General features: G+C 46.1%; 1 protein-coding gene and 1 long non-coding RNA gene across 2 annotated transcripts; one reads left to right on the top strand and one right to left on the bottom strand.

Moving 5' to 3' along the window:
* Positions 1–29,438: 29,438 nt before the first annotated feature.
* LOC136477538 (uncharacterized) lies at positions 29,439–53,858 on the top strand. Its single transcript, XR_010764039.1, has 3 exons — positions 29,439–29,815; positions 32,307–32,365; positions 52,520–53,858. It is a non-coding gene; the product is annotated as an uncharacterized lncRNA (long non-coding RNA).
* Positions 50,580–59,748, bottom strand: LOC136477537 (MADS-box transcription factor 27-like). Its single transcript, XM_066475743.1, has 8 exons — positions 59,263–59,748; positions 58,489–58,567; positions 52,536–52,597; positions 51,772–51,871; positions 51,649–51,690; positions 51,481–51,564; positions 51,250–51,404; positions 50,580–51,165 (listed from the first exon to the last, which is right to left on the bottom strand). The coding sequence occupies exons 1-8, from the start codon at positions 59,442–59,444 to the stop codon at positions 51,147–51,149; spliced, it is 723 nt and encodes a 240-aa protein (XP_066331840.1). The 5' UTR covers positions 59,445–59,748; the 3' UTR covers positions 50,580–51,146.
* Positions 59,749–72,089: the final 12,341 nt, after the last annotated feature.

Genomic DNA, 72,089 nt, shown 5'->3' with positions numbered 1-72,089 from the left:
CTTTTACTTGTTGTGTGAAATAACATGTCATATTGCATTTCTTTTCACACATATCTCTTTGTTCACACACAATTGTTGCACCCCACGGATTGCAAAATTTAGGGGGAGCTTTTGTCTTGATGTATGCAAATCAAGTATAGATGATGCTAATTGAAATTCAAATTCATGCATACATCAAGGGGGAGCTCTTCACAAATTTTGGGGTTCAAAAGCTTTAAATTCTTTCATTCTTATAAAAGCCTAAGTTGGTTGTCATCAATTACCAAAAAGGGGGAGATTGAAAGTGCATTTGCCCCCTATGTGGGTTTTGGTGTATTGATGACATCCAAATTAAGGACTAATGTGATCTTAATGAGATATGTCGCAGCTATTAGTCCCATGAAAGATTCAAAGAGTTGATAAAAATGAAATGGTATCCCTCAATTCTTGAAGTTGTAAAGGCAGACGAACTCAAAACGCTCTCCAAAGGTTTTAATTTTGTTTTTGAGTTTAGGACCCACCGCACTATAAAGAGGGATGCAAATTTAGTTGGTCTGGGGAAGATAGAGTGCTCAAGAATTAAAATAAAATCAAAAGAGAGACAGTCTAGCACTCCACGAGCATGTAGATTATTTTTCTGTGACTGTTGGTGTCAGAAGTCCCGACGTAAGCCGGAACTCCCGACTATCGGAAGTCACGACTCTTGCCAGAAGTTCTGACTCCCAGTCACTTAGCCTGCACGGTGACTGTGGACGTCAGAAGTCCTGACGTGAGTCAGAACTTCCGATAGTCAAAAGTCCCGACCCAAGCCGGGAGTCCCAACATCAGTGGTTCTGACTGGCTGGCTATCTACGCTCATCGGAAGTCCCGATGTATGTCGGAACTTCCGACCGTCGAAAGTCCCAGACCTTGTCGGTAGTCTCGACACCTGGAGCTTTACTGGTTTGATTTACTGCGCATGTTGGAAGTCCCGACGTATGTTAGAAGTCCCGACGTTTGTCGGGAGTTTCGACATTGACTTACATGCACAGACTTCTGACCCTTTGTGAATAGTGTTTTCTGTTAACGTCGGAAGTCCCGAGATCTGCGTCGGAACTTTCGACGTAGATCTGAACGGTTAGATTTTCACTTGGAGTATAAATACCTCTCTCTTCACTTCTAACTGGTACGGACTCATTTATAGCTGACCCACTTCATGCTCAACAACTCCCAAGCAACTAAAGCACCCCTCTCCTTCCCCCTTTGCTCTAATCTTCGATTCCCTTAGGGTTTTGAGTGAAAGGAGAGTGGATTAAGTGAGAGCATCACCTTGGCAAGCTTGAGCACTTGATTTCTTCGTCAAGCCGGTTGATTTTGCGTCTATTACTCTTAGGGCTTTGCCTCTAGCTGGCTAGGCGTTGCCCAAGAGGTTCCATCTTGTGGAAGAGCCTTGGGAAGTTTGTATTACCCTTTGATTTCTTAGTGGAAAGCTCAAGTGACCTTTGTGGTTGCTTTGAGAGGCAAGGAGGTGGAAGAGACTCCAACCTTGGTGGTCACCTTAATAACGAGGATGTAGGAGCTCCTTTGTGGGGTTACCAAACCTCGGGATAAATCTTTGTGTCCCGTGTGCTTGTTCTTATTGTTGTGATTGCTAGAGATTACTTGTATTTGTTTGTCTCTTTCTCTCCCAAACTTCCATTTTAGGGTTTGGACTCAATCTACGGTTTTGCAGCATTGCGGCGTCAAGGGAGTGGCCCAACATCTTCACCAAACCACTAGGAAGTGAGGTTGTAAGCTTATTTATCTGCAAAGTTAAATTTGACACTACTTTTGTAGTTTATGTAGGCATCGGAACTGCTGACGTTTGCGCCGGTTTTTGACAACGTCGGGAGTTCCGACCTAAACGTCGGGACTTCTGACATTGACTGACAGATTTGAACTTAGCATTTGTAGTAAATTTTTAGATACGCCTATTCACCCCCCTCTAGGCATTGTTAGATCCTTTCAAATCCCTTAGGCAATTCTACTCAAATTGCCTAGGGGCTCAGGGGCTACTATCGGGGTCCAATATTAGGGTACCCGAAGAGGAAGTGCTAATGACCGTCAATGTTGATTCATCCGCGTGATCAAAAGCATGACTACACCGCTTGCCGGGTCACTCCTCATCTATCCACCAAGACCATGGGCTCCACCTCAAGCTGACTCCCGAGGACTGGCTCCGCCTCGCCTGATGTCTAAGGGTAGACTCCGTCTCGCTCGACCCCCGAGGGCCAGCTCCGCCTCGCCCAACGTCCAAGGGCTGGCTCCGCCTCGCCCGACGTCTGGGGACTGGCCCCGCCTTACCCGATGTCCGGGGGCTGGCTCTGCCTCGCCCGATGTCTGAGGGCGAGCTCCGCCTCGCCCGATGTCTGAGGGCGAGCTCCGCCTCGCCCGATGTTCGGGGGCTAGCTCTGCCTCACTCGACATCTGGGGGCTAGGTCCGCCTCGCCCGACGTCTACGTGCTGCTCCTTCATTACTATGTGCGTAGATAAGGCAGGGCACTCAAGTCAACCATAATACTGAGGACCATACCCTGCACGCCTGCAGGAAGGTACCATCAGGATATGACAAGACAGGCACTTTAAGCCCTTCCAGGCATGTTAGAGCCCGAACAGTGTTGTAGGCGCCGACATTTGTCTTATAGTGTTGAGGGCACCGCCATTTTCCCTCTGGCGTGGATCCTAACGGAAGCATACGACAACCACTATGGTCCAGGAGGAAACTCGCATCATCTACAGTAATGGACATGCGGTCACTGCGCCGCCTGCTCCCCGTAGGGCCACGAATCAGCACCCTGGTCCGTCGCGCCGACCGCCGGAGCGGAATAGGACGTGACCACTTACTGACAAAGCTAGAACATGGCATCATCAGTGGTCAAACGCCCAGTGTGGCCCTATCAGGATCAGCGGACATGCACCCAGCATGGAGCTATCCCTGGCACCGTCTGTCGTGTCAGCGGGGCTCTCTTAGAGAAAAAGGAAGACCCGACATCTCGGTAGGACCTCCTTTGCCTCTGGTTTTTCTTCTTTCTCCCATCTATAATCCCTGCTTCCCCTTGATCTATAAAAGGGAAGGCAGGACACCCCACTAAGGGGACCGATCGATTGAACACACCACGCATCACATCACACATAGCTGAGCAGCGACCAAGCACTCAGCAATCATTCGACCTTTCCATTAGAGACTTGGGATCTTTCCCTCTCTCGCCCGTTTGTAAACCCTACTATGAACTTTTCAGTGCAAATAACACGAACAGCAGCTACGAACTGGACGTAGGGATATTCTGCCCGAACTAGTATAAACCTTGTGTCCTTTTAGCACACCATCCGGGTCAGACGCGCAATAACATAAATTTACCCGTTGATGTTTACTCGAAGCATCGACAATTGGTGTCCAATTTAACCCAATTTATATTCAATTTATTAAGTTGTTGTATTGTATTCCATTTGTCCTATTAGATTCATATATATGGGAGTCCATGTTAGAGATGAGGCCCTTGGTATATCATCACAACGGAGTGGAGGATTAAAGCGGGAGACAAAACCGAAAATTTTGGTGGCCAAAGTTTTGGCACTTTAATATTAAAAAACAGTTCATCGCCGATGGACTCTAATCGGACTTGAGAAAAACAGAAATAAAAAAGACATCAAAACAGAAAAAGAACATGGAACGAAACAAATTTTATGACCCATGGTCTCCAAACGAAACTGGAAAAAAACATAAATAAAAAAGACATCAAAACAAGACTCTAAACCAAGCTGAAAAAAAGACGTAACTTGAAAAAATAGAAATAAAAAATACATCAAAACAGGAAAAAGACTCTAACTGGAACTAAAAAAAATCCACAAAATATATGGAAACAAGAAAAGCCTCACGTCTTGTACGTGACGGATAGTCGCTAAGGCAAAAAAAAAAACCCCCAAAAAGTCCGAACGTTTTTGGAAAGAAACAGGAAAGAAAATAAAGATAGAAGAGAATAGAAAGAGAGATATTCTTTCCTATCTATTAGGATTCCTATTCGCTACTCATATAAAGGACTCTATTTGGATTATGATATATACGTATGAGCACCGATTATATATATAAGTCTGGACGGATAAAAACTCTTCATTATCTGGTAGTTAGAGGAAGACAGACAAAAAAAAAAATAGATGGACAAAAAATAGGTTGAAATTTTGTCTTTTATTATTATTAGATATAGATATATAAGCTCAGAAAGATGCACGTTTTTCATTTTGAAAAAGATAACTAGCACAGTCCATGTAAGAAAAATAAGGTGACGTTTAGTTAGCAAGGCTATTTTGAAAGGTAACTAGCTAGGTAACTAGCTCAATCCATCTAAGAAAAATAAGGTAACGTTTAGTTTCGCGAGCGGACTCAGCTAGTCAGCTTGCTTATGTTACGGCAAATCAACCACTATGCACCCAATAATTACCATAGAGTTAAATGCATCTACGGCCAGTAAACTTGTAAGCGCATGTCACATAACGCCCTGTTCGGCTGATATTAAAGTCGGCTGATAAGCCGGCCGAAGCTGTTTTGTTGTGAGAGAAAAACACTGTAGATTCTAGCTGATAAGCCGGCTGATAAGTTCAAGCCAACAGGCCCTAGAGAAAAATATATGAACTTTGAAAATGCACTTTTGAACTCTTAAACTTGTTAAGTGGTGCACTGCAGGTCCATACCAGCCATATGGCATCTTTTTTTTTTGCTGAGATGACACGCTGATGTGGCATGTATTTTTCATTTAACCCCTCATATTTATTTTTCTTATTAAAAATAGACCCTTCCTTTCTTGGCCCGTCCACGTCCGCATCATCCGCCAGCTTCGCCAGATTCCGGCAGGACCCGCCAACTTCTTGCCACCGCGGTTCTTCTTCGTCCTCACTCCCCACGCCTCGTCCTTGATCGTCCCAACCACAAATTTCATCTCGTCCCTGCTCTCTTCCTCCTTTCTCGCGGACGCCGCGGCCTTCGCGATGGAGCTCCAGCTGCTCCGCTTGCGGCACACAATCAGCGGCTTCCCCTGCTTCGGCTCGTGGAGCATCGCCACCGAGGTGCACGTCAAGGGAGTCCACGAACACGTGCCCCGGCGAGCTGCTCAGCTTCGACGCGTTGGCCGGCATGCACTACGTGCACGCCGTGCTCACCGAGTCGATGCGGTTGTACCGCAGACGACGCTCGACTCGTAGAGGTGCGCCTCGGACGACATGCTGCCCGACGGCACGCACGTCGGCAAGCAGGGGACACGAGTAGCAGCAGTGGCGCACGGCAAGCCATGGTAGGTCCAGGGCGGGGCTCACCACGCCAAGGTTGGCGGCTCTTGGTGCCGGCAAGCCACGGCGGATCCACGGCAGGGCTTGCCACTCCGAGGTTGGCGGCGATGCTTCCGATGCAACACAGGTCCGCGCGCGACGAACCCCTGCCTCATCTCTGTCGCCGAGCGTCCTAATGATCGTAGGCGCGTCAGCTCGACGTCCCCGGCCCCGCACAGCGCCGCTCGCCAATCACGTCAGCTCGACGTCCCCGGCATCGGCGAGCTTCGCCCCGAACACCGCTGAGTCGACGCCGCTCGCGCGCTGCGTCAAAGTCAAAGCCCTACGACCGGAGGAATGCCATGGACTGGGCGGCGTGGCGGTCGTGATGGATTTCAATGTCCACCTCCTAGGCGCGCTCGCAGGCTAGCGTTGTGGTTGCGGAGTCGATCGATGCCAGGCCATTGCTCGATGCAACAGCCGTGGGACAGGCTATGCACGATGGCCATCGTCGATGTGCTAGACGGGCCGTAGCGTTCACCGCAGGGCTGAAGCCATTCTGCACCATCTACTCGTCGTTCCTGCAGCGCGGGTACGACCGGGCGGTGCACGACATGGACCTATAGCAGCTCCTCGTGCGCTTCGCGTTGGACCGTGCGGGGCTCGTGTCGGCGCGGACACGTCCACGCATTCTGACGCCTTCGATGCCAGGGTGCCTCTCCTCGTTGCGTTCCCGCGCGAGCCGGCAACTGTTGTCGTAGTGCCCAACACCAACGTTCTTGTCCCTTCCCCTCGAGCTCCATGCGTCCCACCAACATCCAACATCCAGATGGAGGCCACGGGAGAGCGGATGCACATGGAGGCCATGGGAGATGAGAGATAATGAATGGTCGATTTTTTATGAGAAAAATATATATGAGGGGTTAAATGAAAAATATATGACATGCTAGCATGCCACATCGGCAAAAAGATGCCACATGGCTGGTATGGTCCTGCGTGCACCACTTAACAGGTTTAAGGGTTTAGAAATGCATTTTCAAAGTTCATGACCTATATGACACACGCTTACAAGTACGAGGGCCTCTGGTGTATTTAACTCTTAACATATAACCAATTGGTAAGTATTGAACCAAGAACCAAACATGTCCTGACTATACACCCAATAATTACCATATAAGCTAGGCGAGGTAAGTATTGCACCGAGAACCACCCGATAATTACCATACAAGCAATTGGTCGGAGTTACTCCAGTTCCAAATCATAAGTACTCTAAATTTTCTACGATAATATGATTCCACACGGGCATCCGTGCGGACGGATGCGTCTCTCCCGCTCGCTATTCCGTCTTGGCTCCCTCTCGTCCGCACATTGCCGAAAAAATAAAATTCTCCACCGTGCCCTCTCTCGCTCTTGTCCGCCTCCACGGCGCTGCCCGGTCGCGCGCGGCCGCCTCCACCGCGCTGCCTGCTAGCACGCGGCCGTCCCCACCACGATGCCTTCTCGCACGCGGTTGTGCTCACCGCGGCCACCCTCCACTGCATTGCCCACTCACCGCGACCGCCACCACCGATCTGACGAGCCATGGCCGCCTCCACCGAGCCGATGAGCTTCGTGTGAAGCCGTCCCATCTTCGAATTGCCCGCGCCACTGCTGCAGGACGAGCTCCTTGCACTGTCATCGACCTCCGCGCCGGCATCGAGCTCCACAACCATAAGCCTCCATTCGTCCAAGCAACACGATGACATTGCTTTGAAAGCCCATGTTGCAAGCGTATGTTTTAAGTGTTTCAGATGTTTTATCTAGATGTTACAAGTGTTTCATTTTAATGTTGCAAAAGTAAATCGAGATGTTGCACATGTTGCGATGGCTATACATATATGTTTCAAGTGTATGATCCGAATGTCTCATCTATTTTTCCAAACGTATATATGTTTGCAAGTGTTTTATATGGATGTTGCATATGTTTTTGCAAGTGTTTCAGACATATGTTCTAAGTGTTTCAGCTGTTTTCATTCGTATGTTGCAAGTGTTTCATCTAGATGTTTCAAAAGTAGATCTAGTGTTGCAGCAAGTGTTTCATATGCATGTTTCAAGTATTTCATCTGCCTTCAGACGTATATTGCAAGTGTTGCATCTGGATGTTTCAAAAGTAGATCAAATATTGCATCTCTCTCCTTGCTTTTTTGTTGCCTTGCATCGGTGTCTCTTCCTCGGCGCCGGCTGGGCATCCACCGCTCCTCCCCCTCTTTCTTGATGCTGGTGACGCTCGGGCTGACGCGGAACCCGCGTGGGCGCACGAAATGGCGCGGGAAATGACTTATAGGCGTGGGCGTCCGGACGTCCGAGCGCTAGTCATTTCGATTTTCCTAGATACATTGTTTTGTTAAGTATCTATATATAGTATCAAGTTGATAACCAAAGATATGCATTAAAACTTTTTATAATTTAGAACAGAAGGAGTGTATTTTAAACCACCAACTCTAAACTCTCGTTCCATCTCACCAATTTTTTTCCAACAAAATGTATTAGGACTTGGGTAGGTGCTTTACACAACAAGAACCACACTAGGTAATTGCAAATGATTGAAACCTTGGTCGATTGGAGGTCACTTCTTTTTTGTGAGGACGAAGTTGGAAAATCATTACTCTCCCACTACTACAGAAATCATTTTTGGAGACTGTCGGTTTGATGCGCGCGACGTCCACCTTCGGCAAAACACCTCTATTAATCAGACTTTTTGAGGCGCTTTTTGAAGGCGGGCGCCTGTTAATCCCATTTACGAAGGCAGACACCTTAACACGCCAGCTTTCGTTAATGGCGTCCAGATAATCGAACTCGTGGCCTGTTGTTTAGCACTAGCGCATTATTTTTTTTATATCAACATTTTGTAATTTTATATTGAATATTTCGGCTACTAGATGAACTCAAATAAAAATGTTTACTACAAAGTTAGAAACCTTGTCGAGCACTACAACTGTGGCATAGGATGTCTCTCCATTCGAGATTCTTTGAAAAATTCAAAAGTTTGAATGTCAAAATAAAAAATTTATCAATAGCAAACATGTAGGTCAGGACCGCCACTATAACTTTGATATAAATCAAGTGAACGTCGTTTAGAAAGTCTAAATTTTGAATTTCAAAATTAACTTAGGGCACATATTTGAACTCTAAACGACTTTAAATAAAAAAATTCAACTACAAAGTTGTAGATTTTATTGATACATACAACTTTGGTATAGATCATGTCAACCTCCGAAATTGATTTAAATTTGAAGCTTGAAATTTCAAAATATGTGAACTTAGAACATTTTTTGGAACTCTAAACAGTTTCAAATAAAAAACTTTTAAAGCACAAGGTTGTAGAATCACGTCGAGAGCTACACTTTTGATATAAAATTTGTCTTCATCCGAGTTTATATGAAAAATTTATGAATTATTTTTTATTGCAACAATTTATAGAGTCGAGCATCTTAAGACGTCCGTATTCATAAATCGATTTACGGAGATGGACGTTTAGAATGATTGTCTCTGTTAATAGCGATTTTTGGAAACGGACATCTTATGGTGCACATCCCTTAAAATTGATTTACGATGACGGGCGTCCTAAGAAGACCGCCTCTGTTAATCGATGATTTACTAAGGCAGTCGTCTAGTACGCCCGCCTCCCTAAATAATTTTCAGCGGCAACCATTTTTCTAGAGTTCCCTTGACCATTTACGGAGGTTGTCACTAGGTGTGCCCACCTCCATTAATGTTTGGCCCCTATATCGTAAAATTATTTTTTTGACAGAGGGAAAACCGGGCTTTTATAGAAAGCACAATGTTCAAGTTTACAAAAAAGAAACACAGCTTGCAAGGGAAGCAGCAGGGCGTACTTAACCAAACGAACAACAGGAAACTAATCATCCACTCAAAGCAATACAACAGAAATTTTAGATTTCTAATTGTTGTGTCATCGTACTCCAAGAAAAGAATTGTGTCATTGGCATATTGGAGCTCGGTTAATCCCCCATCTACTAGATGTGTGTCGGTGTTTCGAGTAAACACTAACAAGTAAATTTCTAATATTATGTATCTGGCTCGTATGGTGTGCTAAGAGGACACGAGGTTTATATGGTTCGGGCGGAATGTCCCTACGTCCAGTTCGTTGCTGCTGCTTGTGTTTCTAGCACTAAAAAGTTCATAGTAGGGGTTACAAACGGGTGAGAGAGGGACATGTCCCAAATCTCTGGTGAAAAGAACGAATGGGTGCCAAGAGCTCGGTCGCTGCTCGGCTATATGTTCGTGTCGATGTTTTACCACCGGCAACCCGTCACGGGGTATCCGGGATGGTGATTTGTTCGGAGGGGTATCGGCGTTTGCAGGAACTCGATAGTAAACGCAGGGAGACAATGATTTATACTAGTTCGGCACGCTGGAAAGTCACGGCGCCCTACGTCCAGTCTAGTGTGGATAGTATATTGCGCCCTGCGCTATTTGGTGTGTTGCGAGGTATGTTGTGGTTGTGAGTTCTGTCGGTTATGTGTAGGTGCCGATCTAGGGACCCCTGCCCTCCTTTATATAGTCCAGGAGAGGCGGTAGTCCTAGTCGGTTACAAAGTAGAGATCCTAGTAGGATTACGTGTAACTAGTTCTAGTAGGATTACATGTAGGGAATTCTAGTTGGACTAGGTCTTCTTCTCTCTTCTCCGTGGGAAACCCCATGGGTCCCGCATCGACAAGCCCCTGAGCATCTCATGGATGAGCTTCGGAAGCCTTCTTATTCTTCTTGGTCTTCGTTGAGTTGTTGCAAATCCGTTCCAGGTTCTTCTGAAGTGAAACCTTGGGATGGTCTTCTTTTGGTTGTTTTGTCATGACTGATGTGCACTTTTTTTTCTAAAAAAGTGCACTCAGTGAGTGTAGCCCCCGAGCCTCTTGCTTGTTGGGACAAGAAGTCAGAGGGTCCCTTTAGTCTTCTTGGTTGCTCCGAGTTCTTTTTCGGTGGGTGCAATTTTTCGTAAAAATTGCACTCACTGAGTGTAGCCCCCGAGCCTCTTGCTTTTGCTTGCAAAAGTTGGAGGGTATAGATTCTTGTCTTCAAAAATTTCCGAGGTTATGTATCCCGCAGCCCCCAAGCCTTCTCCGAGTTCTTTTCTTTCGAAAAGAAATTGGATGAAGGGTCTTGATGTGTTGTCGTTTGTTGTAGTCTTGAGTTCTTGTATTCTTGGTCCTTCGTCTTTAAATCCGAGCCCCCGGGCGTAGTTGAAGCGAGTGCCGAGCCCCTGAGCTTAGTGTTTGACTAAGCCGTGATGTTCTTCTGAGTTGTTTTTATTCATCCAGGTCGTTTCTAGACTTCTCTGGTTCTTGATGTACCTCTTCTAGGTTGTTTGCACTTTGTCCAGGTTCTTTCTGAACTTGTATGTACCTCATTCGGGTTGTTTTCTGATCACTCCAGGTTCTTTTTTGTCTTGATTTCTGTTCCCAACTTGTCTGGGTTGTTTTTCTTCAATATGGGTTCTTTCTGATCTTGACTTGATCTTTGTCTCTCCTTGTTGGGGTTCTTTTCTGATCAATCCGGGTTCTTTCTAAGCTTGTCTTGGTTCTTGACGCACCTTGTCGGGGTTCTTTTTTGATCAATCTGGGTTCTTTCTAAGCTTGTCTTGGTTCTTGTCATACCTCATCGGGGTTCTTTTTTGATCAAACAAGGTTGTTTCTTGACTTATCTGAGTAAAGTAGCTCTCAGGAGCGTGTTTTTCCTGATCTCATGGTACAGATGTAGCTTTCCTGCATGTTAAACATAAAAATATGTTGTAAATGACATTCCGGATATAAAGTGGGGAGCATGTCTCATATTTGAATAATCAATCAGGGGCGGGCCCCGGCATTATGAAATGCATATAAACTTTTTGCGTCTTGCTCTTGCTAGGCCATGCAAATTCCTCAGGTAGTGTCCTGTTATGTTTAAGCACTTGAATCTCTGGCGTATGGTTCAGAGGTTCATGACGTGACCATGTGAGCCTGGCACTCGGTTCGTGACCGTCCATGTGAGTAGACAAGCTTCATGGATTAAGGCGTGTTCTACCTGAGGAATTCGGCGACCGTTAAGAGAAGACCTAGAGCACTATGTTTGCTCGCATGATGATTTTTTGTATCTTGAGCACTATGTTTGCTCGCATGATGATTTGACTTTAGAGCACTATGTTTGCTCGCATGATGATTTTTGTGTCTTCCCAGAGACATATATGAATAATATCTGAAATATATAAAAAATGAGACGTGACTTAGCTTGGTTCGTGGCCGCGTTGTCGATCGCCGCAGCCGAGTAGTCGATTAGTGCGGCATGGAGCTGAGTGGAGCCGAGTTGTTGTAAGTAGACTTGATAACTTTCTGTCACCTAATGTAGTCGAACACCTTGACATTGTTCGGGTAGTTCCGTCTTGACACTTTGGTGTTGTCGGGTAGTCGGATATGAGCCGAGCTGTGTTTGAACCAAATTTTGAGAACTCGGACTGGTGGCTTGACGTAGTTGGGGAGTTGTTGAATTTGGAGCGTAGCTGTTTGGCTGAATCAAACAGACTCCTTGATTGCTGTTTTCTCCGTGCTGCTGGTCACGGGTTCGATCTCTTGTGAGGCCTCAATTTTTGTGTGCCTATATCAATATCGGATCATGGTCTACTGGTCTTATTTTGCTTCCTTTGGTTTGCCTGACTCCGTGGCTTCTTGCATGTCTTAGACATATATATATATATATATATATATATATATATATACACACACACACACACACACACACACACACACACACACACACACACACACACACACACACACACGCATGCCTCTTTCCTTATTTGCTTGTTGCTCGCAATCGTACGGGTACACATGCACCGCATAGATCCGTAGCTTGCATGTCTTGAGCTACCTTCTAGTAGCTTCTAAGTTTAGTCGTTGACGTCATCTTGCATAGCCGTAATTAGCTGGTATTCTTCCTTGCCTGCATGTCGCCGGTTTGTGTAGGAGCTGGACTCGGCATGTCCGAGTTGTATTAGAATCTGCATGGAGCCGAATTGTTGATGGAGGTGGTGTGGCGGTCTGTCTTGTTCTTGTTTGTCTGAGTTGTGGTCGAAGTCGGCACCAGCTTGAGTAGAGTTCAACTCAGAACCAGCGATGCTCGATGGAGAGCGTGCGTGGGTTGGAGTCGGACTCGGCTCCGAGTGGGCTCAAGTCCACACGTGGTGCTTCCTTGTCGCTGTGCTTTGTCTAATGCCATTAGTCTTGCATGTAGATTCTTCTTGGATCAACGGAACATGCGGTTGCATGGCATCCTCCGTTGTTGTGAACACGCTTAAGCTGAAGATGGTGAGTTGTCGATGAGGTCTTCGTAACAAATCTTGATCTTGAGGTCCACCGAGCGCTCGAATGCAAAGCGCCGAGAACCCCTACCTGGCGCGCCAGCTGTCAATGTTTTACCACCGGCAACCCGTCATGGGGTATCCGGGACGGTGATTTGTTCGGAGGGGTATCGGCGTTTGCTGGAACTCGATAGTAAACGCAGGGAGACAATGATTTATACTGGTTCGGCGCACCGGAAAGTCACGGCGCCCTACGTCCAGTCTGGTGTGGATAGTATATTGCACCCTGCGCTATTTGGTGTGTTGCGAGGTATGTTGTGGTTGTGAGTTCTGTCGGTTATGTGTAGGTGCTGATCTAGGAACCCCTGCCCTCCTTTATATAGTCCAGGAGAGGCAGTAGTCCTAGTCGGTTACAAAGTAGAGATCCTAGTAGGATTACGTGTAACTAGTTCTAGTAGGATTACATGTAGGGAATTTTAGTTGGACTAGGTCTTCTTCTCTCTTCTCCGTGGGAAACCCCATGGGTCCCACATCGACAGTTCGAGGCTCAATGCTAGTGGTTTTTATCTGATGCTGTACGATGCAATGCCCCTTAATGGGACGCCCTGCTTTCCCTTTTATAGGCCAAGGGAAAGCACGGGTTACAATAGGAGAAAAGAGGAGAATGAGAGGGAGAGAAAGTCCTTCAGGGTCGCTAGGCCTCTCCGTTCCTTTTTGTGGGTCCCGCTGACACGATAGGTGTTGATAGGGACAGCTCCACGCCTGGCGCCTGTCCGTCAATGATGCCATGCCCTGGCGTTGTTAGTGGGTCATGATGTCCCATTCCACCCCAGCGGGTGGCGCGGCGAGCCAGCATGCTGATCAGCGGCCATACATAGAGTAGGCAACATAGTGACCACGTGTCTATCACTATGGATGATGTGAGTTTCCTAGAATGACATGTCACGGGGATGGGTCATATTGAGACGTGACCGCTCCCTGCATGATGCTAGAAGTTTAACCTTGGGTTGTACTTTATGGCCCATAGTGGTTGGTGGCGTCATGAGCTTTTGTTAGGAGCTATGTCCGAGGGATCGGGCGAGGAGAAGCCTGCCCTTAGATGTCGAGCGAGGCCGAGGCCACCCTCGGGGGTCGAGCAAGGTGGATCCCGCCCTTAGGGGTCGGGCGAGGCAAAGCCCATGGCCTCAGTGTTGGGCGAGGCGGAGCCCATCCTCGGGGGTCGGGTGAGGCGAAGCCTGCCCTTTGGGGTCAGGAGAGGCAGAGCCCATGGCCTCGGTGTCAGGCGAGGTGGAGCCCGCCCCCAGAGGTTGGGCGAGGCGAATCGCACAACCTTGGGGTCGGGCAAGGTGGAGCCCATGGCTAGAGGTCGGGCAAGGCAGAACCCACGGCCTCAGTGTCAGTTGGAGCTATAGGCACACCTTTGACTGCATGTATGGATTAACGTATAATGACCATTAGCCCCTACTCTTCAGGTACCCTAGTATTGGTCTCCGACAGTAGCCTCTAAGCTTTTGGTGGAGTAGAATACTCCTTCGGAGGCTTTTTTGAATGGGAGGACTCTGAGGGCTTTATCCTTCTTTTGAATCCAATGGCGTAGCCTGGGAACGGTGGTTTCCTTTCATCGAGACCGGACACTTCACGGGTGTGGCCATGAGATTTGGTGGTTTGGAAAGGTCTTTCTTGATTGGGGCCCCAGTATCCCATTTGCAGGGATCTAGCAAGGGCCAGCTGGTGACTGACTCTAGATTCTCAGCAGTCAATTCATATAGTTCTTGGGTTCGTTCGACCGGTCCTGGGGGCTCTCTGCCTTCCTTAGGGAAAAACAATAGATCGTATCCGGTCGAGACTTGAATGTGGGATAGGATGCCCACAACGCTTGTGCGCCTGGGTGCTGGTCGCTAGCGAACCCACCCCTTTCTACTTCCTCACCTTGAAGGTGCCCAGAGCGGTTATCAAACTCGTCGATGGGCCAACTTTTGAGCTCCTGGGCCTAGATGGGCCGTATAGGTGTTTTTAGATCCGTATTCCCCACACTTGCGATGAGTCGTGACCCGTCCAGAGAGGCGAAACGTCTAGCGAGTTTTATGAGGGAATAGATAGAGATTGTGTGCGCATATCCCATGGTGTCATGCTATGGTAGATCATGGCAGGTGCGGAGATCTAGGTAGGCAGTTGGTTTCCTCGCGCTCGTCGCCCCTATAAAACCAAAGGGTTCGCCCCCCTGAGTTTTATACCTTGCCTTCTTGCCTTCGCATCTGCAACCACCGCCGCCAATCGCCTAGGCTTCCTACATCCACGTCCCCACCACCATCAAGCTCACATCCACCCTCCCCCATCTTCTAATGGATCCATGGTGCTGCTATGACATCACCTTCCAATGCATAGAGGGCCTCATCCATCGTGGCCTTCTCCATGCGTGGACCTCGGCTGAGGAGTGGCTGCTACCCGGCGAGGAGGATCTGCCGTCGCCGCTCGATGTCTATGTGGTGTCATTCGCGCACTTCCATGAGTGTGGGTTTGCTACCCCCACCCATAGATTTCTTCAGGGGCTACTGTATTACTACAAGATCAAGTTACAGCACCTCAATCCCAACAGGATCCAGCATAGGGTAGTGTTCATCGCCCTGTGCGAGGGATTCCTAGGGATTGACCCCCACTTTGATCTCTAGAGGTACTTCTTCACCATCACCCTCTAGAAGAAGAGGGAGAAAAGTGGTAGGCAGGAGTTGCACATGCCGATGGGGTGCATCGGCATCCAGCTCTGGAACAATTAGATCGGAGAGTACCCACCGATGCGGCTATCGACATCCAACAAGGGGTGGCACTCGTAGTGGTTCTACCTCAAGAACGACATCGCCACCACCATGTTGGAGTTCACTGGGTGCCTAATTGAGGAGGCCTTAGAGTCATGGAGGAAGTGGGGCATCCCGGAGAAGGACAAGAAGAAGATCCGGGATCACATCACCACCATCCACATCTTGAAGGAGAGCGACCTAAAGGGGTTGGGCATCATCAGGGCCTACTACACAAGGAGGGTGGTGCCGTTGATGATGCGGGCGCTCCCACTGTACCGATGGCACCCGAGAGCGTCGTTCGATGGAACGATGCTTGCCGACTAGGCGCTCTCCAACTCTGAGATCGCGCAACACATCAAGGAGGCAATGGAGCCTTCATGGGATGACACGGGCGCCCCCTTGACTTCTTTTATCTTGTGCTGGGGCATCCTTGAATGTAGCCAGAGCCAGGTCACGTTGTCTTTGTAAGTTTCCCCTTTCCGTGTCTTTTCTTCAGTTGATTTCCTGACCTCTTTATACTAACTTTGAGGGGGATGGGACCAGCCGAGGGACCTCATCTTTATGGATCACCCAGCTCCATTGCTGAGGGATTCATCTGTGAGGGTGGCAAATCACACTGAGGGCAAGCGGCTGAGGAAGGTAAAGGAGGACAAGAGGAGGAAAAGGTAGCGAAAGTTGCAAGCGTGGGAATGGGGGAGGATACCGATAGCGACGACGACGATGATGATGGCAACGACGATGAGGTAGCCCACGATGTCGAGTGGGGCATCCTGAAGAATGAAGATGTGCTGACAGGTAGTGGTTCGCCATTGTAGGAGTTAGGACCCTTTCAATTCCATGGAGGGGATGGTACATCCAGGGAGCCGGTAGAGGCAGGACGTACCACTAGCCTCCCTCAGGACTCAATAGGGGTGGGCAGCTCTGTCGCCACGCCTAAGATGCCGGCAGAGGCGGGCGACTCCGCTACCATGCCCCAAGAGTCAAGGGGAGTGAACCCCTCTTCCTAGGAGAAGGGGGCGGGCTCAAAGTGGCCTCACCATGACAAGGCGGAGCAAAGGTCAGGCGGTGTAAGGTTGAGATGGCGACTAGAGGGGGGTGAATAGTTGTTTCTAAAATGTAATCGCACCGGCTTACCGAAACAAGTGCGGAATTAAAACTATCGGTCTAGCCAAGATTGCACCCCTCTATCTAAGTTTACAAACACCTTATAAAGATCCTAATTAGACAACAAAGGTGCCGGGCTAGCTAGAGCTTACCTAACCAATTCTAGAAGCAAGGTCACACAAACCTATGCCGCTAGTACTTCAAGCAACAAGGGAGCTCCTACACATGCTAGTAAGCAAAAACACAAAGCCACCTCAACTCACTAGCAATGCTCAATAACAAGGCAACCAATGCCAAATTAGAGAGCGCAAATGCTTAGCTACACAAACAAAGCAATGTGAATAACAAGGTTACACAAACCAAATTAGCCACGCAAGGAAGCTACTTCTATGCTACACAAGCAAGAAGATAACTAGTGAGCTACACAAGCTAACTAGTTACAAGAGCAACTACACAAGCACAATGTATATGAAAGTAATCACAAGCTTGTGTACGGGGATTGCAAACCAATGGGAAGAACAAAGTTGACACGGTGATTTTTCTCCCAAGGTTCACGTGCTTGCCATCACGCTAGTCCCCATTGTGTCGACCGCTCACTTGGTGGTTCGGCGGCTAATTGGCATCACCCACCAAGCCTGCACATTGTGCACCACAAGAACCTATCCTGAAAGTGAGGGTAGCTTAATGACACGCTTTACTAGAGTTGCTCTTCCCCGCTCCCGTAGGGCGAGCACAATGCTTCTCACAAAGCTCTTCTCCTGAGCACCGCACAAGCTTCTTGCGGGCTTCGACGGAGACCACCACTAAGCCATCTAGGAGGTGGAAACCTCCAAGAGTAACAAGCACCACTAGCTTGCAACTCGATCACCTAGTGCCAATCAATGAAACCTCATGACGCAATCGCACTAGAATCGCTCTCTCATACAATCGAATGATCACTATCAAGCATATGTGAGATGAAGGGCTCCTAAGCACTCTCAAGCATGGACACAAAGTCCCCCAAGGTGCTCAACACTAGCCATGGCAAAGACCACCTTCTATTTATAGCCCCATGGGCTAAACTAGCCGTTACCCCTTCATTGGGCAAATTTCGGGATGACCGGACGCGCAAGTCGTTTTCACCAGACACGTCCAGTGGTGACCAGATGCGTCCGGTCGCTTGCGTCCTATCGTAGCTGACCTGCCACGTGTCCCATTCAAACTAGCTAATGCCTCCAATGACTGTCTCTGACATATCGCATCAGGCGCGCTGTTCAAAATGACCGAACACTGAGCTGCAGCATCCGATCGAGTCTAGTAAGCTCCTAGGGCCGACCGGACGTGTCCAGTCACTTTGGACCGGACATAGGAGACACAGCGTCTGGTTGAGTCTAGAGAGCTCCTAGAGCCGCTCTGGGCTGACCAGACGTGTCCGATCACTCTGGACTAGACGCTCCTAGTGTCCGATCAACTATTACGCTGAACACCGACACTCGCTGATTCATACCGGACATGTCTGGTCACTCTGTGACTAGCGTGACTAACTCCTTTTCTTCACCAACTTCTTCTCCTTTGCAAATGTGCCAACACCACCATGTGTAAACCACCATGTGTATGTGTGTTAGCATTTTCACAAATATTTTCCAAAGGATTAGCCACTCAACTTGCCATGCCACTCAATCCTAGCGACGATGTAAAGTTAGATCACTTGAGTGGCACTAGATGACCGATATGCAAACAAGTTTGCCCCTCTTGATAGTACGACCATCTATCCTAAACCTAGTCATCAACTTCTCTACATACCTATGACCAGTGAAATGAAATGCTCTAGGTTGTACCTTTGCCTTGCACATTCCATTCAATCTTCTCCAATGTCGATGCAACATATTGAAAGGTCCTAGTATGGCTAGAGGGGGGGGTGAATAGCCTATTTAAAAATCTATAAATCAACTAGAGCAATTTGATTAGTATGACAAATAGCGTAATGCAAACTTGCTCTAGCTCTACAAGGGTTGCAAGCCACCTATCCGACACTTCTAGTTGCAATGTTAAATAAGGCACACAAACTTACTAGTCTAAAGAGCTCAACTAGATGAATGTAAATAACAAAGCAAGCTCTCAATTCTAATTACACTAAAGAGCTTGTATCAACTAGTTTGCAAGAATGTAAACAAGCAAGTAGGGTGATTATACCGCCATATAGGGGATGAACCAATCACAAGATGAAGATCAAGCCAATCACCGGGAGAATGCAAATGACAAGAGACAACCAATTTTTCTCCTGAGGTTCACGTGTTTGCCAACACGCTAGTCCCCGTTGTGTCGACCAACACTTGGTGGTTCGGCGGCTAAGAGGTGTTTCACAAACCTCGTCCACACAATAGGACACCGCAAGAACCGACCCACAAGTGAGGTAACTCAATGACACGATCAATTTACTAAAGTTACCTTTCGGCACTCTGCCGGGGAAGGTACAACTCCCCTCACAATCACCGAAGGCGGCCATGAACAATCACCGACTCATGCCGATCCTCCACCACTGCTCCAACCATCTAGGTGGTGGCAACCACTAAGAGAAACAAGCGAAATCCACAGCGTAACACGAATACCAAGTGCCTCTAGATGCAATCACTCAAGCAATGCACTTGGATTCTCTCCCAATCTCACAAAGATGATGAATCAATGATGGAGATGAGTGGGAGGACTTTGGCTAAGCTCACAAGGTTGTTATGTCAATGAAAATGTGCAAAAGTTGTCCCTTGAGCCGGCCATGGGGCTATAAATAGAGCCCCCATCAAATAGAGCCGTTATACCCCTTCACTGGGCAAAACGCGCTCTGACCGGATGCTCCGGTCATACTGACCGGACGCTTGCCCTCAGCGTCCGATCACCCGATGGACGCCATGCGTCACCAGCTTCAAACGCTGTTTGTTAGATTTTAACGGCTGTGAAGCTGACCGGACGCTGAAGCCCTAGCGTCCGGTCGTTTCTAGTAAGCTCCTCGAGGCATATTTTTTCGACCGGACGCTTCCAGTCCACCTTGACCAGACACAGACCAGCGTCCGGTGCAATACCCTAGCCACTGTGCCATCTGACAGCTCGACCGGACGCAGCCTTTCAGCGTCCGGTCGCTGAGTGACCCAGTGTCCGGTCAGTAGACCGATGCTAGCATCATTTCGACCAACTCCATTTCAACTCTAACTTCTTCACCCTTGCTCAAATGTGCCAACCACCAAGAATTTTGCATCCGGAGCAATAGAAAATAGGCATTTCATTTTCCCGAAAGCGCTGAATCCCAAACCCATCTCAACCCTACAAACACCACCTCCTTTGTAGTTATGCCAACACCACCAAGTGTATCACCTTATGCACAAGTGTTAGCATATTTTCACAAACATTTTCAAGGGTGTTAGCACTCCACTAGATCCTAAATGCATATGCAATGAGTTAGAGCATCTAGTGGCACTTTGATAACCGCATTCTGATATGAGTTTCACTCCTCTTAATAGTATGGCTATCTATCCTAAATGTGATCACACTCACTAAGTGTCTTGACCACTAAAACAAAATGGCTCCTACATTTTATACCTTTGCCTTGAGCCTTTTGTTTTTCTCTTTCTTCTTTTCCAAGTTGCATTTGACCATCAACATGCCATCACCATTGTCATGATCTTCGCCATTGCTTCATCACTTGGAGTAGTGCTACCTATCTCATAATCATCTTGATAAACTAGGTTAGCACTTAGGGTTTTATCAATTAACCAAAACCAAACTAGAGCTTTCACATATGCACCAATAGGATCAACAGTGATATGATCCACTTCATATAATCACGTGATCATATTGGTTCATCAATCTTGACTTCACTTTCTCTTCACCATTGCCTTCGTCCATCGGCGCCAAGTCTTGCTCAAGCTTCACCGCCACACAATGCATCGCTCCAAAGCCTCTGACTTGCCCTTCATGTTTGCAATCGGTCCATCAAGCCAAGTCATGTCTTGATCTTCTCCACCTTGATCACATGACTCAATGTCATGTCTCATTTGCAATGAGCTCCTTCATCATCACATGTGTGAGCTTTGCAACATCTCTAAGCCATTTTCACCTTCATGGCATATGTTGCTCACACACATGTACCTATGAACTAATGACTTGTGTATCTCACATAAACACAATTAGTCCACCTAGGTTGTCACTCAATTACCAAAACCACACAAGAACCTTTTAGGGGGTTCACCCCCCAAACGTATATGCCCCCAATGGCACTGAGGTAAGCTATCAGCTCCCCTGCTTCCTCTATTTTGGGTGGATTTCATCATGAGTTATGTTTTTCATTTCTTACAGGATTGGGAGGTAGCGTAATCATATGGCGCTGGCGCCAAAGAAGAGCATTGCCCTCCAAGCGAGGAGGCAGCCAGTGGCTGGTGCCATGCCCATTTTAGGCGGGAGTGGCACCAGTGTGACTGTGCCTCCAACTGGACAGGCACTGCCCACGGTGGCGCCTGTGCCCTCGATGGGAGGGGTGGATGTGGGGGCCCAAGAGGCACTTTCAGAGGTCGTAGAGCAGTCGGTGATGGCGGTGATACCGCTACCATCGACGAGATAGATGGGACTATCGACCACGCTTGTGGCACCGACCATGGCGGGCGCGACGTAGCCGGTCGTGACCCTACCAGCGTAGGTGGAGGTGTTAGTGGCTGTGAAAGGTGGGTCATAGCTAGGCGCTATCATGGTGGTGCCTAAGGTTCCAGCACGACCTGTGCCATCGGTGGCCCAGGCGATGGAGTCTGGTGTGGGCCGAATAGAGGGGGACATGGCCAAGGGGTCCCCGAACATCATGGTGCTGGGGGAGACGTTAGCATCTGTATTGCTGACCCCCTTCCATTGCTGGACGAGGCATCCCGATAGGGGTGTCGTGGTGAGAGGGCTCGGCAGCGCTTGGAGCTGGTGGGGAGTCGTCTCTAGCCATGACACCAATGGGTGGTGACTCGCCTGCATGGGGCGAGCCCCTGCTCTAGTGGACAAATCTGTAGGACCCAGCGTCGATGCTCTTCACCCTCAATGATGCCACTGAGAGCATGGAGTGGGAGAGCCTCGATGTGGGGGTTGCATCCATGCTTGAAGCCCTAGACCATGCCCGGGGTGCCTTGGTTGATGTTGTTAGTCCCTCATCGCTCGTAGCCGGGAGAAGTCATGGTTCCTTCGTGAGCAGAGGGAAACCTAGGACTGCCTCATTAAGGAGGCATGGCTGCATGGGGACATGATGGCTTAGCTTGCTGCCGCCCAGCAGAAGGTGGCGGAGCTAACTCCCCTTGCTGAGGAGGCAGGCAGTCTTCGGTCATGGGTGGCCAAGGTCCGTCGGCATGCTGACGAGGCCAAGAGGGCGTTTGAGGCCCTGTTGGTGAGGTCATGGTGGGATGACAAGGAGGCTGCCAAGGTTAGGAAGGAGAGAGATGAGCTGCTCTAGAAGGACACTGAGACTCGCTAGTGGATCCTCGACCTTCTGGCCAAGATTGAGAAGGAGAGGGAGCTAAAGCTGGGAGCCGAGGAGAAGCTCATGGCCCTAGAGAAGAGGGTGAGCCTGGATGCCACGGTGGTTGCTCAGTCATGCAAGGAGCACGATGAGCTGCTCCAAACCTTGGAGAGGCTCCACGTGGAACGTGGCGTGGCTCATGAGGAGCATGATCAGGCCTTTTGAGAGCGGGACCAGGCCTGCCAAGAGTGCAACGACGTGCACTAGAAGGTTGGCTCCCTCTAGGCCAAGCTTAGAACGGCAATGTCCCAAAAGCTAGAGGTTGAGAGCATTTTAGCCGAGCTGGCCATGGACCTCGCTGAGGCGAGGAGGAATCTCTAGGTGGAGAGCGACGAGCTTGGTATCCTAAGCACGGCCCTTGGAGTGGTCTGCGATGACCTTGAGGTGGTGCAGTCGGAGGGGACTAGCTCACTTGTGGCCCATGCTATTGAGATCATAGCTCGGGTGCGTCAGCTCGAAAGGAATGCCCTTCACACTGAGGTAAATCAATCCTTTGCGATTGCTTGTTCTTATTATGTGGACAGCATTGACTTGGAGACGATGAGCCACAACTTCATGCCTGGCTATGAAGCCCACGAGCTAGAGGAGATGGAGATGGTGGTGGCTCCCCTTTCATAGGACCTGGCAGATAGAATAGAAGCATAGTTCTCCCCTAGAGGGACTAGTTAGTCAGATAGGTCAGATGATCATTTTTGTTATAATTGAACAAATTGCTAACCCCTATGTATCATTTAAATGAACTCATGTGAACAAATTTGTTTTTCCTCCCTTTTTATGTGTGAAAAGGGGTTCATGTGTTCCGACCCTTCCGTTTGTCAAGACCATAGGACCCGAGGAGTAGGAGGGAAACTCTGATTATGCTGGCAAGCAAGAGTGTCGTAGCCGTTGGGGTGTAGGTCTCTTGCAGTCTGATCAGCCCTACTCAGTTGTTTGTTTCCACAGACCATGCCACTAGGTTTAATGTGAGGAAGAGGTCGAGCACAGTGACTATTTCAGAAAGGGTGTATGTATACCCTTATCAGCCCCCGAGTGAGACCCGACCCCCTGCCATTGCTGGGGTTGGGTCCTACTAAAGGTTGAGGAGAGGATACCGAAATTAGTAGGAGAAACGTCTCTTGTTTTTACGCGTACCCCCTCCCTAGGATCTGAGCCATCATTCTACGACCGCGTGTTTGGTCTCTTTATGAGTCCAACTTTCCTCGAGCCCCCACGCATAGTGGGGGCCCGATCGAGGGTCGGCTCGTCTTTGTGATCGTTGCCCCGTCCACGGTTTCCGTAACCAGAGGGGTTGAACTAATGTCGCTTGCCTTGATGGCTCAAGTGACGTGCTTGGTATGCTCCCTAATGGGCCTATTCGAGTGGAATCTAGATCCGTCATTTGTGATGGGGTTAGCATAGCCCTCATGTGGCATTTCACTGCTCCATAACCCGCCTCCCGGCAGATGCCCGAGCCATTCCGGCGAGCGACTTAGGTGGCTCGATGGCCTCCCTACAATGGGGATTCTATGGGGTCAGCTCGAGGTTAAGATCAAACGAGAAGGTTGAGATGACCCTATCCGCTTCTAAGCAGGTCGGGCGAAGGCCTCTAGGGCTCATCTGCATTTTCTCCCCTAGCTCTGTTCGACGCAAGGTGGCCTCGGTCCCTTCATGGGCGGCCTTCGAACCTCGGTCTCCCGAGTTTGAATCAGGTGGCTCGAGCCCCCGAGCCCCACGAGGCTCGATAGGGGTCGGTCGTATTTCATGCGTCACCCTGTCCTTGGTTTTACCAACTGTAGGGGCTAAGCTAACGACACTTGCCTCGATGACTCGAGTGTCATGCTCGGTGAGCTCGCTAACGGGCACGTATGAGTGGAATCTAGGTCCATCATCCATTGATGGGGTCAGCATAGCCCTCATGTGGCATTCCACTGCTCCTTAATCTGCCTCCCGGTAGATGCCCGTGTGGCTTCAGAGCGACTCAGGTGGCCCGCTGGCCTCTCCTCGATGGAGATTCTATAGGCTTGGCTCGAGGTTAGGATCAAACGAGAAATGTCTAGATGTCCCTATCCGCTTCTAAGCGGGGTCAGGCAAGACCACTAGGGCTCATCTAAGTTTTCTCCCCTGGCTCTGTTTGACGCGAGGTGGCCTTGAGCCCTTCATGGGCTGGCCTTTGAACCTTAGTCGGTTGTCGCTCATGTCGAATGAGACATCTACCGCTTCATGATGCGACGTGAAGCATTGTGATGCAGCAATTGCATATGCAATGCTTGGATGTATGAGATGAACATATGAATGAATGTATGAATGCATGCATGAGAATGGATGAATGTATGAGCGAATGTATGAACGAATGTATGAATGAATGTATGAATGAAGGCATGCATGAGAATGGATGAATGAATGCTCATGTATTGGAAAGTAAAGTGGGGGTTGGTACAGTTACCTCGATGGCTCGAGTGATGGGTTCGAGAAGTTCTTACCATAATATGCCCGTGTAGGGTCCGTGTCCATCGTTCATGACAAAGCTGGCATAACCTACATGGAGCATCCTGTTTTTCCCTACCCGTCTCTCGGTAATGGCCCGAGCTGTTTGATTGCCTTGGGCGGCCTATGGGCCTCTCCTCGGTGGAGATTCCACAGGTAGGCCCCTCTAAACCCTTCCAGGGAAGGAGGAGGTTAAAGCTCGGGGTGTGGGGATAAAAACTCTAATCACGCTGGTGAGCAAAAATGTCGTAGCAGCTAGGGCATAGGTTTCTAGCGGTCCGACCAGTTTTTCTTAGAGTTTGTTTCTACACACCTTGCTTCTAGTTTTTTAATGTGAAAAGGGGTTGGGCATAAATAATGTCTAGCGAACAGATATTCTTGCCAGCCCTTGAGCGAGGCCTGACCCCTTGCCGTTGTTGGGGTCGGGGGCTTGATAGCGAAATAAATGTGCGTAAAGTAAGGGTGACCCACTGGCATAGGAATTACTTTCATGGCACGAGTGATGGGTTTAGGGAGCGCTTACCAGATATGTTCAAGTGGAATCCAAGTCCATTATTCATAATGGGGTTGGCATAACCCACGTGGGGCATCCAGCTGCTCCCTACCCATCCCTCAGCAGTGGCTAAGTCATCCGGTCGACTTGTATTGCCCCGCTAGGATAGAACTTACTGCTCGAAGTTCCAGGCATTGATGAAAACTTTGCCGTCGATGGCCTTAAGCTTGCAGGCGCATGGTCGGAGCACCCCCGTGACGACATGTGGTCCCTCCCACGGTGAAGAGAACTTGTGGTGGTTCTTGTTGCTCTAGACAGAGCGGAGCGGTAGGTCCCCGACGTTGAAGGCTCGACCCCGCACTCGATGGTCGTGGTACCAGCGCAATGCTTACTGGTACTTGGCCGAGCGGGGGGGGGGGGGTTCACACACTTCATCTAGCTGGTCTCTTTCACATGCTCTCCCTCATTGAAGCCCCCGAACAAGAACCGCTTTAAGAGGTTGTAGTCCTTGTATAGGTGCTCGACGGGAAAACATGCTTCGGGCACGGCCCTTCGAGCAGTCTCTCAAAGTGGTTCGGGGTACCCTCGGTGGGCTTCCAGCCTCCCTTATGGTCGGCAGTGGCCATGAGCAAGCCTTTGCGCCGCTGTGTGTTCTTCTTCTTGTTGGGACGGTTGGAGGCACCTTCGCCGGCGTCCTCGTCCCGCTTCGCCTTGCCCTTGAGGATGCGTCGGCCAAAGGCCTAAGGTCTTGGCAAGTTGAGGCTTGGGCTTCGGTCCTCACCATTGTCATAGTGTCCACCATGATGTGGGTGGTAACCATGGCTAGCCCCCTCCCACACGTCATCGCAGGTAGGCCTACGGGCATCGAGGGTGTCGCGTGCGTCGTGGTGGAGGGCGAGATGCTCATGCACTAGAACCACGGCGCACGGCCTACCACCTTGTCGTGCCTGGTGGACTGACATGTCCTCGTCGAGTTGTTCTGAGGGCACGTCATGCCTGTGGGCATTGAGGGTGTCGTGAGCATCACGGTGGGGACCGAGACGCTCATGCACCAGGACCGTGGTGCGCGGCCTGCACAGGAGCGCTGTCGGGGTGCTCTGGACAAGGTATTCTAGAGAGAGCGGCTCTCCTCCGGCGAGGCACGTCATGACATTAGCGAATGAAAAGGTGAGGTGGCCCAGGTCCTCCCGGGACGGTCGGGGTCCTAGGAAGGCATTGAGCTAGAGCTCTAGCCTCCTATAGTTGAATCCGGAGGGCTGGTCGCTCCTGGGGGTGCTGGCCTCCGATACATGCAGCTGTAGCCCCTCTAGCACCTTAGCGATCACGCCGAGGCTGGAGGAGTGGAGAGGTTAGACGACGGTGGGAGCATATGCCAACTCTCCTTCTGTCGTGACAATGAAGTCCAAATCCCCAAAGCGCACACGCGCGCCCGGGACCCAGCTGATGTTGCAATTAGCCATAAGAGCCCTGGTGTGGATGTCGAGACTCACAAAAGTCCCCTACCTGGCGCGCCAACTGTCGATGTTTCGAGTAAACACCATCAAGTAAATTTCTAATATTGCACATCTAGCTCGGATGATGTGCTAAGAGGACACGAGGTTTATACTAGTTTGGGCGGAATGTCCCTACGTCTAGTTCGTTGCTACTGCTCGTGTTACTAGCACTAAAAAGTTCGTAGTAGGGGTTACAAACGGGCGAGAGAGGGATAGGTCCCAAATCTCTGGTGGAAAGAACGAATGGGTGCCGAGAGCTCAGTCGCTGCTCGGCTATATGTTCAAGGCTTGATGCTAGTGGTTTTTATCTGATGCGGTGCGATGCGATGCCCCTTAATGGGACGCCCTGCTTTCTCTTTTATTGGCCAAGGGAAAGCACGGGTTACAACGGGAGAAAAGAGGAGAACGAGAAGGAGAGGAAGTCCTTTAGGGTCACTAGGCCTCTCCTTTCCTTTGTGTGGGTCCAGCTGACACGACAGGTGGTGACAGGGACAGCTCCACGCCGGGCGCCTGTCCATCGATGATGCCATGCCCTGGCGTTGTCAGTGGGTCATGACGTCCCATTCCGCCCCGGCGGGCGGCGCGGCGAACCAGCGTGCTGATCAGCAGCCATACAGGGAGTAGGCAGCATAGTGACCACGCGTCCGTCACTGTGGGCGATGTGAGTTCCCTGGAATGACATGTCGCGGGGACAGGTCATGTTGAGACGTGACCGCTCCCTGCACGATGCCAAAAGTTTAACCTTGGGTTGTACTTTCTAGCCCATAGTGGTTGGCGGCTGCGTGAGCTTCCATTAGGAGTCATGCCCGTGGGGTTGGGCGAGGCGAAGCCCACCCTCGGGGGTCGGGCGAGGCGGAGCCCGCGACCTCGGTGTCGGGCGAGGCGGAGCTCGCCCTCAAACGTCGGGCGAGGTGGAGCACGCCCTCGCGGGTCGGGTGAGGCGGAGCCTGCCCTTAGGGGTCAGGTGAGGCGGAGCTCGCCCTTAGGGGTCGGGCGAGGTGGAGCCCGCGACCTCGGTGTCGGGCGAGGCAGAGCCTGTCCCTAGAGGTGGGGTGAGGTGGATCGCACGACCTTGGGGTCAGGCAAGGCGGAGCCCATTGCCAGAGGTCAGGCGAGGCAGAACCCATGGCCTCGGTGTCAATTGGAGCTGTAGTCGCACCTTTATCTGCCTGGATGGATTAACGTATAATGACCATTAGCCCCTCCTCTTCGGGTACCCTAGTATTGGTCCCCGACAATGTGGTACAAGCCCTCTAACGTGACCCTTTTGTTTAGCTGTATTAAACATATGTGCTAAAGCATCCCCAACTAACAAAATAAACAAAAGAGGCGAAAGTGGATCCTCTTGTGTCAAGCCCCTATGAGTTTTAAAATATGGTCCATTATCCCCATTGATGTTTATGCATACCCTTCCTCCTCTCATAGTACTCATGATTCTCCTAATTAAGTGTTCATCAAAGCTTTTCCTGTTTAAAACTTCTTCCACAAAACGCCATTTTACACTATCATATGCTTTCTCAAAGTCTATTATGAAAATCACCCTCTGTATTTCTTTCTTCTCATCTCAAGCAAAGTCTCATGCAGAATAACCACCCCATCTAAGATGTGTCTCCCTTTGATAAAAACAGTTTGCCCTCTATCAATCAACTTATCAGCCACTTCAACGGTAAGTGTAAATATCTTGAAGCTCAAATTTAAGACATATTGGTCTGAATTGTTTACGTTGAAAGCATCCTTCTTCTTGGGAATCAACGTGATAGCCCCATAGTTCAGTCTCCCTAAATCCAACTGAACCCCGAGAAGTCATTCACCAACTCCATAAAAATCTGATTATCTCCCAACAAGTCTTGTAGAAAGCTTTCAATGCCGGCCCTCGGAGAGCCATTGGCGCAGCCTAATGGAGGCCATACTAGGCTCTGGAGTCTGACCCATCTTGGCTAACAAAGATTAATGAAGGTTTACGCATATATTTGCAAGTTTGGCTAAACAATCCATCTAAAAAGCTATATATTGTAAGATTGCTTCCCTACAAATTGCACATGTATATGGCTTTATGTCCATCTATCTCCAGCGAGCAGTACAAGCTAACCACAAAACTGTGATTAGAATCTAATAATAAAGCTTGTTGTTATTATCATATAATCTATGGACAATTTGCCCGCCCACCCCTTTATTACAAGTCAGGCTGCCATTGCTCGGGGCCGATCCATTGGCTCAAGAAAGCATAACTGCACACAGTACACACGCTTTACTAGTAGTAGCGAAATTGTGTGTAATAATGTGCCCATCGGATGAGAAGTATCAGCCGCCTGTTCGGCTGGGGCTGGCTGGCTGGGCTGGCCAGCCTTCTCACACGGACACTGTTTATATGAACCGTGTTTTCAAGTTAGCATAGTATTTTTCTCTCACACAAATTAGGCAGCGGTATTTCTTCACGAATCAGCAACGATACGAACCAGCCCACCAAAAAGGCTGGAGATAGCCGCCTACCTCGCGGAACCGGAAGCCCAACGCTGACCGCGCGGGCCTGCCAATCCTGACCCGTGAACCCGTTGGCCGTGAGGGACACGTGTCGGCGCCTCCGGAGATCCGTCTCGCCAGCGTCCTCAATCGGACGGGGTCGAGCACACGTCCCCGTCGGTCAGTACTACGGGCTTCAGGTAGGCCCGTCCCCGTCGCCATTAGCAGCCCGGACAGGTGAAACGCCACGCACAGCCAGTCAGCTACACAGGAGCTCCAGGGAATTTAAAATCCGGCTTCGGCAAGCCGGCCGGCCGGGGGCGGATCGGATCGGATGCGTGCTGCTGCTGCTGGCCCGCCCGGCAGTCGGGTGAGGGGCCGGGGGGCGACGTGGCCCAAGCTGGAACACTCCTCCGCCGCGTTTTTTACTCCCGGAAAGCCCTAGATATTTTGGCTTCGCCGACGCCTTTCCGCTCGCTCAGGCTACAAAGGGAAGGCTCGGCACCCTTCCGGGCGCACCAAAGCAGCACCCACACCGAGCCGGGAGATTTGGAATCCAGCTCAGACTTCGCTTCCTCTCCCTCCGCCCTGGTGAGCCCCCGCGGGCGACGTGTGTCCCGTTGCCTTTCCTTCGCTTCGACGGCCACCTGTTGGCTTCGCATGGCTCTGCCTAGTGCCTCCTGCCAAGCGTCCAAGCTCCCGCTCGCCCGGCGGCCCAGCGCCGCCGCGTCGTCTATCCAGCCAGATCCGCGCGATCCCCGCTAATCGCCACACCCTGCCTCAACTTCTCTAGCTCACCCGCAGCATCCCGGCTCGGCGGCACTGCCTTCTCCTCGCACTTCCCTTCTCTTGTATGATTGTATCTAGCCCCCATCATCACAATTCATCGGCAGCGGCGCGCCGTCGTCTCAGGTGAGCGCTCCCACATCTTAGCCTTCCCTTTCCGCGAGGTAGTGTTTTGGTTGGTGGGCTATATTTGGTGCCGTTATCACTTGCATTGCCTTGTTGATGTTTAAACCGGGATTTCAGTTTCACAGCACCAGGTTTTTGGTTGTGCTTTCACGATTTAGGACCGTGCGGGAAACCAAGGTTTTTTGCCGTTTAGATTTTAGATAGATGGCTAATATACATGTGATGGGTGTGGGTCTAGAAATGTTCTCATTTTTTTTCGTTGATGATTGATGCAAACCCTCTCTTAGGGCATATGTCACACGCGGCCGCATAGAACTATTATTCTTATGTGTTAAATTGCTGGAGAGTTTATATTGTCAGCATTGGCCACCTTAGATGTGGTATTCCTTGTAGTGTTTGCAGTTGCAGGCGACCCTTTCTTTAAGGCGAACGGTGGATTGAAACCTCCACGGAATTTGGAAGCAAATAAGTTGTTGTGTATTGTATGATATTGTATGTATTCGTGATGCACATTTTTGGGTCCAACTATATTATGCTTGCTGGGTATACCTTCATTCGTTGCTGTTTGTAATAGCAAAGATGGTATTTTGATGTTTCAACCAACCGCACTTCTGATAGGATTTGTTAAAGATTAACTGTACTTGATGACCATGTGTATTATATACAACAATGGTATGGGTAAGAAAACCAACCTGATGTAGAACACACAGAAATTTTTTTGGTACGGAATAACTATTTAGGCAGGATTAATATCAAGAATAAGCACTAGTACATTTCATATATTTGAATATTTCTCATAATTATATAATCATAAATTTGGGCACATGAGAATTTGATTCTATATAGTGCCATGGCATCAGAGATCCAGCATGTAACTTTGAAAGGAAAAAAAAAACCGTGCTTTGTGGTGCATGATTCAAGCACTTCTTTTCTGTTCCAAATGTATACGATGTGTCTTGGAATTGGAACCTTGGAGTAGGGGGTGGGGGCAGGCATGTTAAATTACCGATGTGCTCTCAAAACATGACACATTTGATTTGAATGATAAACATAATATTAAGGGTAAAGTCCATTTTTCACTGTCAAACTTGTGCGGTAGTCTGATTTTCAACCTTAAACCATGAAACTGGGTAACAAACACTCTTTTGATAAGATCACCCTTTTGATAAGCCTGTGGCAGTTATAAGATAGCACTATTTCATTGCACATCCACCTTTAGGATTATGTTTTTTAAGGGTTATTGCTGCCGTGGCCTTTCCCAAGTCATTAACTGTTTGATTCGGTGTCACTTGCAATGCTAGTTGTCAGAAACTTTGTTTTATTAAATTTTGAGTGGTTAAATATAATTTCTCAGTCATAAAACTAACCTAATTAGTTTAGCATGGTAGAAAGAAACCATCTACGGGTATAAATTAGAAACTGGGGAGATTGGATCTCCATGCTCTTTCCCCCCACATTTATTAGATTTAAAAGTGGGTCCAACATAAAAATCGGAGCAAAATTAGACCGCAGAATTGGTGCCTAGAAGGTCGAGGGAATGAGTTCCAGTCCGTGCTGTTTTCTTCTCACGTTATTAAAGACTTACAAGTAGTCCCCAGAAAAAACATTGGAGCAACATTAAACATGCACTTGGGGATTGATCTGAAGGCTTGCAGAATGAATGCTACTGAATATACCAGCTGGCTAGATGGGAAATTATGAAGTCGTAGTGCTACAAATGAATTCAAGTCATTTTTACTGGACTTTGGAATCGAAAATACCAGAGCTCACATATTCTGGTAATTCTGACCGTGAATGAAAAAAACATGCAAAATGGAATTAGAATCCCTGAGAGATATAATGTATGGGTCATACCTTGAAAATCCCTTGTAATTTTGAGAACAGGAAAACAGAAATTATGGGGAAGGGTAGCCTTGATGTTATCAGATGTGTTGACCTTCTAGTTCATGCTAGCTGAGTTAATAGTTTCATGTGGAATTTTATGGGAGAAGCTTTAGACAGCTGTAGGAATTCAGGTGGTTAATATCATTGAAATCCTAGCAAATTGTTGGAATCAGTGTTTTCTCGAATGCTTTGTGTCGAATCTCCCTTTTATTTTCTGGTTGCCTGTGGCATCTGTTAAAACCTTAAATGTCAGATCAAGAGATATTTATCAGGAGTAGAGAATGCCAGGAGGGTGTTTGTGGTTTTGTTTGTAAGGATCTCTTAGTTCGGTTGGAAACATTACACTGTACATTTATGTGAGGCACAATAATGTGAACGAAAAAAACATCTATCTTTCTGTATTACTTGCGGCGTGTAGAGATGTTTAGGTGGTGGGTAGTTAAATTTCTATGAGTATGTATGTTGGTGACATCCAGTGACCAGCATTATATGCTATGGAATCATGTGTGAATTTTGTTCTTTTATGGTACTGTTTATTTAGCTGCAGCAAATTACTTCAGATCCGGTTTCAAGGTGCTTTGAGCTCAGCATTTTGTTTTTACGGCAGATTCATGCAAGGGGCGGTGACAAGCTAGAGGCAGCAACTGCATATCTTGCAAGAAAATTGTAAGTAATTATTTCGCAATTACTCACATTACGTATCAGAAAATGACTGAATTGCAAAATTACTTTTGATTCATTATTGTGATTTATCTTAGAACTATGGTATTTGCTGAACATGTGTAGCCAAGTTCATGAACTTGGGCCAGATATTTTTAGCAAACACCGTAGTTCTTATCCATTCCTTGACTCATCGTTGTCAGCGGGCATAAAAATGTGTAGCAGCTGTAAGTGGCAGCTGCTGAGTGCTTGCTGTCACATGTGCTGGGGCGCACAACTGCGGTGAGCTGCTAGGGAGTGCTGATAAGAGTTCTTCTCCACCGTCTGTCGTTGGGCCGACATAGCCACCAGTGTCTAGCTGCTTGAGTCATGCTTGTGTTGCGGCTGCTAGCCCTGTTCATTGGTTTGACAAAACCGCAAACCAGACCGGGACTGGAACCAACCTTGATGAAACCGTGGTGGTGGAGATTTATGTGCGTTGGGTCGGCTTCGGTCCTAACCGAGGAAACTCATACACAAAATGACTGGATTCCGGGTTGAACCCATAAAACCAGACAAACCCGTTCCTCCGAACAGTGAACGGCTCTCCTGCCGCACTATAGTCACAGCAGGGGCAGGCATCAAAATCAGACCTGCTGTCACATCTAGTCACTGTAGCAGCCTGACATGTCTGTGTATTAGGACTAGATAAGTAGAGTTGTATATATAGTTTCTCACTGCAACTCAGTAAAGAGAGCAAGTTCAGTTTTGCCATCTTCTCTGTAGAGCTTCGACCAACGCTGGTGCTTGTGTTGTGTGTGTGCTCTGTTCTCCCTCCCTTCTTCTACCTTTAGCCATAGTATGTGATCGGACAATGATAGTCGTGGTCGGCAACGTAGGTGAGTGGTCGGTTCACCCGTGCTAGAGATCTAGGGGCTAACAAGTGGTATCAAAGCCGTAACAAGCGCCGTCGTCGAACTAACCGCTGTCAATGACGGACGGTTTATAGATGGGCGATAGCAGCGGAGCTGCTGTGGCTGTCCAGCCACGACAGGGGGTCGTTGTGCGCACGGTGCGGGAGGTCAGTAGCACCAGTTGGCCGACGCTGACTCGCACCAACTATGGCGAGTGGGCGGTGACCATGAAAGTCAACCTCAGAGCCCGACGGCTCTGGAATGCTATTGACAAGAGCACCGACAATGAACAAGACGACATGTTAGCATTCGAGGCTATCCTCGTTGCTGTGCCAGCGGAGTATAGTGAGCCGTTGGGGGCGAAGAGCTCTGCTAAGAAGGCGTGGGAGGCCATTGCGGCGATACGCGTCGGTTTCGACTGCGCAAAGAAGGCGACGGCCCAGCTGCTTAAGCAGGAGTACGCCAACTTGAAAGGTCCTAATGGCTAGAGGAGGATGAATAGCCTATTAAAAATTTCTACAACAATACTTAACAAACTGGTTAGACAATAATAAGTCGAAGCAAGTGTTGCGCTAGCCTACTAAAATTGCAAGCCACCTACCACAATTCTAGTTTATATAGTTTCTATCCACACAATAGCTATGTCACTATACTAAGTTAGTATGCTATCAAAAGCTAACTAAAGAGCCACACTAACCAAACTAACAAGCTCTCACAACTAGCTATACTAAAGAGCTTAACAACTAGTTTGTGATAATGTAAAGAAAGTGAACAAGATGGTTATACCGTCGTGTCGAGGAAGGAGCCAATTAATCTTAAGAATAAATACCAATGAAGACCAATCACCTCGAAATCAAATGATGACACTATGATTTTTTACCGAGGTTCACTTGCTTGTCGGCAAGCTAATCCTCGTTGTGGCGATTCACTCACTTGGAGGTTCACGCGCTAATTGGCATCACACGTCAAACCCTCAATAGGGTGCCGCACAACTAACACAAGATGAAGATCACACAAGCCACGAGTAATTCACTAGACTGCCTTTTGGCTCTCCGTCGGAAAAAGGTCAAGAATCCCTCACAATCACCATGATCGGAGCCGAAGACAATCATCAAACTCTGCTCGACGATCCTCGCTGCTCCAAGCCGTCTAGGTGGTGGTAACCACCAAGAGTAACAAGCGAATCCCGTAGCGAAACACGAACACCAAGTGCCTCTAGATACAAACACTCAAGCAATGCACTTGGATTCTCTCTCAATCTTACAAAGATGATGAATCAATGATGGAGATGAATGAGAGGGCTTTGGCTAAGCTCACAAGGTTGCTATATCAATGCAAATGGCCAAGAGAGTGAGCTTGAGCCGGCCATGGGGCTTAAATAGAAGCCCCACAAAATAGAGCCGTTGTACTCCTTCACTGGATACAACATGGGGTGACCGGACGCTCCGGTCATATCGACCGGACGTAGGACCTTAGCGTCTGGTCGTGAGATGCACGCCATGTGTCCCCTCTCTTCAAATATTGAGCGTCCGATCCCAACGGTCAAGTGATGATCGGACGCGCTGCTGCGAAGTGATCGGACGCAGGACCTCAGCGTCCGGTCATTTCTAGTAAGCATCCAGAAGCGAAAAATCACGATCGGACATGTCTGGTCATGCTCAACCGGACTCACACAGCATTCGGTCACTCGGCGTCTCCTCTGTGCACTGCCACGATAGCAGGACCGGACGCACCCCTCTAGCGTCCGGTCACTAAGTGACCCAGCGTCCGGTCAGAGACCGACACCAGCGTCTTCGCTGCTCCCATTGACTAGACGCGTCGGTTCTACCGAGACCAGCGTCTGGTCACTTACAATGACCTTCGTCTTTTCTGTATAGGGCACCGGTGGCACTGTCGGACTATCCGCACTCTACGGGCAGACACTCCGCCGATGAAGTTTCTTACCCTTGCTCAAATGTGCCAACCACCAAGTGTATCATCTTGTGCACATGTGTTAACATATTTTCACAAAATATTTTCAAGGGTGTTAGCACTCCACTAGATGCACATTCAAATGCACCATACAAGTTCATGAGCTTGCTTCCCTTACTTGTGTGCTCAAAATTTTAATTGATCCCTTTCCTTTGTCATATCTCTCCCCCTATGTCAAATTCTCCCTTTGTTGTCTTTTCACTATCTTAGTACACTAATATCTTTATTTTTCTCCCCATGTACTAATATCTTTATTTTTCTTCTCCTTTGTCATCAATGACCACAAAGGTTTAAAATATAGATAGGTTGAGATTATCAATGTCAATCAATGGGGTGAGAATCATATTTCCAAATTTGGTCCAATCTAGAATACTTGCCAAAGACATTTAACTCGGTTTGATCTAAGGACAAGCTTCTTCACACCTTCAAATAAGGGTTATCTTGTACCATGTTGAGTTAAACACTTAGAGCTTATTTTCTAGATTAAACACTAGGTTTACAAGCCCACAAACATGTCATATGCTACCACTAGATCAAAATAAGCATAGAAGCAATAGTGGTACCATACAATCATCAAATTTATTTGATTTTCATGAATGAGCCTATTAAATGTGAAAGATGTCTAGATGCACTAAACATGTCCTTAGCAAGGATCTATGCCATATGAATCAACTTTTACCTTAAATTGCTCGAAGGAGAGACATGTTATATAAATGGGGGTGCATCAACATATATTTGAGAAATCCAATATGTTCAACTCATTCCTTAGCTTACAAAACCTTTTCTCGTCCAATGGCTTGGTGAATATATCGGCAAGTTGATCTTCGGTATCTACACTCTCAATGTAAATGTCCCTCTTTTTGTTGGTGATCTCTTATAAAATGGTGGCGGACATCAATGTGCTTTGTTCTTGCATGTTGAACCGGATTGTTGGTTAACTTGATTGCACTCTCATTGTCATATAGCAATGGCACTTGCTTGAACTTGATTCCAAAGTCACTCAAAGTGGCCTTTATCTAAAGTACTTGTGCACAATAACTATCGGCGGATATGTATTCGGCTTCGGCGGTTGATAATGCAATACTATTTTGCTTTTTTTATGACTATAAAACAAATGATCTTCCCAACAATTGACATATGCCCGATGTGCTCTTCCTTTCAACTTTGCATCCTGCATAATCCGAGTCGGAGTAACCAACTAGCTCAAACTTTGCTCCTTTAGGATATCACAAACCAACATTTGGTGTATGCTTCAAGTACCTCAATATTCTCTTTGTAGCCTTCAAATGACTTTCTCTTGGTGAGGCTTGAAATCTTACGCACATGCATACACTAAACATGACATCTGGCCTTAATGCGGTCACATAGAGTAGGCTTCCAATCATAGACCGATATAATTTTTGATCCACCATGTTGTCACTTGCATCACTATCTAAGTTACCATTTGTTCCCATTGGTGTGCTAATGACTTTGCTATCACTCATGCCAAACTTCTTGATCATGTCCTTGATATACTTACCTTGACTCACAAAAATACCATTCTTCAATTGCTTGATTTGAAGACCAAGGAAGTAACTTAACTCTCCAATCATAGACATCTCAAACTCATTAGCCATCATCTTTCCAAACTCATCACAAAAGTCTTGATTGGTTGATCCAAATATGATGTCATCAACATAGATTTGCAACACAAATAAATCTTTTTCAATCTTCTTAATGAAAAGACTGGTGTCAACCTTGCCCATCATAAACTCTTTAGAGAGTAGGAAGTTCCTCAATCTCTCATATCATGCTCTAGGTGCTTGCTTCAAGCCATATAATGCCTTCTTCAACTTGCACACATGGTCGGGCTTCTTGTCATCTTTAAAACCAGGAGGTTGCTTAACATATACTTCTTCATTGATGTAACCATTGAGAAATACACTTTTGACATCCATTTGATAGAGTTTGATGTTGTGGGCACAAGCATAGGCTAGCAAGATTCTAATTGCTTTCAATCTAGCAACTGGGGCATATGTTTCTCCAAAGTCAAGACCTTCAATTTGTGTATATCCTTGTGCTACCAATCTTGTTTTGTTCTTTATTACTATCCCATCTTGATCTTGTTTATTTCTAAAGACCCATTTGGTTCCAATCACATTGTGTCCCTTTGGTCTCTCTACTAATTTCTATACTTGATTTCTTGTGAAGTTATTCAATTCTTCATGCATAGCATTCACCCAATCAACATCCTTTAATGCTTCATCTATCTTCTTTGGTTCAATAGATGACACAAATGAGAAATGCTCATAAAATAAAACCAATCTTGATCTTGTTTGTACACCTCTTGTAATATCTTCAATTATAGTGTCCAATGGACGATCCCTAGCAATATTGGTTGGTTGAAGTATTAGAACTTGATTGCTTGCACTTGCTTGATCATTGGGTTGAGATGATGTACTAGCCACTTAATTTTGTTCATTGTCATGAGATCCACTTGTACTAGCTTGATTTGTATCATCTTGCACATTTGAGTTAGAGAGCACTTGCACTTGATTATCTTTACCATCATTCACTTGCCTAGGCCTCAATCCACCAACATCCATGTTTTTCATGGCATTTGAAAGTTGAATGCCTCTAACATCTTCCAAGTTTTCATTTTCTTCTTGTGAACCCTTGGTTTCATCAAATTCAACATCATGAACTTTCTCAAGAGTACCATTATCCAAATTCCAAACTCTATATGCTTTGCTTGTAGTGGAGTAGCCAAGTAGGAATCCTTTATCACATTTCTTATCAAACTCGCCCAATCTAGTGCATTTCTTCAAAATATAGCATTTGCAACCAAAGACTCAAAAATATGTAATGTTGGGCTTTCTACCATTCAAGAGCTCATATGGTGTCTTCTCTTTTAATGGGTGACAATAGAGACGGTTGCTACAATAGCAAGCCGTGTTGATAGCTTCGGCCCAAAAAGATTGACTCACATTGTACTCACTAAGTATAGACCTTGTCATATCAATGAGTGTTCTATTCTTCCTCTCAATAAGATCATTTGATTGTGGAGTGTACTTGGCCAAGAATTGATGTCTAATTCTAAATTCATCATATAACTCATCAATTTTAGTGTTCTTGAAATTCACTACCATTGTTACTTCTAACTCTCTTGATGGTTGTTTCAAACTCATTGTGAATGCCCTTGACAAATGATTTGAATGTTGCAAACACATCACTTTTGTCCACTAGAAAGAATACCCATGTGTATCTAATATAATCATCCACTATCATAAAGCCATGTTTGTTACCACCAATGCTAGTGTATTGAGTTGGCCCAAACAAATCCATGTGCAATAACTCAAATGCTTTATTAGTGCTCATCATGCTTTTCTTAGTATGGGTGTTTCCAACTTGTTTGATGGCTTGATAAAAGCTACAAAGTTTATCCTTCTCAAACACAACATCTTTCAAGCCTCTAATCAAGTCATGCTAAAACCAATCTATTCAATTGTTTCATTCCAATATGACCAAGCCTTCTATGCCATAACCAAACCATGCTAAACTTAGTGAACAAACATGTAGATAATTTAGTTTCACTAGCATTGAAATCAACCAAGTATAGATTTTCATATCTAAAGCCTTTAAAGATCAAGTTGGAGCCATCTACACTTATGATCTCTACATTATCTACCCCAAATATGCATTTGAATCCAAGATCACACAATTGAGCCACGGATAGCAAATTGAAGTTCAAGCTCTCTACTAGCAACACATTGGAAATGCTCATGTTATTAGATATTGCAATTTTACAAAGCCCTTTGATCTTGCCTTTGCCATTATCACCAAATATAATAATATCATAACCACCATTGTCATTGGTGTTGATTGAGTTGAACATTCTTGCATCTCCGATCATGTGTTGAGCGCACCCACTATCAAGAACCCAATGTCTTTCTCTGGCTTTGTAATTGACCTACAAAAGAAGATCAATTCCTTTTAGGTACCCAAACTTGCTTGGGTTTTTGAAGGTTAATTACTAAGCTCTTTGGCACCTAAATGACTTTCTTCTTTGAGCCCATCCATGGTTTACCAATGAACTTAGCCTTCACACCATTTGTACCACATAGAAAGAATTAATCTTAATTGAGGATACATTAGTATTTTTGCTCTTGTTCTTGCACTTATGCTCTTTATGACCAACTTACTTGCAACTAGTGCAAAACCGACCATTGTTCTTCACAAAACTAGTCTTGTAAGGAGCAAAAGCCGCTTTGCCTTTCTTGGGGTTATAGCTTAATCTCTTTCTAGAGAGAAGCTCTTTGGATACCCAAGCACATAAGCAAGCGGTTCTCACCACCATATGCCTTAGCCAAGGTATGAGTAAGCTTATTGACTTCCTTCTTAAGGTTCTCATTCTCAACCATTAGTGAGGTATAATAAGTGAAACCATCACTACTAGATGAGGTGGAAGTAAAAGTACTATAAGAAGGATTAGTGGGAGCAACAATGATAGGCATATATAATGATTCATCAATTATATCACAAGTTAAGCCTATATTATAAGTTTCAACATGCTTCTTTTTATTTTGCTCATCAAGCAAAGAGGAATGAGCCTTTTCAAGCTTTTTGTGAGCCTTGTCAAGCTTTTCATGGGCTTCCTCTAGCCTCTCATGAGATGTATTGAGCTCATCAAAGGCTTGCTTAAGGGCTTTTAGTTCCTTATGCAAGCTTTTGCATTCCCTTCTGTTGATGTCAAAGTGTTCTTTAGCATCTTCTAGCATGTCAAATAGTTCATCCTTAATAGGTTTATCATCATCACTATCACTTTCATTTTTGTTTTCATTATCATATTCCTCATCACTTCCATCATCACAAATTTGTACCTTAGTGGCCTTAGCCATAAAGCATAATGGAGTGTCGAAGAGAGAAGGCTTCTCATTGATTGCAATGCTTGCAAGTGCCTTCTTCTTGATGGTCTTGTCATCATCACTATCATCATCATCACTTGAGGAAGCATCACTATCCCAAGTGACCACATATGAACCACCCTTCTTCTTCTTAAAGGTCATCTTGTCCTTTTTCTCTTTCTTTTCCTTCTTGTCCTTCTTCTTGTTCTTTTTGTTGTCATCATTATTGTCGCTATTGTATAGACATTGAGGAACAAGATGATCTTTGCTTCCATATTTAAAGCATTGTCTTGACTCTTCCTTGTTCTTGGATGAAGATTTCTTTCTTCTAGCACATTATCATTTCTTCATCATGAACTTACCAAATTTCTTGACAAAGAGAGCTATCTTCTCATCATCATCATCATCATCCCATGAGCCATCATCTTCACTTGATGTATTTTGCTTTGCCTTGCCCTTGGATGATGTGGCCTTAAATACCGTGCTCTTCTTCTTCTCATCCTTCTTATCCTTCTTTTCCTTTTTTTCTTCCTTCTCATCATCATCTATATATGTATCATCAGTCATTATATCTCCCAACACTTAGTTTGGTGTCATGGTGTCCAAACCACTCCTCACTAGAATAGTGACCAATGTGCCAAATCTTGAAGGTAAACATCTTAAGAACTTGTGGGAGAAGTCCTTGTCCTTCACCTCTTCTCTAAATGCTTTGAGATCATTGACAAGCACTTGAAGCCTATGGAATATCTCTGGCACACTCTCATCATCCTTCATCTTGAAGCTTGCAAACTTCTCTTTGAGAATGTATGCCTTTGCACCCTTCACGGCTTGAGTGCCCTTAAATGATTCCTCCAATTTCTTCTATGCCTCATGAGCTCTCTCAATATTCTTGATTTCCTCAAATGTTCTTTCATCCAAAGCATCATGGATGATACTAAGAGCAATGTCATTATTTTGGAGTAGTATTTCTTCAGCGGTGGTGGGAGCCTCTTCATCTTCAATCTCAATCTTTGTCTCTACCACCTTCCAAATCTTCCTATTGATTGACTTGATATAAGTTGTCATCTTAGCTTTCCAATAGAGATAATTTAAGCCATTAAATTGGGGTGACTTCTTGGTGTTGTTGATTTGAGTCATTTTTACACCAAAGGTTGTTAAGCCTCAAATCACGGTGACCTCGCCTCTGATACCACTTGAAAGGTCCTAATGGCTAGAGGGGGGTGAATAGCCTATTAAAAATTTCTACAACAACACTTAACAAACCGGTTAGACAATAATGAGGCGAAGCGAGTGTTGCGCTAGCCTACTAAAATTATAAGCCACCTACCACAATTCTAGTTTATATAGTTTCTATCCACACAATAGCTATGTCACTATAAGTTAGTGTGCTCTCAAAAGCTAACTAAAGAGCCACACTAACCAAACTAACAAGCTCTCACAACTAGCTACACTAAAGAGCTTGACAACTAGTTGGCGGTAATATAAAGAGAGTGAGCAAGATGGTTATACTGCCACGTCGAGGAAGGAGCCAATTAATCTTAAGAATGAATACCAATAAAGACCAATCATCTCGAAATCAAATGATGACACTATAATTTTTTACCGAGGTTCACTTGCTTGCCAACAAACTAGTCCTCGTGGCGATTCACTCACTTGGAGGTTCATGCGCTAATTGGCATCACACGCCAAACCCTCAATAGGGTGCCGCACAACCAACATAAGATGAATATCACACAAGCCACAAGCAATTCACTAGAGTACCTTTTGGCTCTCCACCGGGGAAAGGTCAAGAACCCCTCACAATCACCACGATCGAAGCCAAAGACAATCATCAACCTTCGCTCGATGATCCTCACTGCTCCAGACCATCTAGGTGGCAGCAACCACCAAGAGTAACAAGCGAATCCCGCAGCGATGAACACCAAGTGCCTCTAGATGCAAACACTCAAGCAATGCACTTGGATTCTCTCCCAATCTTACAAAGATGATGAATCAATGATGGAGATGAGTGGGAGGGCTTTGGCTAAGCTCACAAGGTTGCTATATCAATGCAAATGGACAAGAGAGTGAGCTTGAGCTAGCCATGGGGCTTAAATAGAAGTCTCCACCAAATAGAGCTGTTGTACCCCTTCACTGGGCACAACATGGGGTGACCGGACGCTCCGGTCATATCAACCGAACGCAGGACCCTAGTGTTCGGTCGTGCGATGCACGTCACGTGTCCCCTCTCTTCAAATACTGGGCGCCCAATCCCAACGGTCAAGTGATGACCAGACGCGCTGCTGCGAAGTGATCGGATGCAGGACCTCAGCGTCCGATCATTTCCATTAAGCATCTAGAAGCGAAAAATCATGACCAGACGCGTCTGGTCATGCTTGACCAGACTCACTCAGTGTCCGGTCACTCGGCGTCTCCTCTGTGCACTGCCACAACAGCAGGACCGGATGCACCCCTCTAGCGTCTGATCACTAAGTGACCCAGCGTTTGGTCAGAGACCGATGCCAGCGTCTTCGTTGCTCCCACTGACCGGACACGCCGGTCCTACCGAGACCAGCGTCTTTTCTGTATAGGGCACTAGTGGCACCGTCGGACTGTCCGCACTCTACGAGCTGACACTCCGCCGGTGAAGTTTCTTACCCTTGCTCAAATGTGTCAACCACCAAGTGTATCACCTTATGCACACGTGTTAGCATATTTTCACAAACATTTTCAACGGTGTTAGCACTCCACTAGATCCTAAATGCATATGCAATAGTTAGAGCATCTAGTGGCACTTTGATAATCGCATTTCGATATGAGTTTCACCCCTCTTAATAGTACGGCTATCGATCCTAAATGTGATCACACTCACTAAGTGTCTTGATCACCAAAATAAAATGGCTCCTACTATTTATACCTTTGCCTCGAGCCTTTTGTTTTTCTCTTTCTTCTTTTTAAGTCCAAGCACTTGATCATCACCATGTCATGATCTTCATTTGCTTCACCACTTGGAATGTGCTACCTATCTTATGATCACTTGATAAACTAGGTTAGCACTTAGGGTTTCATCAATTCACCAAAACCAAACTAGAGCTTTCACAACCTTAGGTTCAAGGATGATGAATTGGTGGAGGACTTCTCCCTCCACCTACAAACGCTCATTAGCAAGCTGAGGAGCCACAGCATCACCATCGATGAAGAAAAGGCGGTCTCCAAGTATCTCCACTCCGTGCTGATGAAGTACATCTAGATCGCTCTCTCCATAGAGACGATGCTAGACTTGTCTACCCTCACCATTGAGGATGTGATAGGTCATCAGCGGGTGGTGGATGAGCGCATGGAGCAGGCCATAGCGTCGAAGGACAGTGACAAGCTACTGCTGACAAAGGAGTGGGCTGCCCGGAGGAACTCTAGGGTAGCCTCCTCCAGCCGCGATGGCGATGGCAAGCGTCGTGGCAAGGCTTCTTTAGAGAAGAATAAGGTCGACCCCAACGCCTACCGATGCTGCGGAAAGATGGGCCATTGGGCAAAGGAGTGCCCAAATTGCAAGTAGGAGAAGAAGGTTGAGGCTCATCTTGCGCAGGCTGATGATGATGATGATGAAGCCACTCTTCTGATGGCGATGTTCTGTGCACTGCAGGACGTTGAGGCCAAGAAGAAGGGAGAGGTGATGGCGGTGAAAGGGCCTGGGAAGGCTCTGAAAGCTGTCTACCTTGACGAACCACGCGCCCAAGTCCACCTCGGACATGTGGGTGGCGAGCAGGAGCAGCGGTGGTACCTAGACTCTGGCTCCAGTAACCACATGATAGGCTCCAAGGCAGCCTTCTCCGAGCTCGATGATGACGTGACCGACATAGTGAAGTTTGTTGATAGGTCAAGGGTGGCGATCCGAGGACACGGCACCATCATCTTCAGGTGCCAGAATAGCGAGCCCCACGTGCTAATGGATCTATATTACACCCCGCAGCTGCGATCATGCATCATCAGCATTAGCCAGCTAGATGAGCATGGCAGCGAGGTACTGATTAAGGACGACATCCTTAGGATCAGGGACCGAGAGCAGCGCCTTCTTACCAAGGTGAAGATGTCCTAGAACTGGCCGTACCTGCTCAACTTGAAGATGGAGCAGCCAGTGTGTCTGGCAGCACGACACACCGAGGAACCGTGGTTGTGGCATGCCCGGTTCGGCCATCTCAGTTTCAACGCGCTTGGTCGGCTGGAGAAGATGATCCGAGGGCTGCCCCACATCAAGCATGGAGGCAGGCTATGTGACAGCTGCCTAGCCGGGAAGCAGAGGAGGCTACCATTCCCAAAGGCAGCCAAGTATAGCGCGGTGGACGCTCTCGAGCTTGTCCACGGTGATCTCTGTGGGCCAATCACGCCAGCCATAAACGGTTGTCGATGGTACTTCCTCCTACTCATGGATGATTGCAGTTGCTATATGTGGCTGCAACTCCTGACGAGCAAGGATGAGACGGCGGCGGCGATCAAGAAGATCAAGGCATGCACGGAGGCGGAGAGCAGCAAGAAGTTGCGCGTGCTGAGGACTGATTGTGGTGGCGAATTCACTTCGGTGGAGTTCATTGCGTACTGCACGGATCAGGGTGTAGTGCGACACCACACCGTGCCGTACTCGCCACAACAGAATGGCGTGGTGGAGCGGCGGAGCCAGACGATGGTCAGCATGGCTTGATCCATGATGAAGGCAAAGGGCATGCCGGCAAAGTTCTGGGGTGAGGCGGTGACCATGGCGGTGTTCATCCTCAACCGCGCACCCACCAAGGCCCTGAAGGGTAAGACGCAATTCGAAGCTTGGTATGGGCATAAGCCGAATGTGTCCTTCCTCTAGACATTCGGCTGCATTGGCCATGTCAGGAAGACGAAGCTGGTCCTCACCAAGCTGGAGGATAGGAGCACACCGATGGTGCTCCTAGGCTACGCTAAAGGTACCAAGGCATACAGGCTCTACGACCCACGCGAAGGCAAGGTGGTTGTCTCGCGTGACATCATGTTCGATGAGAAGGTGGCCTAGGACTAGAACAGTCTGGGCACGGGGGAAGCTGGTGGCTTCACTAGCACCTTCGTCGTCAAGCACTTGGTCATCCACGGTGGTGGAAACGCTGGAGAAGAGGTGCCAATCACTCTAGCAAAAGAGCCGAGCACTCCTGGGACGGTGTCGAGCACTCTAGGAGTGGTGTCGAGAGGTCCTGCAGTGGTACCGAGCACTGCAGTCAGGGTGCCGAGCACTCCTGTAGCAGAGCCGAGAGGTCTTACAGTGGTGCCGACCACTACAAGACTGGTGCTGAGCACTCCTGTAGTGGTGCCCACCACTTCTAAAGTGGTGACAAGCGGTCCAGGAGTAGTGCCGAGCACTACAGCCGGGGTGTCGAGCACTCCAGGTGCTGTGCCGACCACTACGACAAAATAGGGAACTTCATCGAGGCCGATTGAGTTCGCCTCACCTCCAAGCGACATCACTGAGTTCGTGGATGCCTTCCACGAAGGTGAGGAGGTATGGTTCCATAGGCTGGACGACATCAATGGCGGCACAGGGCCCTCAGGCCTGGTGGGTCGGCTGCTCAATGACCTAGAGCTGCTTCTCGTTAGTGCAGAGGAACCACCCACATTCGCGCTGGCCGAGTGCGATGCACATTGGCGACGGGCGATGTTGGAGGAGATGAAGGCGATCGAGGAAAACGAGACTTGGGAGCTCGTCGATCCACCTCTAGGATCCCGTCCGATCGGCTTGAAGTGGGTGTACAAGGTCAAGCGGGACAAGCACGGCGCCATTATCAAGCACAAGGCGTGACTCGTCGCTCGAGGCTTTGTCCAGCGCGAGGGCATCGACTTCAAGAAAGTTTTTGCGTTGGTAGCGCGCATGGAGTCTGTCCGTCTGCTACTGGCTTTGGCAGCAGCAAAGGACTGGCGCGTCCATCACCTGGACATAAAATTGGCCTTCCTCAACGGTGAGCTGGCAGAGACGGTCTTCGTCAGACAACCTCTGGGTTTCGCCATCAAGGGAGCGGAGCACAGGGTGCTACGACTGCGCAAGGCGCTCTACGGGCTACGACAGGCCCCACGAGCATGGAACGCCAAGCTTGACACCATGCTGGGCGAGCTTGGATTCACACGGTGCGCAACCGAGCACGCGCTCTACACGCGGCGACGGGGAAGGAGGAGCTTGTCGTTGGCGTGTATATGGATGACTTGATCATCACCGGCGCGAGTGCGGAGGACATTGACAGCTTCAAGCGCGAGATGGTGGCTCGTTTTTGAATGAGTGATCTTGGCGCGCTCTCCAACTACCTCGGCATCGAGGTGAGACAAGGGAAGGAGACACGCATGCTCGGTCAGAGCGCGTATGCCTCGAAGTGTTGGAGCGGAGCAGCAGGGCTGAGTGCAAGCCGTGTGTGACTCCGATGGAGGAGCAGCTGAAGCTGACGAAGGCCAGTACCGCGGCGAAGGTAGATGCAATACTCTACCGGAACATCGTCGGTGGTCTACGCTACCTAGTCCACACCATGCTGGACATTACGTTCACCGTGGGCTACGTCAGTCGCTTCATGAAGGATCCCTGAGAGGATCACTGGGCTATGGTGAAGCGAGCTGTGCTACGTCAAGAGGACGATATATCAGGGGACCGTCTTCCCCAAGACCAGCGGATGTAGGCTGTAGCTCACTGTGTTTAGCGATGCAGACATGGCGGGGGACGTCGACAGATGGTGGAGCACCTCTGGCATGCTCGTTTTCCTCGGATCGGCTCCAATCTCATAGATGTCGCTGAAACAGAAGGTGGTGGCGTTGTCTATGTGTGAGGCAGAGTACATGGTGGCGGTCACAGCAGCGTGCCAAGTTGTGTGGCTACGCTGGCTGCTAGGCGAGCTGACCAGTGTGGAAGCTCACCCACCAGCACTAATGGTGGACAACCAGTCCACCATTGCCCTCGCGAAAAATCCGGTTCTCCACGACCAGAGCAAGCACATCGACGTCAAGTTCCACTTCCTTAGGAACTGTGTCGATGGAGGCCAGATTGTCATCGAGTTCGTCGAAACTGGTCGACAACTCGCAGACGTCCTCACCAAGCTGTTCGGCCGTCTTCGTCTCACGGAGCTAAAGATGATCGACATGGAGGGGGTTAAAGGGTTAGCAGCAGGATTAGGAAAAAAATTGTTAAGTAATCTGTTATTCCCTTGTGTGAATACACGGTAGGGGAAGACGACGTTGAAAATGCTCCCTGCTGTGGTACTGTAGCCACAGCAGGGACAGACGCCGAACGGCTCTGCTACCGCACTGTAGCCACAGCAGGGGCAGGCGTCAAAGTCAGTCCTACTGTCACATCTAGTCACTGTAGCAGCATGGTAGCCTGACATGTCTGTGTACTAGGATTAGATAAGTAGAATTATATATATAGTTCCCCACTACAACTCAGTAAAGAGAGCGAGTTTAATTTTTTGTTACCTTCTCTGCAGAGCTCCAGCCAATACATATGTTTGTGCTGTGTGTGTGCTTTATTCTCTCTTTTTCTATCTCTAGCTAATAGTGTAACGATACTCGTGGTCGACGTAGGTGTCGAATCACCCGTGCCGGACATCGATGACAATCTGCTCCGTGCTTCACTTCCGAGGCTAGCGACCTCAATGTATGCGCTCATATGTAGATTACTGAATTGAGCATGCCGCTGCCCAATTCGAGTCCTTCCGCACCAAATCAAGCCTCTTTTGCTCGAATTAGGCCCGCCACTGCAAGCATTGAGTTTGTCCAGCCCCAATCAAAGCATGCCACCACGTGAATCCAATCACCATCGCACGAATGGAATTTTGTTGTAGCCTGAATCGAGTTTCAAGCCATCAAATCCTTGCATGAATTGAGTTTCGCAAACGTTGGAGAAAGCATTGCATGTTGGGAGGTAGAGGAAAGAGAAGCAAGAAAGCAAATCAAATAACAATGGGAGGCGGAGGCAAGAGAAAGCAAGAAAGAGATAGTGGCCTTGTTTGCTGGGCGAGGATGGGCATGGCAAGGCAAGCTGGGTGAGGATGCGCATGGCAATGGTGTCCTCCACGGCCTCCGCTGCCCCCGCGGCCATGTTGGAGCGGCTGGGCCTGGAGCGCCGTGACGGTGTCGATGGGATGGGCCTGAGTCTCCTCCTCGTCCCCGACGACACTTATGATCCCACCCCGCCGATGCCTGCGTTGCTCCCAGGGCCTTTCCTCCTGTGCTGCTGACTCCCTCGACGAGTGCCTCGCCGCCGAAGCGAACGACAGTGGCCGGTCCTGCGGTGAGCTGTGGATGGGCACACAACTATCAGTGCCCTCCTCCTCCTCCTCCTCCTCGTAGGCGCTTGATGTCTCTATGACTGAGTCATGTGGAACCCAGCCGTGGTCGGCCACACCGTTGCTGTGCGGTGGGGATGGTGACCTCCCTTCCTTTTCAACGCCGAACTCTCTAAAATCCATGACACCAGACCGAACCGACCCAACCCAGTAAACTACAAAACTGGTCACTTATCCATGCAGACCGTACCCAACCCGAACCAATTTACACAGGCGCGGCTTGGGTTCAAAACCCGCTCAACCCGGACCATGAACCGGCCTAGCGGCTGTGGTGAGTTGGGCGTGCAGGGTGGGTGACCAAGGTGGCTTGCTCGGACAGTGCCTCCACCAGCCACACTGCTGCCTGGCCATGGAGGTCCACGAGCTGCTGCTTTAACAGAGTTGCATGATGTCACATTTGTGTCATGATTTTAAGGATTCTATGATCTGTATCTTGGTCCCACGTCTATCCTACCCAAAAACGATCCACAGTCCAATACTATCATTCAAGCTGGGTAGGGTTGTAGGACGATCCATATTGTGATACTAACAACCTTGATCATACTGGTCACTTTGGTCCACCGTCCACAGATGAACCTTCAATCCAGGGCCATAGCAGATATTAGTTTAGGGCCTTCGGTGCTTGGTTTCGTTGGATGGGCCCTCTTGCCCCCAAATAGGTTCTAGGGGCATGGAGTCTTAGGCGCTTGGTTTCAGTATTCTTTGGCCCTGAACTCTCAGTCACGCTTTAAATTCTTTCCATAGAGGATATATATGACCCACATATTTGTTGCCTGCCAAGGTTTTGGAGACTTAAACTTCAAACAGTTTATAACTTCTTTAATATTTGAATCATACATAACAAGCAACACCTTATCTTCAACAAAAAAAAAAGCAACACCTGTGCCACTTAGAATATGGGCTTCTGTTTTCATCCTTCCCAGTATACTGGTTCATGTTCTCAACCCTAGCTGTCAATGCCCCTTGTGGTTTATGATGATTCTTCACATGGTAAGTTGGTAACAAATCTGATATTATCTATCTGTTGATGCTTCTTAGTTATTTTTTTGTTTCCTTACTGGGACAGTGGGGCACGAATAAAGAACATGATGGACTTGTACGTTGTGATAATGGGCTTCTTAAAATATGAATGGTGTTCCATCGTCATGTATCATGGCTTTATGCTGATTTATCACTGTTGTGAATCAATAATTTCCTGGTAGAAAAGTAATGTACCACCTAACTGCATTTGTTTGACCCGGAGTTACCCCATTTTCCATTAACCAACAGAATAATCCATTACAGTAACAGAAGCAGGAAGATGAAAATAAGAAAAAATCCCGGACAAACAACCTGGTGACAGATCAAACCATGAATTGGCCTGCCTCAGGCAACTAGAGCCAGACCTGCCTCACGGAACATACAGACGGCTGTGTCTTATATAAGATGGGAAGAGTCCCTGTTGTGGCTTATACAAGTTACAATCCAACTCTATGGCTTAGCCACAAAGTGTACACCAACTCTAACGAACTCAATCTAGATTACAAGTGCCGCACTTAGCATCTTCATGCAAAAGTATAGGCTGGTTCAGTTTACAACAAACGCACACGCAACCCTAGCAACTCCAACACCCCTCCAACAATCACAATGCCAGGACTAAGTTGAGACTGCCTGAAGTTTCCAACTGCCGAGTAGACACTGCTTTGCCGCTTTGGTGCATGCATCCGTTATCTAATCCTCTGAACTAATCAAGACAGTATCCAACAACTTCTGAGCCACCCTTTTATGAATGAAATGGAAGTCTGCCTTTATTTTTAGTCCGAGCACGGAAGATAGGATTTGACAACAAATACTTAGCCCCCAGGTTATCACTCCATAGACGAGCCATCTATGGATGTTGTATGCACAACTCAGTCAACAATTTCTGTACCCACATGATCTTGGCAATGACATTGGCCAGAGCTTTGTATTCTGCTTCCACACTGGACCTGGACACAGTAGCTTGCTTCCTAGCACTCCAGGAGATCATATTCGATATCATGCACCTGCACCTGCGTCATGATCCTGATGGCTGCCTCTGGAATGACGCCCATCCCTTCGACGGTAGCTTCCTTTAGCCCTGATTTGTATAAACCTGCCAAGTACCTCAAATAAGCACAGGCTTGACAGAGTATTTCGCATGGGTGTTTTATTATTTTCCTATATCGAATCAGGCTCTCTTTTGGCTTTTCCATGTGGCCCAACAAATGACCAATACCTCTAACTGCATTCTCATATTATGTCTGTATCCTACTTAAACCCTTGATAACACTTGAGAGCAATATAAAACTCAATTGAATGGAGACTAGCCTCTGTTTGTACTCCTAGATAGCATCATTGTCCCCTATCAGACCATTTCCTTTTAGAAACACGTGAAGATGTTCCATATGGCTGTCTGTCTTCTTTTCTGTTTTCCTAATACTAGTACACATGGTCAGATATTTATACAAGCCTAGCAAGTGTAGTAGCAACATTTGCACCCTTTTAAATTTTAAACTTTTAATATGACAAAAGTCTCATCAAACATCAAATGCAACTAGAAAGCAATCATCCTCTGAATTCCACGGCCCAATTCCAGTCTGGAAATTATTTACATTACATTTACAAGTTCATATCTCAAATCTCGTTGCCACAAATATGTCTTGCTCTGAGTATGATCTCTTTACAATAAATAGTTTCCTTCAGCATCATAAGACGGCAGTTTTACTCTTCATCACGGATTTAGTTGCAATCTGCATGTGTTTAGCAACTCATTATAGCACTGTAGTCAACTCCAGTTAACCAATTGAAATATATATAGAGAATAAATGTTATACCCTAGCTTAGGAGCAGTCGATGGTTCAATGTTATCCTGTTGTGGCAGTGTGCTGAGTCCAAGTTGCACAGGAACATCTCTGGTTTCTACTACTGCAAAGTTTAATGGAGTCGGTGACTCTCGATTAACTCCACTTGTTCCTTCAGTCTCATAGATCTGAGAACAATTAAACCATGTCATATGTGTGGTTAGGCGGTTACTTAGTAATATTTTTGTTCAATTCATCAGATACCTTTTTATGTAACTCAACATTTTCTTGGCGAACCAGGTTGATCTTATTGTACAAGTCTGTGTTTTCTTGGCGAAATAAACTTGCCTGCGACCAACAGAGTGGTTAGTCAGTGTTACTATATCAAATAAAACACTTAACACAGAACTATAAATTCATCATACTGCAGACCTGTCGATTCAATTCGTGAATCTCATCTATCAAGAGATGGTCCTGTTAAGAGCATCAACAGCAGTAACTATCTTTAGTAATTTGTTGAACAATTGATTATAAAAATTTGATTAAGAATCAAACCTTCTTTGCGCGGACACCACGCAGGCTTGTTTCCAACTGATTCTCTAGGGACTGCAGTTCTTTAACATTCAGCCCAGAAAGATCCTCTCCCATCAACTGCCTGTAACCAATTAATATGCAGTACCAATTAATGTTGTGTTTTATACAATTATACACACAGTCTAGCCATGATGTTTGCCAATTGCTGATATATGTGGCTTGACATTTGTGTTTTCTCTATAAATATTTGGAGCATCATCAGAATATGTTTTGATATACCCTTGTTTCTTTTGTATGGAAAAAAGTCGTTTTACAAAATTTGGCTAACAGTTAATCAAATTATATGCAGGCTTAGTGTATGAAAATTATATCAATATTCATATCTCGCAAAGCTTTTAAAACAATATTGATTTTTCTGGGTTTGATTTATTCTAAGAGAAATTCATGGTCAAAGTACAATTCTAAAGACTTATTCAAATCTTAATGCGCCTTTAAAATGAAGCAGGGGAAGTAGTTTAGCTGTGATAGCTGTGTTTTGGTTTTATTGTTGGCCGTAGTATAATTTCCACGTGCTCAACTTATCTCATATAAAGTATTTTGATGTCTACTGTCTAGCCTTTCACATGATAATTTGGCTCTTACTAATGTTTCTGTTATCTATGAATGTGCAATAGTTGTAGCTGCATTTGGATGTTGCATGCTTGTGCATTGTGCTTCTGTCTCTGAATAGTGAAGTTTCTAATGAATAACTTGCTTGAAACTTTTGCAGGGTTTTTGAACCATACCAATAATTTTCTTGCAAGTTGTGCAGTTGTTGTGTCAAGCTTGCTGCCTCCCTTTGCCAAAACTATGAAGAAAAACACAGGTTATGTTATCAGTGAACACATTGGCACAAATTTTAACTGATATGTGTTGGTAACAGACATGACATTTAATTGGAATCTTGCAGCATGATACACACACAGCAGCTCTTAGGTACTCCCTCCATTCCAAATTATAAGACATTTTGGGTTTTCTAGACACAATGATTTTACTATGCATCTAGACAAAGTGTATATCTAAGTGCATAGCAAAAACTATGTCTAGAAAAGCCGAAACGTCTTATGATTTGGAATGGAAGGAGTACAAAACTAAGAGGGAACAATGTTTGTTACTAGAACTAGAAATTGCAATCCAGACTTGTCCAATTTTGCAATGTGGAGGCTATTTTAATGCGACTTTGCTTACTTTTGGATCAACAAGCAGTATGTTAAGGTATTGCAGCGGGTACTGTTGTGCTACGATGTTGCAAGCAGACTCTATGAAGTCATAACAAGGTGAGTGGAAATTCTTATAAGAACATGTCAGTATAAGTAAATGATCTCCTGATTTTATGATTTGAAGGGTGCTGATCGCCTTTCAGTCAGTGCTGGTTCTTTTGCCATTACGTGTTCAGAGTGTTCAGTATCTATTCTACGTCAAGCTTTGATGTTAGTAGAGCTTGCACACTATTCCAACTTAATTTCACTGTGTGCATTTCAGAGCACAATTAGCAGGCTGGATTGGCATGCATAGTTTCATTCTACGTTCTTTGCTTAGCAAGGTCGTAGAAGACTAGAAGGTATATTTGAGGGCAGTTTCTGGCGTGTAAACTATCCAGCCTGTGGCATGGTACTTCGGAGTTCATGGGATGTTCTGCAACAGCACTAGAATTTTGACAATCTAGTGTCGTGTGACACAACTGAAGTGGCAAAAAGAATTCCAATTTAAATAACATTACTGGATAAGGCATCTGCTGACATCTGGTTTTCGTGATGCAAGATGGGGCCTTTCGCTTAGAGGAATTTGGATGGTTTGGAGGAATGCTGGAGGAATTTATGAGAGAAAAACACTGTTCTGAATGAAAAAAGAAGCGGATCAAGCCGGGTTTAAGAGCTAGCGAACATGGCCATGAGTTCTAATTAACATACAGTAGTAGGATTCAAGTTCGCACGACACACTGTTCTCTGTTGGATCTCCTAATTAACTTCTGCGAAAAGGCTAACTGGTGTGTGAAGGATTCCTAGTTCACCACTATGTAAATAAGAATGCATTGCTGTTTGGTTGTTAATGATTATTTTAAAACATTTTAAGACAATTTGAAACATGTGTTTCGAGTCCAGATTGTGTAAGATCCGAATCAGCAAGATTTTGAAGCTGGCATAGCTAACTTGAAAACATCACCGAATGGGATAGAATGCCACAATCCTCGTGTAAAGACAGGTATGAACTTCTTATAAAACATATTAGAACCCAAAAATCACATCCAGCGGTATTTGATTTGTATGGCTGGGAGATGGACACTGTTCCTGGTGCTAGTAAAGTGAATATATTCCGAAAGAAAACTGTTTCCGAAGAACAGTCTTGGCAGCCATGCAACTATGCAAGTGTAAATGCCCTAAGATAAATGTATATTTACTCCCTAATAAATTGTCACTCAGCAGAGGTGCATACCCTCGTCCACTAGTAAGCTCGGCCCAAGATATACAGCCCAGATTTCTTTGACAGATTGGACAGTGGAAATTTGACGACAGCCCATCTTAGATTTTCACATCTTCTTAGCAGAGTCCAACTCTATTTGACTACTTTTTCATTTACTTGTCTTTCTTTGATTTGATTTATTTGGAAGACAACTTCTCCTTGATATCTTAGGCCCTGTTTGGTACAGCTTATTTGGGAAGCGCTTCCCAGATAAGCTACATAAATAGAGTAAAAGCGGCAGTCAAAATAAGCTGGTCTGATCCAGCTTCTGCTTTTTAGTACAAATGGGAGCTGTGGAAATAAGCATGGCCAGAATAAGCTGCTGAAAAGCGTGACGTTTGGCTGTTGATTTCAGCTTATTTTGGCCATAAGCAGCTTATAAGTTGTACCAAACAAGCCCTTAATATCATAGACAATGACCGGGATTTCCACACATCGCTTTTTAATATTCTATTAATAATAACTAGATGCAAGTATGATAAAATGTACTAATTGTTCGGACCTCAGTGAAATTTACATGTAAAAAGGACAATTTCAAACAAAGAAAGGACTATATATGAATGGAGAATATGTATTACAACTATAGCCATGAACTACATTTCAAGTATATGGAAAACAACTATGTTTTACATAGCTAGCAATAGCGTCTAGCCCTAAAACATAGAACCTAGAGAGTATGTTGTTTCTCAGCAGTGAATGACTTCTGCTTTTAGTTACATGCTTGTAGGGAGTAGGGACCAACAAAGCCATAGTTTCAAGGTTGAAGTAGTGGAAACTCAAAGGGGAGGAGGCCTTAAGAGGTCTTTAAGCAAAAAGGTTATCAAAGAAGACTTTTGGAATGATGGAGAAGATGCAAACAACATACGGGTGAAGATGGCAACATGTATTTGAAAGGTAGCTTCAAAGGTGTTTGGAGTGACTAAAACAAGAGGACGCAAACCTAATGATACTTGGTATAGGAACAAGGACGTCTAGAAGGCTATTAAGAAGAAGAAAGAATGCTATAGGTACTTGTACCATGATAGGAGTGTGGACAACGTAGAGAAGTTTAAGGTGGCAAAGAAGATAGCAAAACATGTCGTGAAAGGGTCGTGCCTATGAGGATATTTACCAACACATAAGTACAAACAAAGGATAGAAGGACATATACGATGGCTAGGGTTCATGAAAGGAAGACGAGAGACCTCAATCAAGTTAAATGCATTAATGATTATGGATTGATTGCTGGTGAAAGAGGATGAGATCAAACATAAATGGCAATAGTATTTAGACAAATTATTCATTGGTGAGAATGAGAACATAACTATTTAATTGGATGGTTCCTTTGATGATACTATAGGTTCTTGGTGCATAAGATTCAAGAATCTTAGGCAAATAGGGCAAGGTGACGAGCCCTAATGGTATCCCAATTGAGGTATGAAGATGCCTCAAGGGCAAGGGTAAATTTAGGGGTGTTTGTTAGGGTCTGTTGATCCTGACAAATTTTGTAATCCTTTAGTAAAATATTGTTGGAACTTAAGAAAATCTATGTCATGTAATGAAATTAACACCAATGATGTTTAGCTAGATTCACAGTCAAAGTTGTGCTAATTATCAGGGAATTAAGTGATGAGACATACTATAAAGCTATGGGATGGAGTTATGGAGCATTGTTTTTTCATCGACTTAGAGAAGGCCTATGAAAAACAGCTAAGCAATGCCATGTGGTGGGTTTTATGCAAACATAAATTCTCAACAAATTATGTTTCCCCCATCAAGGACATGTACAATAATGTTATGACTAGTATTCGAATAATTGATGGCATAGGTTGGTTCTCAATTAGACTACATCAGGGACCATCTTTGAAAACTTGTCTACTTGCCTTGGTGATGGATGAGATCACAATACATACAAGGAGATATCCCTTGGTATATTCTTTTTGCTTATGGATGTAGTGCTAACCATTGGTGAAAAATGGTTGGGAGTAAATAGCAAACTAGATTTGTGGTGACGAAATCTATAATTGAAAGATTCTAGACTTAATGAAACTGAAATTGAGTATGTGAGGTGTGATTTGGACGCTACTATATATACACACACGAGGGAAGATGTTACTTTAGAAGGTCAGCTAGTGCCCAACAAGAAGAAGACCTTTCAATATCTAGGATCAACAATATAGTTAAAGTGGAGTGGATGAAATGGCACCAAGTATATGGCATTCTTCATGACAAGAAGGTGCCATAGATGCTAAAGGTAAATTCTATAGAATGGCAATCGGACTTGTGATGTTGAATTGTGTAGAATGTTGGCCTACTAATATGGCACATGTTCAATATTTAAGTGTCATGAGCATGAATACATATGTTGCATTGGATTTAAAATCCTACAAGAATACATCGTCGAGTCCTAAAGGATGATATAAGTGATAGGATAGGGGTAGCTCATTAAAGAAAAGCTTATCCAACATTGATTGAGATGGTTTTGACATGTTCAATGGAGACCGCTAGAGGCACTAGAGAACTATAAGGTGCAACAACAATGTAGGGCAAGGTAGATCAAACTTGACATGGGTGGTGGCAATAAGAAGGGACTTTAGAGCATCTCCAAAAGTACTCAATATTTTCTTCCTAAAAACATGAAGTTTTACAATTCCTAAAAAATATTGGAAGGGATAAAGAAGGTCATCTCCAAGAGTTTCTAATAATACACTTCTAAAATATAGAAGACAATTTTACATCAGGAATTTTATACTATTTCTAAATTATCCTAACCACTTTTATATATTCTTTCACTTTTGTACATTTGCATCATGAACCCTTTCCTACTCTTTATTCTTTCCACGCCATTCTACCTTTAGATTGGCCGACAAACACGCGTGGGAGAGAGAAGATACGCGTGTCTCGAAAGCGCGTAACCTTACGCGGAACAGGGTGACTTTTCTCAAGTTCTAAAAGATTAGGAGGATGGATTATGAGTTGTTGGAGAGGAGTTTTTTCTCATCTTGCTAAAAACCAAGGATTATGAAAGGATTTAGGGAACTCTTGGAGATGCTCTTAGAGTATGGAATATACCTATAGAATTGTCCTCGGATAGAAAGTGTATGGAAAGTAGATATTCATGGGTTTGAACCATGAACGGTCTTTTAAAAAACTCTACCATAGGGCGCCCTACATGGGCATTGCAGTAAGAAGCTATACTAGGATTTGAAGAACGCGTACCAGCAAGGGGAGACCCCGAGCACACTGCTCTAACCGATATAACTCGTGAGAAGCTGGTATGAACAAGCTTTAGATCCCCTAATAATATGATATAACTATTATTAGTGCCTTATATATATTTATTTCCTTTTTATCTTAGTTTTCCTTTTTTGGTGGCTCATGTTCGGTTTCAACTCTAATCTATCCATACTTGCTTGCGACTAAAAGGTGTTGTTGATTGTTGTAAAGCAGAAATGAAATACTAAATTGCATCTATAAGCGCCACTTTTGAAAGCATAAGATAATAGTAATAAAGAGTTGAAGTAAGAAGTGATCGAGATAGCTCAGATCGCTGAGGATGGACATCTCATGCATGGTTGATTAGTCTTTGTTTCATTAGTTTGTACTTTGTAATGATATATAGTTAGTTGCTTGATTCCTTAAAATTTCATTGTTAAATATACAATCCGAAACCAACCAATAAAAAATGTGATTCCCTATCTAACCAAGTGTGTTGGGATTGGTCTGAATTAACATTCCAATCTTTATATACTGGTGATGTGTTTAGGGATTATATATATAATATATGAAAGCGTGATTGATCAAATAAACTGTTTTATAGTGGACCAACTAAACAAAGCAAACTGATGTTATCATCAAGTACTGAAATTATTTTTTGTTAATTGGAAAAGATCAAGCAGCTCACGCATGATAACATAAAAATGGTAGAATGCTTGCTGATGTGACCAAGAGTCCAAGACAAAACTTAGCCACGGTACTACAGTAGTTGACTTTTCTAGCTTACGGTGGTGATATATAGTGAATAATACAACCTGATCATTCATCTGTACATATAGAACCAACAACCCAGATCTACAATCTTTGATTTTTCCTCAATCTAGCTAGCTAAATCTGCTAATTAGTTGTGTAATTTCCTCTCATCCTTAAAACCATAAAATTAAAGAATATATATCAAGATGAAAGCAAACATATAGCAATCTTTTAGTTAAACAAGCAAAAATAACACTTCAGAATATAAAGAAGAATTTATCTAGAGCAAACCTTAAGCTCCGAGTTGGGATTTGCTACGACTTGCTGCTCTTCCTTGGCCTTGCCGTACCGATCTATAACTGATTTCATGCTGCACACAGCACAAATGGCAATTTATCAAAAAAAATATTACACTATGCGATTGAGTTCAAAATATTTAAGTTTAGCTATATAAAAGCTAAATTCTTAATCACAGAAGATAGATCTAGTCTCTCTCTATATCTGGGATAAAACCTTTCCGATGATACTAACTAGTCTGTAAGAAACCCCCACACTTATATAATACATATACTATATTATATCACAAAAGTCTATGTGTTTTCCTACTGCAATGACATGCGTTGTGTTGATCACATGAAACAATATGACAAAATTAATTAAATTTAGTTTTGCACAAAGCACTGAGAGAAATAGTTCAAATAGACCAAACAAGGAAAGAAGAGGGGGAAAACACATATACTAAACAGTACCAAAGATGTAGACCTTGCTTGCCACGTACGGGCAAAGAAAAAGCTTGATATGTACGAGTATAATTAGGAGTATTGATGTGTGCTATGTAGTCAATATTCGACAAGTATATGGTTGTATATGTCCATCATCAGTCCATGTATGATGTTATTTAGGCAGGAAGTTTCTAGTTTCAAATCATAAAATGCAATCGAGAACCCAAATAAAGCAAGACCACGTAATATATTATTATATTGCTTCAAGAACAAGGGAATAATTTGATATTAATAAACTACTAGTATTAATTAAACTAAAGCACCACGGATGAATAGAAGAGACCTGGTGCTGGAGTACTCGTAGAGGCGGCCGGTGCTGGAGAAGATCATGAGGCCGACCTCCGCATCGCAGAGGATGGCGAGCTCCTTGGCTTTCTTGAAGATCCCGTTCCGGCGCTTGGAGAAGGTCACCTGCCGGCTCGTGGAGTTGTCGATCCTGCGGATCACAATCTTTCCCCTCCCCATCTCCCTCTCTAGCTCTTGACCTTCTCTCTCAGCTCGCTGGCTGGCCGGAAATCTATGGAGATATGATTGTGACCCTCCAAGAGCAAGGACGACGGCAGGATCTCCACGCCAAGCCAAAGAAGGTAATAAGGAGGAGGAGATCTGGTGGGAGCTCTCGAAGAAGAAAGCTCAAAAGCAGCAGGTTTCCCAAGGGAGGAAGAGAGGGGAAATGAGCGATGCTTCTTGTGTGTGCGTTTGTGGGAAGAGCGATGGCTTTTCTTGGCGCAGGGTGGATGCAACTTGCGAGCAGACTTTCCCCTATCTGCTACTTGCTTTATTTAGCAAGGAAAGGAAAGCCAAGAGGAGGGAGGCCAGACGCGCACACCCAATTGGCTACCCGGCCTACCTCGCTCATTTCTTCTCAGGGCTTTCTTTATATTATTAGCTGGTGGTGGTGCTACTAATTACCCCCCTAAATGCCTGTGCTAATGAAAGCCGAGAAAATCGTCGCAACCACACGAAAGGTGACAATTCTGAACACGAGGGTGCTCTTTTCTATTGTGTGTGCATGTCTCTGTCAGGGCCTAGCTAGTTCCATCAACTATAAGCAAAGTCCTCAGAGATTAATTAAGGAAGTAAAGTAGTAAATTTCTATATATAATATATTGTTCATTTGGAGAGAGAGAGAGAGAGAGAGAGAGAGTGTGTGTGTGTGTGTGTGTATATTGTTTTCACTACTGTGATTCTATATACGTATACGAGTATAAGGAGCGGTTGCTTTACCTTTTGCACCAGTAATTTCAATAGCCAAATGCGATGATCTAGCTACAAAATTTCGGTGCGGTGCGACTAGAAAACCCTGAAGGTTATATAGTTTTGTGTGCCATGCTATATATATTAGTATCTATGTACCATGAACACACAAGAGACAAACCGCAAACGGTGGCACATGATATGCTGCGCACAGAAGATCTCAAACGATTAGATTGGTTTAGCGTGCTTAGCAAAGTTTATTAAAAAAAGTACAGTTAAACAATTGCGGCCGATGGCGAAGATAATATTTTTGTTGTGACCTAGAGATGGGTGAGAGGTGTTGGTGGTGTCCCCGCCGCCTGCCGGACGGTTAGCCGACGCGTGGAGGCGCCGGCGAAGACTCCCAACAATATCGCCTCACAACTCACAAGAAACCTACATGCCTGGCCGGTTTTACATGCATGCATGTACGCAGTCATGTCATGCTGTCTATTCAGTTTTAGCTTTAAACAGATCAGTGCTCCATAGTAACGCATACATATGTTGATTTTGTGTATACGGGTCGTCCGATCCCTAAACAACGTATTCTGTGTATATATATACATTGTGTTCACACACATACTATATATATATATATATAAATTGATCCACCTTTTTCTGAAGGAGTGTCTAGTTATTTGTCGGCAGATTCTATGTGCTCAAAGCTGTTAGATTTTATTTTATAAATACAACCCAGTAGACAGTTGTAGCACAAATCCTAAAGCACAAACAAACATATACAATACGGGAGAGGCAAAATTCCCCGAGTGTCGCAGGCTTCCCCGAGTGCCAAAAATTAGGCACTTGGCAAAGCTAATCTTCCTCGAGTGTTGCACTCGGGGACGAATAGCACTCGAGGAAGAGAGGCTTTGTCGAGTGCCGCAGAGTGCCTAGCACTCGGTAAAGAGCGGCACTCGGCAAAGGCCCTCTTCCCCGAGTGCAACACTTGGAGAAGAGCGGCACTCGACAAAGAAAAATGTTACTTGACGGCCCAGCCCGCCCGCGCCGTTAAAACTAAAAAAAATTGCTTTGCCGAGTGTCGCACCCTGGCACTCGGCAAAGAGGCTGGCTTCCCCGAGTGCCCTGTCATGGCACTCGGCAAAGGGCCTCTTTGCCGAGTGCCAGGAAGGCACTCGGGGAAGAATTTTTTTTATTTTAAAATTTTAAAATTTGAATTTTTCAAAAGACCTTGGATGGAAAAACTTCCTAAATGAAAATTGTAGATCTCCAAAAGTTATGAAACTATGTAGTTGACAACTTTTTGATTTGAAATCATCTTATCATGCAAAACTACGTTTGAATCTCTCAAATTTGAAATTCGAATTTTTTAAACGACCTCGGATGGAAAAACTTCCTAAATAAAAATTGTACATCTCGAAAAGTTATAAAACTTTGTAGTTTACCACTTTTTGATTTGAATTCGTTTAGGGCCTCAAACACGCAATTTACTCTCGGTTTAGTATAATATATGAGGATAGATAACGGAATCTAGATACAAGTGATAGTGTAGTGCAGTGGTAGAGCAACAGACACGTGAGGGAGAGGTCGTGAGTTCAAATCCCGCCGGCCGCGTTAGCTGTGAATTTTGTGCAAAAAGTGCAGCGACTTCAATAGAGGCGGGCGCGCACTGGCCAGTGGCGGCCTCCCTTGAAAAAAAAAATTGGGTTTTTTTGCTATTATTTTCAGGTTTTTCGTATTTTTATTTTGCCGAGTGTAAATCTTCCCCGAAAAGAAAACGGCGTCGGCCGCCAACGGCGTCAAATCTTTCCCGAGTGCCAGCACGGCACTTGGCAAAGCCTTCCCCGAGTGCACGATTTTCGGCATTCGGTAAAGACGCCTTTGTCGGATGAGGATTAACCGGAGGGTCTTCCCCGAGTGTTGCACTCGGGGAAGGCTTCCCCGAGTGCAGCGGGCACTCGGGGAAGCCACTGGCTGCTGTAGTGATAGAAATCTAACAAATTTAGTAAAAAAAAATGCCAACATAAATAGCAAAAGTCTTTTCTGAATTCAAAACTAGCCTGATGCTAGCTAGCCAGGTCAGCCATTCAAAGCAAGATTAGCAGTTGAGAAAATTATTGATGCATGGCGCTTAACTTTAAATTATCTTGACGCGTTCATACACTTAAAATACTACTAAGTGATATTGGTCAATCTTTTAGTCCAACTATATAATTCTTTGGTGCACGAAACTAAGGATGCGTTTGGTTCCCAATTGGAGGTTTTCAAACCATGACACAACTCCCACGGTATCATAGTTCAATTTTTGTGCCACCACTGGCTGCCAAAAGCTTGACAGAAAGGTCATGTGCCCCAATATTTGGCGTAAGTTGTAGCATTGGCATACGTGACCAAACAAGCCTAATATATATACATCTGATCTGAAATATAACTTTGTTTAGAATTGTTGATGGTTAGATGAAATTGACTATCCGTAAGTTGATATTTCTTGATTTACATGAAACATACTTTATAATCCGCAATTCCATCTATTTGAAATGATATATTTTCATATATATTGGCGGTCAAACTAAACTACCATATATATTGTAGAATTAATGTATCAATGTCCTAATGAACTTATTACGTATATTTGGGATCAAGGGAGTATATGCCCGATGCCTACAGAAACAGATAAATGTGTGTGGCCCAAGATAATTTACATGTTATCTTTGACCAAAACCCAATATATATGTATATCCCAACTACAACCAGTTAATCTTTCATAACGATGACAATTCTCAAGCCTGATCTTTCAACAGTTTCTTACGTAGTAGTTAAATTCAAAGGCAAATTGATGATTGCACAATAGATCTAGTTTACGCACGCACGCACTTACCTCGTTTGTCCATGATTAGTCTCCACTATTCATTTCTTTTCCAGGAACAGAACATGGACTTTTCATAGAATTGTCAATATTATGGAAACTAGACAATCTATTTAAATTCCTTTGGTAGAAATTTAAACCTGCCATTTAAAGCATTTATTAAATAAGCTTTTAGAAAGCTAGATTATGTATATATATCCCAAAACATCACTCATTTGAGCAAGTATGTCACACCCGATTTTAAGGATAAAATAGGATGCATAATCTTATGTGCGCCCAGAAATCAGTCATACACATAAGCCGACAAATTATAAATAGTATCATCACAAGTGTTTATTACATCAAGAATAATAAGACATAGTCTTCACATAAATGTAGCGGAAGTATAAAGAAAAACCTCTCACGGAAGCTCCATGTCACAGAGACATCATCTAGTTGACCATAAGTCTAGTAATCCTCAGGAACGTCGTTATTACCATAGCCATCTGTTACCCATCCAGGATTTTTATCCAAATAATAAAAATAAACAAGCGTAAGTACATGTCGTACTCAATAAGTGTAACATGGGGTTCATAAGGCTCAAAAGGCTTGACACATGTTTAACAGCATTCAGCTTTTAGTTGTCACAATTTTAGCATAAGAGTAGCAACAAGTTGTTTTAATCCCAAAGTAAAACACATGGTCAATGTAAACAAGAATAATGAATAGCATAAACAGATAATTCTTAGTGACCATCTATTCCATAAGGTTTCAAAGGCCGCTCGTGACCGTGAGCACGACTGATATACCAGTTTTACACTCTGCAAAGGTTGTACACTTTCATTGTGAGTCGTGATACCCATATGCCCGGGTTAATTACTCCCAAAACACTTCCAAAGTGAGCAGACAGGGTTCACTATGAAGCCTTTCAAAGGTTCGTCTAACAAGTTAGGGTCATTAGATTCACTCGACAAACAGATATAGGAATCCCTCTGTCGAATGGCACAATTCCATCATGGCTATACACATAAGAGTATAGGTTGTCCTATACCCGATTTGGCAAGCCATTCTTACACCAATAAAGGTAATCTCTAACAAGCTAGAAAAGATCCTCATATTGAGCTAAAGCCAGAGCCATGTAGCCCTCACAGTTGTACTATAAGTCCTGAATGATCACTTATAGATAAGTCCTTAGAGAAAGGTATCTGAAGCATCTTGAAAGTAGCTAAATACTCCAGCCCTCTGTTCCAAGTTGATAAAAAGTCATGTTTTAATGTTTATTGTATATACCATTAGTCAAGTTACAAGATCATGGTTTAGTTGAGCATTAGCAAAGCTACCCAATGCATATCCCATAGGAGACAAGGTATAAGTTCAATACTAGGGAATCCCTATCAAGGTGACATATGCAACATGAATTAAATGTATTAAAGTTGATAGGAAACAAGGATGATCTCATGCTATACTTGCCTTGGACAAACTGTTCTTGCTGATCCTGCTCGTTAAAGTAGTACTCTTGATTACCCACGAATTGCTCACCGTCTATACTCGATAATCATAGCAACATACAAGCATCCAGAAGCAATCATGCATAGCAAACAATGACTATAGATTAGAACAGTACACCAATCAGCATAAAATCAAGATGAAAAGTTTGTAAAACAAATATACGTCTTGCTACATTTTGCAAAACTATAAATAGATGGAACTTGATTTTAGAATTTAAATTAATAAAATTAGATTTTAAACCGAAACAGGGACAGCGGGCATGAAAACGAAGAAATACAGGGGTTCTTTAGAATAAGTGTAGGGACGGCGGGTTCTATTCTAGAAAACTTCAGGGACTCTTTAACAAAAATCATAGCGAAAGGGTACGGGTGAATCTGGACCGTTGGATCGAGATTGGACGGTGCAGATCAGATGGGAGGGGAAAAGAAACGTCGGTGAGGTCGGCGGTGAGCTCCGATGGCGGCGCCATGGCCAGAGGCGGGCGACGCACATGGGATATGACTTACGGACCATGGCTAAACGAACCAAAAACACCGAGAGGTAGAGTAGAGCAAGGCGAACTCACCCAAGTAGTTCACGTGGTCGGCGATAGCACGGAAAGCAGCGCTCAGTGATAGGAGCGGCGATGATGGTGGTGACACTAGGGCTGGGCGTGGCTCAGTGTCTTGGTGAGGCGGCTGCGGCTCTGAAACTCGAGATGGGAGCAGCACGATGCGGACATCTGGTATTTATGGCCGAGAACAGCTTGGAGCGCAAGGCAAGGATGGGGCGTATCCACGGCGGAGTCGGAGGCGGCGACGGCGGTCGTGATCGACCTAGTCTCGCGCGGGGAGGAAGAGGATAGGTTTGACTAGTGGGGTCCACCTATCAGTGTCACTCGCGAAAGGAGGAAAAAAAAGACGGCGCGGTCGATGGGCTGCTGTGGTTGCTGGGCCATGGGAGAGAGAGCAGGCCACGGGAAGAAGAGAAGGAGCTGGGCCAAGCGGGGGAAATGGACGTGCAAGGAGCCAAGCTGGGCTGGGCTGCTTGGGCCAACATCAAGAGAGGGAGAGAAGAAAAATAAAACTCCTTTTCTATTTTCTTAACACAATTTCAAATCCAATTTAAACACAAATTCAAATTCATTTGCAAATTCCAATCAAACCAAAGCATCACAAAATAAAGATGTGACAGCATGGATGCACATACATGTATGTAGACCTATATTTGATTTTAATTTTAACAAAGTTATTATTTTTCTAAATTTAAATGCTCACAAAATGCATAATTAACTCATTGTCTCATATTTTAAAACCATGCAAATTTTAGGGTGTTACAATTATACCCCCTTAAAATGAATCTCGTCCCCGAGATTTGAACGATGCTTACTCAAAAGGCTACGGGTATGTTTTTCTTAGATCCTCTTCTCTTCCCCAAGTAGCCTCATCTTCTGTATACTGATTCCACTGAACCTTACACATCTTTATAATTCAGCTCCTTGTAACCCTTTCTGTCATCGCCAAAATTTTTACCAGAAATTCCTCATAGGTGAGATCTTCCTTAACTATAAGCTCCTCTAATGGTATCTGCTCCTCTGGTACACGCAAACACTTCTTTAATTGAGACACATGGAACACATCGTGTACACCTGACAAGCTCTCAGGCAATTCCAACTGATAAGCTACTTCTCCATGTCTCTCCAAAATCTTGAAAGACCCAATATACCTTGGTGCTAAGTTTTCTTTCATGTTAAACCTTCTCACACTTCTCATAGGTGACACCTTCAGGTAAACATAGTCCCCTATTTCAAAAACCAATTCTCTTCTCCTAGTGTCAGCATAACTCTTCTGTCGAATCTGTGCCACTCTCAAGTTATCCCTAATCATCCTTACTTGCTCTTTTGCGTCTCTTAAAATATCCGGTCTGAACACTTGAGTTTCTCTCATTTGATTCCAAAATAACAGGGTTCTACACTTTGGTCCATATAAAGCTTCAAAAGGTACCATATTGAGACTCTTCTTATAACTGTTGTTGTACAAGAACTTTGCATAAGGCAAACTCTTGTCCCAACTTGTACCGTACTGCAACGCACAAGCTCTCAACATGTCCTCTAAAATCTGATTAGTTCTCTCAGTTTATCCATCTATCTGAGGATGATATGTTGTACTAAAATTCAACTTTGTTCCCAACGAACTATGTACTTGCTACCAAAAATGAGATGTAAATTGAGTACCCCGATTAGACACAATTTTCTTGGGAACTCCTTGTAGACACACTATCTTCTCCATATATAAGTAGCATTGACCGGTATAAAGTGAGCAACTTTAGTTAACTGATCCACTATCACCCATATTGAATCATAACCTCTCTGAGTGCGTGGTAACCCAACAATAAAATCCATACCAACTTCTTCCCACTTCCACTCAGGTATCTTCATTAGTTATAATAATCCTACAGGTCTTTGATGTTTAGCTTTGACTCTTTGACATGTATCACATAAAGCAACATATTCAGCCACATCCCTCTTAAGTCCATACCACCAATACTTCTCTTTCAGATCCAAATACATCTTGGTACTTCCTGGGTGAATAGAGTAAGCGGACTCATGTGCCTCATGAAGAATTGCATCTCATATAGCCTTAACCTCTGGTGCATATAGTCTTTTTCCAAACCATAGAGTTCAATTATCATCCATATGGAAACCTAGTACCTTGCCAATCACTATGTTCTCCGCTATCTCTTTCAACTTCGCATCCTGTAACTGGACCTTGCATATCACTAGCTCCAATGTAGGCTCTATCACCAACTCTACTACATTAGTGACGAAACCCAAGTTTAGTTGCTTAAGTTCAGCACACAACTCACTTGACATAGATGCCATTTGCACCTCATTGGCATAACTCTTTCTGCTAAGAGCATCGGCAACAACGTTCGCCTTTCTAGGATGATAGTGTACTTGTTGGTACAGAAAGTGACCAACTAGTGAATATTTATAGTTTTGCTATACTTTGTGATTGGAGGTGGCCTAGCACTCAATGACACAGGATTTATACTGGTTCAGACAACATGCCCTACGTCCAATTTGGGTCGGTTGGTGACTTTATTTCTGAGCCCCAGGTGCTCAAAGTCTGTAGTGGGGTTACAAACGAGAAGGAGAAAGGAGGGGTGTTCAAGAGGCCTGGTCGGGTCCGACCGGAAGGGCCGAGGGTGACCGGAACTCCGCTATGAGCAAGAAGTCCAAGCGTGTGCTTGAGGGGTTGTGAGCTATCGATCTAGTGAGTCTAAACTTGAAGAAGTCAACCTCCTCTTGTTGGAGGGAGTGTATCCCCTTTTATAGATGAAGGGGATGGCTTTACAGGCGAGGGGGAGAGAATATGGATGTTTACTAAGCCTTGTTGCCCATGTCGATGAGGACAGTGATGATGGTAGGCACCCACAATGCTGTTTGATGTCACTATTGAACGTCAGGTGCACATGGGAGGTTGCGTTGCCTTCTTCAGGAAGGGTAGATGTTGGTACCTGCAATATAGTGTTGGTATGTGAGGAGCCCTACCATGTGTACCAGGTATGGTGAACCCTGGCGCCCATAGTACTATCGATGCCCAGAGGCATGGGGGCTTTTCGCTGTATGGGAGTCAACAGCGCCTATAATATTGTAGACACAAATGTCGGCGCCTATAATACTGTTTGTGTCAGGGCGGTTATGGAGCACTATTCTCGTAGGCGTACAGGGTATGGTCCTGGTACCGTGGTTTGACTTATGCGCTGCCTTCTCTATTCACCCCTGGTCCCTTCCAAGTGGGCGTCCCCGATCGGATGGCCCCAGTCAGCCCTGGCCGCGCCAGTTGGAGAAGAGCGGTAAACAGGCTTCCTACAGGGTCTCCGGTCGGAGACGCGGGGTCAGAGTAGGAAGTAGTGTTCTTACGTACCCTGGTCGGAGAGACACGGGGTCGGAGTCAGAAGTAGGGCTCGGTGGCAGGCCTTCCGATCGGAGAGGCCGTTCGGAGGCGGCTGGAGCCTAGAGCGAGTGCTTCGGTCGGATAGGTGGGCCGAAGAAGTTGATGAGCGGGTGTCGCTCTTTTTTTGCCAGACCTTCTGGTCGGCTGCTGGGTCGTCCTTTTGCCCTGTTGTTTTTTAGACTCTTGGATTGAGCCTTGGCGTGAAAGCCGGTCCCCAAGGGACCCCGGGTTTATGAATCCGACAGCAGCCCTCGAGCCCCTGGGTGATTCGGGCAGAATCATCTGAGGGATTTTTTGTCTTGCCGATGGGTGCGCGCGAGCGCACCCGCGGGTGTAGCCCCCGAGCCCCCGGGCGGTTCGGGCAAAACCGGCTAGGGGGTTTTTCTGCGTTGCTAGCGAGGGAGGTTTTTGTTTGGTGGGTGCGCATGAGCGCACCCACGGGTGTAGCCCCCGAGCTCCCGGGCGGTTCAGGCAGAACCGTCTAGGGGGTGTTTGGAGCATGTGTGCGTGTTTTTAGTCTGAGACAGATTTTTTGTTCTAACCAAGGCATCGTTGTGCAGCCGAGGTGTTTTAGGCGCAGGGATTGGATTGAGATAGAAACTACTAATCCCAGCATCGATGCGCGCCAAGGATTAGGCGAGGAAGTTTAGTTTGAGACAAACCCTGGCGTCGGTGCACGCCGTGAATGGAGACAGCTTAGTTGGGATGCGATAGAGGTCACTGATCTTTGGCGTCGATGCGTGCCGTGGGATCGGTTGAGGCGGAGTCATGAGTAGACCCAGGCGTCGGTACGCGCTGTGGATCGAGAGAGTTCATTTAGTTAGTTTCAGTTAGTGAAGCCGTTACGCGAGTTCAGAGTCACGGTCCCAAGAGCCATAGCCGGATGTCACCGATCCTGTCGACGTGAGTTCGGGGTCGCGGTCCCAAGCCATAGCTGGATGTCTTAGATCCTGTCGACATGAGTTCGGAGTCACGGTCCCAAGCCATAGCTGGATGTCTTAGATCCTATCAATGCAAGTTCAGAGTCACGGTCCCAAGTTTTATTGGAGCGCAGTTGGAAGTGAAGCCGTTTGAAGCCGAAGCACAGTTAGTTGGTTAAAGATCGGACAAGGCGGTGCTCGTGGATCCTGGCGTCGGTGCGCGCCATGGGACCAAGCGAGTCGTAATCATGGATCTGGCGAGTTCGAGGTTGCTGTCCTTGGCGTTTTTCTTGAGCCCCCGAGACCTATCGAGCCTTTGTGGGGGTCGATGTGAGTTATGTGCGTTACCCCATCCAATTCCTCACAACCGGAGGGGCTAAGTTTCGTCGCTTGTCCTGATCACTCGGGCTCAAAGACTAGCTCGGTGAGTTCGCTAATGGGTGTGATCAAGCGGAATCTGGGTCCGTCATTTATGATGGGGTCGGCATAGCCCTCTTGTGACATTCCACTACTCCTTTACCTGCAACCCGATAGATGCCTAGGTCGTTCCGGAGACCGACCCGGGTGGCCTAACGGCCTCCCCTTCGATGGAGATTCTATGGGCCTAGCGAGAGGTTCAGGATCGAACGAGAAGGTTGAGATGAACCGGTCTGCCAGACCCAGCGAGGGCTGCATGGTGCTCATCTATGGTTTTCTCCCCTGGCTCTATTGGTTACTCATGTCGAATGAGGCAACCGCCGCTTCATGATGCAACACAGAGCGTTCTGATGCATTTCGCTGCACATGCAATGCTTAGTTCCCAAGCCCCCGGGTGATTTAGGGCCCGAATCATCCAGGAGGCGCGAGCATATGGAATGAAATACGTGTATGGATGCATGAATGATTTATATTGAAATAGATGGGTTTTGATAGTGTTTACCTTGACGACTGGAGTGACAGGGCTCGAAGAGCTCCAGTCGGAAATGGCTGACCAGGACCTGCGCTCGTCAATCGTGGGTGAGTTTTTGTGTGAACAGTTTTTTGTATCAATGAATACATCAGTACTGCCCTTGTGACAGAACCACGATATCCGTTTTCTCTTTATATCCTAGCATAATCTTCGTTCTTATCCCCTTTCTCTCATACCTACCTGTTCATCCCATAGGGTGTGATCTTGGGAGTCCGGGGCGTGGCTCGCGGGGCTCGGCTGCTCGTACCCATAGGGAAAGGCGGGGTGCGTTCGGTTGGGAGTAAGAACAGAGTTACGTAGGGTAATCAAAGACATGGAATGTGTTTCCGTTTGGGGACAAAGTTGTTTATAATGTGATAGTAAAAAGAAAAGGGAAGGACGTTTCTCAGCCTGTGGATAGCACGGAGCCTAGGTCGATGGTGAATGTCGCCTCGGCTTCGGTTGAGCCGAACGACGTGCCGTCGGGGGGTGAGCAGCCTGTGCTCTCGTCAGTCGCACCGACAGCAGATGTCATTGGGTCGGTCTCGCAGCTTGTAAGATATAAGTAGTTTAGTGAACGTAAAAAGTGTAAGTTCATGGTGGAGCCCCCGTGTAAACATTCATGGGTGTTTTATTGAACAATTGGTTATAATGGTATTTTGTTTTCTATGATGGAGTTACTCCGTTCGGGGAAGCTTGTTCCCTTTCGTTCCTTAGCTTTCCCTTAGCATAATTTTGTTTTTTATTTCTTTCTTTCTCATACCTACCCGTTTATTCCATAGGCTGCGACCTTGTGAGCCTGGGGCATGGCCCGCGGGGCTTAGCTATTCATAACCGTAGGAAAGAGCGGGGTGCGATTAGTCAGAATTTTTAAAGCAAAGCTACGTAAGGTAAATTAAAGGAATGAACTACCCCTTTGTTAGGGTAGGAAGGAATTTTTCCATACGACAGTAAACAAAACAGAGGGGTAGTAGAGCCCCCTAGTGGAGCCCCCGAGCACCCCGAGCTAAAAAGTGTTCGAGTCAGGGTGCTTTTACAGGAGCATACGCTAAGTAAATAATGGTAAGATTGAAACTTAGGGAAAGAAAAAGCGACATAGCTATTCCTGGTGCTCAAAGAGAACGTCGTCGTTGTTGTTTTTCAGTCGGTAGGTGCCCGGTCGGATTACTTCGATCACTGCATAGGGTCCTTCCCCTGATCTTCCTTTCATGGTACCTATGGTGGGTTTATTGGTTTGTTGCAGTCCAGGACTGCTGGGGTTGACGACTCCTCGAGCTGTAGGAGCTCGGACGAGTTGATGACCACGGTTGCGAGCTCGTAGCGCTCACGGTCGCACGCGAAGGCATGCGAGAAGGCGCTACTCACGATGATAATGCTGTTTGGTCCTGGCATCTTCAGTTTGAGGTAGGTGTAGTTGGGGATTGCCATAGATCTTGCGTAGCATGGCCACCCCAAGATAGCGTGGTAGGACCCTGGAAGGTCTACCACCTCAAAGGTGAGGACCTCCGAGCAGAAGTTGGACCGACTACCGAACGTGATGAGCAGATCGATCTGTCCGAGCGGGCACACCTGCGCTCTCGGGATTACCCCGTGGAAGGGGGAGCCCGCCAGGCGGAGCTCCGATCGGGGGATGCGCATGGCATCGAGGGTGTCGATGTATAGGATGTTGAGGCCGCTGCCTCCGTCCATTAGCACCTTGGTGAGGCGCTTCTTGTGGACGATAGGGTCGATGACGAGCGGGTAGCATCCTGGTCTCGCGACGTGGGAGGGATGGTC

Source organism: Miscanthus floridulus, chromosome 8 (assembly GCF_019320115.1).
Source record: "Miscanthus floridulus cultivar M001 chromosome 8, ASM1932011v1, whole genome shotgun sequence".
NCBI lineage: Eukaryota > Viridiplantae > Streptophyta > Magnoliopsida > Poales > Poaceae > Miscanthus > Miscanthus floridulus.
The sequence above is the reverse complement of the archived record's forward strand: the minus strand, read 5'-3'. Positions and strand labels throughout refer to the sequence as shown.

What these genes read in the sequence shown, in the direction of transcription:
- LOC136477537 (XM_066475743.1), bottom strand. Translation starts at nt 59,444, where the DNA reads ATGGGGAGGGGAAAGATTGTGATCCGCAGGATCGACAACTCCACGAGC. An exon ending in AACTTGCAAGAAAATTATTG is followed by an intron (nt 51,872 to 52,535) that starts GTATGGTTCAAA and finishes AATTGGTTACAG; the next exon opens with GCAGTTGATGGGAGAGGATC. An exon ending in ATGTTGAGTTACATAAAAAG is followed by an intron (nt 51,405 to 51,480) that starts GTATCTGATGAA and finishes AATTGTTCTCAG; the next exon opens with ATCTATGAGACTGAAGGAAC.